Source organism: Eucyclogobius newberryi, unplaced genomic scaffold (genome assembly GCF_026437365.1).
Source record: "Eucyclogobius newberryi isolate DKJ021-1_F unplaced genomic scaffold, fEucNew1.0.hap1 SCAF_301, whole genome shotgun sequence".
NCBI classification, from domain to species: Eukaryota; Metazoa; Chordata; class Actinopteri; order Gobiiformes; family Gobiidae; genus Eucyclogobius; species Eucyclogobius newberryi.
In genome coordinates this window covers 29,912-93,709 of record NW_027315948.1, presented here as the reverse complement: position 1 = coordinate 93,709, position 63,798 = coordinate 29,912, and the positions used below count along the sequence as shown (strand labels likewise).

General features: G+C 42.0%; 3 protein-coding genes across 5 annotated transcripts; 2 read left to right on the top strand and 1 right to left on the bottom strand.

Annotated features, from left to right (window-relative positions):
- Positions 1-3,317: 3,317 nt before the first annotated feature.
- On the top strand, positions 3,318-39,566 carry wasf1 (WASP family member 1). 3 transcript variants are annotated; one of them, XM_072461703.1, is made up of 10 exons: positions 3,318-3,471; positions 4,786-4,920; positions 13,459-13,612; positions 18,271-18,388; positions 23,797-23,874; positions 26,634-26,690; positions 27,827-27,990; positions 29,959-30,138; positions 36,695-37,200; positions 37,461-39,566. In XM_072461703.1, the coding sequence occupies exons 1-10, from the start codon at positions 3,339-3,341 to the stop codon at positions 37,616-37,618; spliced, it is 1,683 nt and encodes a 560-aa protein (XP_072317804.1). In that variant the 5' UTR covers positions 3,318-3,338; the 3' UTR covers positions 37,619-39,566. The 3 variants fall into 3 exon arrangements, with proteins under 3 accessions (XP_072317804.1, XP_072317805.1, XP_072317806.1); XM_072461704.1 differs by lacking the exon at positions 23,797-23,874; XM_072461705.1 differs by lacking the exons at positions 23,797-23,874; positions 26,634-26,690.
- Positions 39,567-40,715: 1,149 nt separating this feature from the next.
- kif25 (kinesin family member 25) lies at positions 40,716-48,566 on the bottom strand. Its single transcript, XM_072461709.1, has 15 exons — positions 48,391-48,566; positions 48,228-48,293; positions 47,185-47,292; positions 46,926-47,049; positions 45,711-45,814; positions 45,564-45,649; positions 45,452-45,491; positions 45,264-45,319; positions 45,118-45,192; positions 44,087-44,221; positions 43,221-43,394; positions 42,997-43,151; positions 42,059-42,301; positions 41,012-41,167; positions 40,716-40,899 (listed from the first exon to the last, which is right to left on the bottom strand). The coding sequence occupies exons 1-15, from the start codon at positions 48,457-48,459 to the stop codon at positions 40,751-40,753; spliced, it is 1,740 nt and encodes a 579-aa protein (XP_072317810.1). The 5' UTR covers positions 48,460-48,566; the 3' UTR covers positions 40,716-40,750.
- Positions 48,567-48,731: 165 nt separating this feature from the next.
- Positions 48,732-51,818, top strand: ccdc167 (coiled-coil domain containing 167). The gene is made up of 4 exons (XM_072461707.1): positions 48,732-48,922; positions 50,010-50,104; positions 50,174-50,226; positions 51,132-51,818. The coding sequence occupies exons 1-4, from the start codon at positions 48,872-48,874 to the stop codon at positions 51,248-51,250; spliced, it is 318 nt and encodes a 105-aa protein (XP_072317808.1). The 5' UTR covers positions 48,732-48,871; the 3' UTR covers positions 51,251-51,818.
- Positions 51,819-63,798: the final 11,980 nt, after the last annotated feature.

Here is a 63,798-nt window from a genome sequence, read left to right as displayed (position 1 = left end):
TTGTGTTTCAATAAAAAGGCATGACATTTTGACACTTTTACCTAAATAAATGTAATTTGCGATTTAGTTGAGTGCAACAATTTAGATTTTCAGTTTTGATTCAGTTCAGTCGTCTTAATGGCTCCGAAATGCAATTTTATTTCCATTTATGCTCTTGTTACTTGAGGGTTTGTATTGTATCGGAGCAAAGAGTTTGTGTTCGAGGTTTTTCATCTCCTTGGTATGTTATTGTTCTAGCTCTTTTCAGACATTCTGGTTTGCTTAGCTGAGTTTTAAACCTGGTTGCTAATAGTGTTATAATCTTTATACTGTACATTGCTGCTACATCTGCCATCATTCTTACTGTGGCAATTTCTCATACTTTTTATTGCTCTCTAGAGACAAGGTTTTCCCCTGTCTTGAGCTGCCTCTTTATGGGCTGCTGTTGGTAAGTGGAAGGTCGGAAGGAGGACAGCACATTCCTGAAAGTTGGGGGAGCCCGGGACCCCTGAAGAGAGAGAGAGAGAGGGGGCGGGCCAAAACGGCATGAACCTAGCCTCGGAGATCAATTTGTCATTACCTGAGTAAGAAGTATGTGTTTGAACTCAGCCAGTATAAGGATATGTTGACTACATGTTTTTTTTTTTTTTTTTTTTATGTTTTTAGAGATGGGCAATATGATTATACTATTTTATTCTGGTTTAATAATTATTCTGGTGGTTGAGTGGTTGAGTGGAAGGCACAGCACACATATGCCAGGCTCCAAGTGCACTCGACCCTGACAATTTACTGCATGTCCCTTCTCTCTCATCCCCCATTTCACGCTGTCTTTTCTGTCTAATAAAGCCTACAGGCCAAAAATCTTTAAAAAATAACATTAATGATGATGATAATAATAATAATCAGCCTAGATTATTAATATTGTTATTCAATACTTTTTATTTGAATGTTTTTGGCTCAAATATGACTGAGAATCACAGGGTCCCTTAAGATTAATCATGTCTAGATGATTAGGTTAATCAATAATTGTGTCATGTGATTATTTCGGTACAATGTACAATATGCATCGTGAGAATTAAACAAATAATATTTCAGATTTCATATGCAAACTGGAACTATTTTTAATCGATCTATAATCATATAGTCAGTCCTAAATATTTTTAATCTTACATTAACCTATTTTGTCATTCAGAAAGTTCGATTGCGTAAAGCTGGTCACAAGCACATTTTACAGCAATATTCCTTTATTAAACCACTACATGTACATTCCATTTATGAAATACACATAATTCAACATGCATAACAATGAATATGCAGACTGCAATACATAAATATACTTTGTCTAGATAAACAAGAAATTATTAGTGCTGCAACAACGTAGTTTATTGAAATTAACCAAAAAAGGCTGATGTTTGCAGGTGGCGATTATTGAGACTATAAGCTTTTAGTATAAGACACATGGGATATAGAGGTGGTCTCAGACATGGGGCAATGACGACAAGAGCGTGGTCGGGAAGGAAAATAAAAGGGGTCTTAGAGCTCTGTCATTTGAAAGGTGAGACTTGTGTTTAGGTTTCAGCTCACAGTCAAAGCACTCTAGCAGCAGTCCAGAGGTGAACATCCTTATTACAGCCTTCTAAGGTCTGGCCTTATGAAGAGTGTAACTGTTTTTCAACATAACATCTGAAAACCTTGTGTAATCTTTTTCCATGTATTCCGTGTCGAAACTGGCACCGTGTGTACACTGGCTCGAGTTGTGACCTTTTTAAAAATGTATGTAATGGGCTCAGTGGACAAGCTAGTGAGGAAGAGTCAAATTTAATGCTAAATGTATTAGAGCGGTTCAGTGGTTCCAGCTGTGCCACATATATAACACATTTCCTGCTAAACTTATCTCATAACAGCAACATTTAAGATTTTAATTTGATTGTTTTGCAGTCGTAATGAGGAAAAAGAGAACAATGTGCAATGGGGGGAACTGTGTGTGTTCTCAAGGACCAAGGGCAAAAACGCCAAGATTTGATTCTGCCGTCTACTTGATGGAAACACTTACCTACAGAGCCTAGTGTTTTGAACAGACTATGCTGTCAGTCAAAGGGACTAAAGACTGGAATCGTCTTCCTTTAACAATAAGAGGAATGTCCATCACTAGCAACTTTAAACTCACTGTGGATAAAGGAAAACCAAGTCTGCACTTTTAGCTCTCGCCTTTTGTTACTCCCATGTTATCTTTTTTGTAATCTTTGGTAATTGTTTTCTGTGTTACCTGCCTATAAAAAACACTCCGGTGTATATAATTACTTCTTTAGTTTGTTTAATTTTTGTGTTAAAATGTGAAATGGATATTGTGTTGATTGTAATGATGTTAACTTGTGGTGTTGGATTCACACTTAAATATGCACACTGCGGACGAGAGGTGACCAGATGATTACAAAATGGATAATGTTGTGTATGTTCTTTTGAAGATGTAGAAACCTTTGGATAATGAGAGTATATCTTTACAAACAAATCTGCAAAAAGAGCTGATTTAAAAAAAGAAACAAACATTCACATACCATTGAAATATATTTAGATACATGTTTTGGATATGATAATGTCTGAATATTGTCACCAGAATGCTAGAGAAAATGAACTGGCCTTGAAATGATCATTTAAGCCAACATGGCCCACGTCTGCTGCAGATCTAATGGCATTAGCATTAGCATGGCTGAGTGGGCAGACAAAGTACTGAGCAGTGATGGCCAGGACTGTGAAGGATCAAAAGGACTAAGATACACGTGCGGCTTCATGGCTGTGAGCAATGTCAAAAGGTTACACGTCTCTTGCCAATTTGGTGCATTTCCTGGTACTTTGTGGGATGTAGCTAAATTATACAGCTGACCTGAACTACCTCTTCAAATAACCTTTTTACCTTTACACTCTGCTTGCTCCGTGAGTTAGATGTGCTGTTTTGTGTTGACATCATAGTATTTAAATATTTTAAATGCATATTGCATGTGGGGAGTAGACAACAAAGTCACAAGAATAAAAACAACGCCCTTTAATTATAACCAGAGGTTTATTCATCAGCGCTCGCCCAGAGATGTCTAACTAAAAAGGTTGATAACAATCATCAAATGTGCTGCTCTCTGGCTGTTCCTTTCTCATTAGCCAAGATGACGGTGATTATATGTGCTGGACTGTTCAGCTCAAGTGCTCATTTATCTGAGTCTTTTAGCGTATGAAGTCTGTAATATACAGAAGATGAAGAAAAAGAGTTTTTTTGTTTCATGTCAACCGCTCTAAGCTAAAAGAACTGCATTGATAGTGTTTCCCTCCTCTCTTATGTCTCCTTTAGGTAGTAGTGTGGCCGCAGAAGGATGCCACTGGTGAAGCGCACCATTGAGCCCCGGCACCTGTGCCACACGGTGCTGCCCAGAAACATCAAGAACGAGCTGGAGTGTGTGACCAACATCTCCCTTGCCAACGTCATCCGCCAGCTCAGCAGCCTCAGTCAGTAACACTCAGTCTCTTTACACACACTTTCTGCAGAAGAATCGGTGCATGTACAGTTTCATCTGTGGGAAGAGTGGGTCAGCTTCACTCCATTATGTATTGTACGTTTTAACCAAAAACACATTGTGGCTCTTCACTTATGCTCTTTCTATTTGCGTCATTCACTTTAGCCATTTAACATATTAAACTTTCTACTTTCTTTGGGTGTTTTAGATACTGGTCCAGATACAATTTAGTTTATTTTATTTAGTTTTCATTCTACTGACACAGTGAAGGACCAAGAGCCACTGCAAAGAGTTCAAAAGTATAGAAAATCAGATGCAGTGCTGCCCGGTGGCCGAGTAGTTAAGGCAGCAGCACACATGCCAGGCTCTGTGTGCAGCCGGCCGCAGTGATGCGAGTTAGAATCCTGACTCTGACAGTTTACTGTATGTCCCTTCTCTCTCATCCCTATTCTACATTAAAGCTGTCCTGTCTGATAAAGCCTACGGGCCAAAAATCCCTAAAAAAAAAGAAAAGGAAGGAAAAGACAAAGTCTAAAATAAAATAAAATCAGATGTTAAAACTATGCTCATTGGAGTGAGTATCAATACAAAAATAAATTACATAAATAAAACTTTTACCTTTTTCCTGAACATTTAAAAATGTATTTTTATCATGGTAAGATAAAGAAAGTGTTTGTGTTTTCTATTGCCGTAAAAAAATGGCCGTGGCTGGAGAGCCGCGGCGCAGTCAAATAGCCGCGCAGTTTCAGGGACCTCGGCATTTCCCTTTATAGCCTCATGGCTAACCCTAACCTTAACCCTAACCCGGCGCTAAAACGCGGTCAAATAGCGGCGCAGTTTCAGGAGCCGCGGCGCGCGGCTGGCACAAAAATAACATGGCTTTTTCGGTCGCGCGCCGCGGCACTGCAGACACTCCCTAAAAAAATTGCATTTAGAAAGGATCTTTGTGGTTTCAAAATCGATATAGAGTTTAAAGCTCATTCCTTAGTATCGTAATAACTGAGTTAAACACTAACATCATGTCTAATCATATAAAGAAATATTTCCTTTCCATCATCACATCCCAATATAATTTTCTTCATGTCACTGTGTCTGTAGCATACATGCAGCCATGATATGGCACAAAAACATATATTTACATTGTCTTGATTTCTTATACACAAATATTCTTCATTGGATATAGATCTGTCTTAAAAATATTGAAAACATTTGAACTCCATTTGATTCATGTATTTGACAAATTCTACTCTTTTTATTCTAAGTAAGGCTCACCCAGCAGCTTGTTCACTTCTTGTGTTTGTTCCAGGTAAATATGCAGAAGATCTGTTTGGAGAGCTCTTTAATGAGGCCCACTCCTTCTCGTTCCGGGTCAACTCTCTGCAGGAGCGCGTGGACCGCCTCTCCATCAGCGTCACACAGCTGGACCCCAAAGAAGAAGAATGTAAGTGCATCTCCAGTACACTTTATAATGGTTTGTGTGTGTGTGGGACAGAGCTCGCCTCCTCGGTGTTAATGGTTGTTATTAGAGGAACAGGCAGCTTTGAGATGGTGTCATTTTTCAACCCTGTTGTACAAACCACAGCTTTTATTAGAAACATTACGCTGGAGTTTCACTTCAGCTTTTTTTGCTTTTGTTGGGGGAAATTGGATATAGGCTTGGACTGTATCCATAGTGATATAATGTGCTACACACAGTGATGTCAGGTATAGCCCGGGTAATCCCTGTGGGGGTGTGTGGACTGAGGGTAGGGTAACTGTCTGCAAAGTCAAAGTAGAGGGGAATCACAGAGGTGTAATGCCACGCTCCGAGGGGCTGCATCGATTTCCCATGAGCCACTGGGGTTTTTACGGCACGGCTAGTCTTAACGGCTTCCCCGTCATTGAGAGACACTAAAACATTCAGTACACCTCATGACCATGCCTCTGGATACAAGCAGGTTTTAGTAGGTGTCTTTTTATAAGTCAGTGCACTTTACTAGCTTTGGGAGAATGAGTTGTGTAGCTGACAGTTGATAGTCTGGTATGTAATGGAAAAGTTAATTGGTTTTAGATTTTCAATCCATATATTGGTAGATTCAGTATATAGTGCAATTTTGAAAGCATTCATTGTCTATATTTGGTCTGTTTTTTTTGTTGTTGCAAATATTGTGTTTATTATCAAGATAAGAGAAAGTTTAATCTGGGTTTATAGAAAAGGTTTCAAACGAAGTCATCTGGACACTGTTTTTGAAATGGAGACATTTCAAATGCCACCCGGACACCAACGTATAATCTGGGGTGTACATCCTCAGAGAACTGGCAAGCTATCCATATTTGTTATTTTCCCAATCGAATCGAAATCACAATTTGGTCGCAATTATTAACGATTTGCATTTACAGTATTTAAGTAGTATTATTTCTACTGCAAAGAACTAAATATCCATCTTATTCTCTGTATAAGATGTTAACCATGTAGTTTATCTGAAATACATGGGAGTAGTTTCTTGTATCAGTTTTGTGGTTTATTGTACGGCTTCTGGACGTGTTTAAAATGCGAACAGATTCCTACAATAAAAATTCACAATCGCAATTAGAAATTTGCCAAAATCAAGCAATTATCTATTTATGAGTCCACCACCACATAAACACGACGTTAGATGTTGCCGTGAGGGCTGTTTTTATTAAAACATGAAAATTCTGCAATAAATATTGGAGCAGCAATGTTCTTTCTTTCCACTGCAGAATGAAGAGTTTACAACATCCATTCACATTTTGACCTGAATCCCTCCTGACCCGACATTACTTTTATACACAACACTATTCTGTAGCTTTCTCTTCTCCACACCCTGTGTATATTGCACTAATGGCAAAATAATTGAGTCTAATCTAATTGTGGCAGTCTGTTTTGCAGCATGTGCTCGTCTCAGCTGCTCAGTCCCGCTGAGGTTGAAGGGCAAATGCACACAAGGCTTATTATTATTGGAGCTTGCGATTTTAGACCTATGCAATACTGTGCAAATCTCAGAAGTCAGCACTGCCAGAATATCTTATTTCCTTTTTTTTGCTCCAAAATGTAGGACAGTATAGAAAAAAGTTCCAGTCATTATAGAAATAAGTTAAATAACCTTAAAAACTGCTCCAAATATGTCATAAATCAGCCCAAATACAGACACTTTATGGAGTGGATAAAACTTGATTAATACAGTGAGTACATTCCAGAAGAGATTTACATTTAGAGAAACAAGCTTTTATTTTTAACAAGGAGCACTGGAAAGCTGCTGATTTTGACAACCACAGTTCTACTTTCTCTAACTCAATATCTAATCGATCAACAAATTAAACATTCTTAACTAGTCACATTATTTTCCCTTTGTGAATTTGTAATGTGCCTTCCCTCAGCGTTCCAGTTTACCTTTTAACCGTGTGTTGTGACTATGAAGACGGTGGATAAGGATCATCTGGAGTACAGGGAAGTGAAGGAGAGGGAAGGGGAGGAAGGAGGAGTGCGTCTAACGGGGCACTGCAGCAAACTCACTGGGATGGAAAGGGATTGTACCGCAGCGGATCCTGGGCCAGCTTTGAGATTGAGAACGTCTTGGACATTTCCTGTATTGTATTGTCCAGCGAGTGCGCTCACTTGCACACACAACGTATCAGAATTGGGATTAAACTGAGGGTGCATTCACACTTGCACACTCAGCAGATCAAAAATGAGGCTGAACCAGGACTAAGCAGGAAATACACAAATACTACATCAGGGTTAAAACGGGCTAAATAACTAGTAAGTAAATGCTACGTGAACGCACTGTAAAGCCTGAAATTAAACCTAAACCAGGACTATAACAGGGCCAAACCCAGACTATGGGGACTAAACTGGCCTCTAACCCGGATCAAACCAAGAACACACCATAAAATCTCACTTACAACACAAAATTATTCTGTTTATCTTATTTAAGTCGACTTTAATTCAAATACATAGCCAGGCGTATAGCACCAATAATAGGGGGAAATTTGGCATCAAGAACCTTTTCCTTGTAGATCACCAAATGTTTATAAAAGCACAGACCTGCGTTAGTCGTTGAGTTCAGAAAGATCAGATAAATCCAAATGTTTGTTTCTACCTTACATTTCTCGACCCATGTTGTTTAAACCTGAAGTATACAAAACGTGCACTCCATCCTTTTAGCACAGGCGTTCTCCTCACTTTGTAATTTCCATTGTGGTGTCTTTGGGTAGTTAAGGAGGAGAGGGGAGCGAGTGCGGGCAGAGTTGGTCCATAAATCAGGGGCTGTGGCCGGACGGGGACAGGATGAAGATGGGGGAGGATGGAGGCTGGTCAGAGTGGAGCTGATACTGTCCGCCCAAAGCTTCACTGCCAAAGTGTTGTTGTCTTGTCCACAGCAATACTGACAAAATGACAGATTATTCAGCGATTCGCCCAAGTCTCAATGTTGCATTTGGATATAATTGGGGCTATATTGTTGAATCAGAAGTGACATGATTCTTTTTTGTAAGACAAAGCAATGTGTGTGTCTGATCTAAAGAGAAAACAGCAGAATTCATTAAGATGGTGTCATTGTTCCTCTTATTATTAAAGTACAAACACATTCAAAAACTTTATTTATTGTGTTTAATAAATGAAGGCATAACCTGACGGGACACAATTCAAATAAACTGTTTGGTTGAATTCACAATTTTTCATTTGTTTTATTGAATATATTTTGCTGTCATTGCCACGTTGCTTTTTGGAACAGTTTTTCATGAGGTGTAAATCTGCAAAGTCGAATTTGTGTCTGTTTAAGGTAAATGTAGACATGTAGGGGTACAAAACATCCAATTCTTACAATTTTATCTCACAAGATCTTGTCCCATCCCTATTATTTTATTATTAGGGATGGGACAAAACTTAATATTCACAAAAGGAATTTCTATTGATCAGTTCACCAACACATGCATGTGATTATACTAATTCAAGATGAGATTGGACCCATAATATTTGGGAGGTCATCGCTTTACTTTACTTTGCTTGAGCAGATGTTCGGGTCCAAACAGGAAGGGCAGAACATGACTGGAATGATCCGTGCTTTATCATTTATGCACTCACCGAGGTCAGAGCTGCACTGAGCACTTTCAATCCTCTCACCTTGTCCACGCTGTCCTTTTTATCCCTCTAAGGCCACCGTCCCCCACATTGCCCTTTCACACACTCGGTCTCCTGACCTCTCTCCACCTTCTCTGATTGTATGTGGATGCTATTTGTGTTCTCTGGCCCTGTCACTGCATCCGGCTAAACTAATGGTCTATAACCTTCTTTTATTAACACCATTACGGCTCTGCAGTGACTGTAGGCCATTGTGACAGGCCACAGAGCCAAGCGGATTACCTCGCAGAACCATTTTTTATGCAGCCTACACTCCTTTACTTTAGCGTTTTTTGTCTATTTCTAATGTGTCTAGCCCTTAATGGTTTGTCTGTGTCTTTTGTCTTCTATAGAAATATATGAGGATAGGACAAACCACAAGGAAAAGAAGGAGAGAGAGAGACATGTATGATGATTCAAGGCTGCAAGAGGGAAATATGGGCCAGTATTTGCATTTCATAAAAATCTGACCTATGCTTTGTTCTGAGAAAGTGCCGTTTCCAGCGGGAATTAGAGAAGTGGAATCACAAAGATATTTTCACCCAGAACTTTCAAGGACCTTTCATAACAAGTTGCCATTTTGATGAAAATGTTGCTGTGAACCAATTATCTTTTTAAATGGTTAAGAGTCCTCATCATGTAGGAAGCATGTCCGAGTAATCCCTCATTCGTCCAGGAGCATGCCATAGTAGAAAAATATTTAGTTGTAGTCATCTGGACTCTCTCTGAAACCTGTCTAGTAATGACTATATAATGAGATAATTTGTGTTGTTGGAAAGTGTAATTTGCAATTTACAGTATGTCCTTTGTTTTTTTTAGTCTAATAATCCATCCATGGTGTCTAAGGCAATAAAATGTCGTATGAATTGACTAATGAATGTTTTCACCGGTAGATTATATGGAATAATATGGAATAATATGGATAACGGCATCATGAAAGCATGGAGTGATTTATCTGAAGATTTTAAGTTTAAAGATGGTATGGATGATTTTTTTCAGCAAATTTTTTATCATATTTCCTCGTGGCGTGGATAAATCATTTGTCCTGCCACGTATCAATCATAAAACGCACCTACCGCTCACCTGCAGCCGCGTCAGGCTCGTCCCCACTTTTCCGCGTGCCTAAGCGCATGGATCTATCTTAATATAGTTCCCTCAGTGTACGGGGCAAAATGAAGACGGAGAAAGACAGTTCGAGCTGACGCAGAAGTGGACAGAAATCTACAGGAGACGAGCGATGCGATGCGCTCCGTTGCGCTAATAAACAAACGCACGTGTGTGTTGTATCAGTCCGCACGGGGGAGTGCGCATGTGCACTTCCGCCTGCGTTCTCAAATCGCCGAAAAATCGTCCATACCGCCTTTAAGATGAATCTGCTTTTTCACATATAAATATGAAAAGGCATAAATATACATTTTCCAGTACTTTTCAGTATAAATGGTAGGGGTGTAACGATATGCAAATTATACTATCCATTTCACGGTACAATATTTATTGCAAACAGAATTGTAGAAATTCCACTCCCTTTTTCCCTTTCCTTTTAAAGTAGTCTTGTAGTGTGAATTACTACTGTCATATTCCAAATAATTAATTAACACATAAAAGTGTTTAACAACATCTGTTTTTATCATGTCTGCAGTGAATTGGAGCAAAGGATCATGGTCTATGCAATTAGCGTTTTTTTTTAGCTGTTGCACCAACAAACCGACGCAATTAAGCAACAAAAAAAAACTTTCAATTCAATATAATGTGACAGTCCACATTATTATTGTGTGACTTTTGATGAAACAGTATCACAATTGTTCCGGTTTATTACATCCCGAATAAATGGTTGTTTTTGCATGATCTCTCGTAACATTGTCGTCTTGTGAGTGCAGTTTGGGCCGGATGCAGATACTTCAACGTTTTCAGAGCTTTTGCCACACACATCGATCGTCAGGGCTTGTGGAATTCCTTATGTCGACTGCAGTACAAATGTCCACTACTTAAAATAGTCCAGCATCTGCAGCAGAACCTTCTTACCTCCTTGTTGTTATCTTTTTTTTTCTTTTTTTCTTTTTTTTTTTAACTATATTACGACTGGTGTTGCTGTCTGCCTCAGTTACAGTCTCAGCACACATGGAGGCACTATCAAATACCACACTCTTGCCTTGACTTAATATGATCTACATGTCATAATACTGCTCTCACCGCAACACCTAAAGTAATCATATTTGCGAGCTCTCGAGAAAACAGAAGACCACATATTACTAAAAGAGTTAATCTGCTGCAACTTTTTAAGTACGTAGATGCATTTAGAATTTACTTAAAATCCCTACAGATGTGAAGCTCTAAACTTAAATGTGATAATTCAGTTGCGTCCTCATTTTTTAAATGGTCTATAGATTTGTTCTGCCCATTTGTAAACTGTGATTTGCATTAAAATACTTTCATATATTCATAGCCAAGCAAAAAACAACCATTACTGCACATTACCAAGTCTGATATTAATGAATACTAATGCTACCTGTGCCATATCAATGCTTTGCCGCTATTTAACTGCAATGCACAGTATAAAGCGTAGATTCTTTTTAAGTTACTTTACACTTCACTCGCTTTCTCTCTTCACTGCTCTATGGCAAAGTGAGTTTGCATATCTCTCACAAGCTAATGTTTTGTGTGTTTTGTTTCTTTTGGGTCATTAGGTTCGCTTCATTTTATCGCCACTGTTCTACACTTTTATTCAACCCAAATGTCGTGTATGATCTTCTTTCTCTGCATAACGGTGCCCTAGATGTGTCTGCTTGGTTTCATTACGCTTCTGTTTTGTTTGTGTCCTTCACCATATCTCCTTACCAAGGCAAATCTTTGCAAAATAACAGTTGTGACCTGAATGCAGCTGGATTTTCCACTATCGTCTGTTAAAGTCATTACCTCAGAAGTGCATTGGGCTTGTGTATGAGAGGGAGACGATGTTAGTCATGGACATAAGTGGTGCTACAGGATTTCACTACTATATTCTGCCATACTTCAACTACACCATTGATACTACTATGGCTCTGATTAGGGCTGTGCAATTAATCAAATTTGGTAGCACTTTAAAATAAGGTTCCTTTGTAAACTTTCTGCAAGTCAATGTTAGGCACTAGTTTTTGATAAGGCACTAGCCCTTATAAGGCATTTGTAGATGCTTACAATACTGTATAAACAAAATGTGTTATCAAACCATGTACAAGAACATATGATGCATTTAAAACTATTTTCATGTGATAAATGCTTGTAAAATGTCTCATAAGAGCTTAACACACAAAATAGTGCCCAATAACACCTTGTAAATAGTTTACGAAGGAACCTTATTTTAAAGTGTTACCTCTAATTTTAATTACAGTCCAATCAATTGCAAAAAAAAAAAAAAAAGTTTCGTCAAACAGCAATTTATTCAATTCTGTTGAGTGATTTTATTAAAACCTGGAGCAAAACAACCAAAACAAATTAAAGGTGCTGTGGCTGATTTTTGCTGTCTTAAAACATGAAAAACAGAACCAGTTTATTTCAAACTCTTTGCAATAGGCCACCATAGTCCTCACTTGGACAATGCATTCCCATCATCCTAAATATTCACCATGATGACTTAATACTATAAGTGCTCTTCACAAATCTGAGGCCAGAGCGAATTGTTTGAAAATCAATTCAGCTATGTCCTAAATAATTGTAATGATTATTTATTTATTTTCTATGCTCAAGCAGCCCAACTACTTCTTTTGCTGTTACCCCTAAATAAAAATGTGGTTTGCAATATGCACTCGAGTATAATGAAAAATGATAAAAACTCTGTCATCTGTTGTTCGCCTGCCTCGACAAACAAAAAGCTGTGGTGAGACGTTTTGTCAGTTTCCCCTGAGCAGTCGTTGCATTGTCACCCTCTCATGTATAATTCACATTCGCTTAACACCAGATTTCTTGTTCCCAGGCTACGCTTTCACAAACTAACATTAGTCTGTCTTTCTGCTCGTAGCCTTTTTGCCACTACAGCCCCCATTTGAAACGGCATTGATTTTCTGGTGTTATTCTCAAGCCTTGCAGAAAATGTCATCTGTTTGGGAGTGCGGGCTCTGATCGATGACCTCAGAGCTCATCTACGCCAACGTATGTGTCGCCCGGCGTGGCATTAGCGCATGAACAAGAAGAGTCTGCTCTAACGTTGCTTATGTCCTTCTATGCTGAGTGAGGAATGGAAAATGGCATAATAGAAGTGGGAGATATGTTGTCTACAAGATAATATTGAAATGATTGCTTTGAAGATATGCAAAGATAGAGATTATGTTGAAGGTGAAATTTCTGCCCTGTGCTGTTCATTCCATTTTTATAGCTCAGTGAAGCCTTTCTGATTGAATACATGGTTATATTTGATTATATTATTTTATTCATGGAGATGTTTAATGTTCTACCAGATGGCATAAAATATTTGTCATCAAACAAGTATTTCTTGGCAACAAATGAAAGATAAAGTAGTCATGATCATACTGTGTAACATTCCAGGTAGGTTTATTGCCATATTTGATCGATAATATGTCAATACTGGAGAGTGATAATATCAATATAATATCTTTAGACATATTAGTTTGAGGTTTGATTATAAGACAAATGAAAAATGTCTGTAAAATGAATCCTGAAAAGTAGAGAAATATAATATGGTAATATAACTTTTTCTATATTTTATCTTTTATCTTTTATTTTATATGTATTGCCCACCTCCAATTCCAGAAGAATCTATAACATGAGACATGCAGAAACAAAAGTTACATAGTGCACCTTTTAAAATCATTGTAGAAATCGTTTTAGTAGATCATACTAACTGAATTTCATTTTGTTTCCTTGCAGTGTCACTTCAGGACATCACCATGAGGAAAGCATTTAGGAGCTCCACCATTCAGGACCAGCAGCTGTTTGAGCGCACATCACTGCCCGTCCCCATGGAGGAGACGTATGAGACGTGTGAGCGGCCCCCGCCCCTGCACATCCTCACCCCCTACAGGTCTGTACCTCACACACACCTACAGGTCTGTACCTCACACACACCTACAGGTCTGTACCTCACACACACCTACAGGTCTGTACCTCACACACACCTACAGGTCTGTACCTCACACACACCTACAGGTCTGTACCTCACACACACCTACAGGTCTGTACCTCACACACACCTACAGGTCTGTACCTCACACACACCTACAGGTCTGGACCTCACACACACCTACAGGTCTGGACCTCACACACACCTACAGGTCTGTACCTCACACACACCTACAGGTCTGTACCTCACACACACCTACAGGTCTGTACCTCACACACACCTACAGGTCTGTACCTCACACACACCTACAGGTCTGTACCTCACACACACCTACAGGTCTGTACCTCACACACACCTACAGGTCTGTACCTCACACACACCTACAGGTCTGTACCTCACACACACCTACAGGTCTGTACCTCACACACACCTACAGGTCTGTACCTCACACACACCTACAGGTCTGGACCTCACACACACCTACAGGTCTGTACCTCACACACACCTACAGGTCTGTACCTCACACACACCTACAGGTCTGTACCTCACACACACCTACAGGTCTGTACCTCACACACACCTACAGGTCTGTACCTCACACACACCTACAGGTCTGTACCTCACACACACCTACAGGTCTGTACCTCACACACACCTACAGGTCTGTACCTCACACACACCTACAGGTCTGTACCTCACACACACCTACAGGTCTGTACCTCACACACACCTACAGGTCTGGACCTCACACACACCTACAGGTCTGTACCTCACACACACCTACAGGTCTGTACCTCACACACACCTACAGGTCTGTACCTCACACACACCTACAGGTCTGTACCTCACACACACCTACAGGTCTGTACCTCACACACACCTACAGGTCTGTACCTCACACACACCTACAGGTCTGTACCTCACACACACGTACAGGTCTGTACCTCACACACACCTACAGGTCTGTACCTCACACACACCTACAGGTCTGTACCTCACACACACCTACAGGTCTGTACCTCACACACACCTACAGGTCTGTACCTCACACACACCTACAGGTCTGTACCTCACACACACCTACAGGTCTGTACCTCACACACACCTACAGGTCTGTACCTCACACACCCCTACAGGTCTGGACCTCACACACACCTACAGGTCTGGACCTCACACACACCTACAGGTCTGGACCTCACACACACCTACAGGTCTGTACCTCACACACACCTACAGGTCTGGACCTCACACACACCTACAGGTCTGTACCTCACACACACCTACAGGTCTGTACCTCACACACACCTACAGGTCTGTACCTCACACACACCTACAGGTCTGGACCTCACACACACCTACAGGTCTGGACCTCACACACACCTACAGGTCTGGACCTCACACACACCTACAGGTCTGTACCTCACACACACCTACAGGTCTGGACCTCACACACACCTACAGGTCTGTACCTCACACACACCTACAGGTCTGTACCTCACTCTGTAAATTCCCCCTGGACATTTTTTTAAACTTTATTTCAAGTCCCTAGCTTGTCAAGAACCAACAAATATCCAATCTAGTGTCAATCAGACAACAGTATAGCCTTATGTTTTCCAGAGCTGTACAGAGCTTGTTTCCACTTATAATCATAGTAAATCCAGACATCAGAAGCCCAAACTACATAGTCTCAGCTTCACAAAGGGTCCAGCCAATTGTTTGTCCTCAAACGGTTCAGAAACCACTTTTAGTCATTTTAGTCAGGCGTTTAAGGGAAAATAGGCCCTCTTCAATGATAATATTGTGCATTATCTTTTGACTTATGAGATAACGGTCAAGGAAAAAACATTGTGTTGACAATAAATAACAGCAGAGATAATATTTGACATAAACAATTTTGGTTAGGCTTTGGTTAAGGTCCAACATTGTTGGGTTGATGAATCATAGTATGATATTTACAGTGTATTGTTTATTAATGATCAAATGTTTTATGTAAGATGGTGACACGATACCCCAATAATTCAGATATGTTGCAGAAGATAAGTCTATTCCTTTAGTCATCTGCCATTTTTACCAAATAAAGGGTCAAAGTAAGAGCTGAACTGATCACATTGGTGTCCATGGGACTCAGAATGATGAGAATCAAGGACTGTTGCAATGGTGAACAATTTAAAACAAGGCGTATCTTCTGAATGGGAAAAAGTCCTCAAAATCTTGCATACAGTATAACGGGGCGCTAAAACCCACAGATAAATATCCAGTAGAGAGATACTGCATCTGCCTTCATTTAAACTGAGGAATTCATCAAGGCTTTTCGCTCTGAAACACAGGCTGTTGTTTAAATTAAGTGAATGATTCTCCTCAAGGTTGGAACGTGGCCTTAAGGCAAGTTTTTATTTATTTAACTGATTTAACCATCAGGACTCCAGCAGCAGAGTCTTCCTCCTTTCCTATCATTTTGGATTTGCTCAAGGCGGGAGCACACTTTGTTTTTTAGTCAGGGGGGAGGGGGTTTAGTGGGTAATGAAATGTAACTAAAAATCCATCGCCAGCCTCCAGGTCAGTTCCCACGTTCCTGGCTGAGGAGGCTTGCTCGCCCTGAGCATGTTCTGGGACGGTGATTCAGAGGACAAAGAGGCAGCAATGTAGTCAGGAAGTATAGCGGTTTCATACTAATTATGTTTGTGAGGTAGCTTCTCAAATTACAATTCGACGCTGCGCTGCCTTTTATGGTGAGGTTACTGTAGGTTTCTAAAGATAAACAATGTTGTATACAAACTATTACTATGATTTAGAAGTGGGAGGTATATCAAAAAAATTTATAATATCACACTTGTTTTGGAGATATGTTTAAAATGAATATATAGTAGTACAGTATATTGTGTCTAATTCAACTTGAGTGACTTCAAAAAGAGACAGAGGCCTAGTGTATTCGCACAAACAAGAGTATAAGTGATATTTCTGCAGTTTTGGATTCATTTTATGGTCCATTCATGTTTTCGGCAATACTTAAACATAAACCAAGACATTTACATTTTAGCACATTTTCTAATGCATTATGAAAATACTATCTGAATATCATCATCAAGTAAGTAAATATCGAGGTGTTTATTTTTGTCACTCATCTCTAGTATCCTCTTAGTTTTAGTAATATGACAAAGGAAGCTTGTACATAAGATAACCCTGTACTCTAAAAACAGAAATATATCCCAAAATGGGGGCAAAGCATGAGCTGGGGTCGCGAGATGATTTCAAGATGCAATGTTAAAATTATGACACTGTATTTAATCTCTTTTTTTATTGAAAACACACTGAAATCAGGTCAGATAATACAGGGGTTCCCACACAATTCAGGACGGGACCCAATATAATAGCCATAAAACCGACTCGGGCCTCCCCACAGAAAAATGAAATCGATGTCTCATTTCAAACCATTTAGAATTAGGTTTGATTGTATTTAATTAGTTGCACACTGCGCACAGTGAACCGAATCCTCATTTGAAAAACAGAAATCGCAAAAGTGTGTAAGAAATGTGTCTTTATTGCAATTAGATATTTTTTTCCAAATTATTCAGCTCCAATTTTCTTTCTTTTTTTATGTGTTCATTGATAGTTTTTCTTTTTATCTTGTCATGTGTTCCCTTGTCTTCCCTCTCAGCGCAGGTGGGTTGTGAGTGACTAACAGTGGATTCACCCGTCTTCCTTGATTCTATTGTTGAATTCCATCTCTCAGCCTTTTGTTGCGCTGCATATCATTAAACCCTGTACTCATTTCTTTTTGAAGCTGTTCCTTTTCATGTTCACTCGCCTCACGCTTGTCTGTGTCATCATCAAATAATTGCCTCCCAAAACGTAGAGGAAATGCCAATAGCGTCTACAGTAGTACATAAAGTGAAATTCTAACACATCAGTTGCTTAAACTCTTCTGAGACACTAGAAATGGTCTTTGACGTTTTAACATACATTGTATTGGAAACTATTTTGGCAGCTGATAACAATGACTTGATTTTTTTACTTATTATTTTATTTGCGTACTTCATCCTCATCATTGCAACAGTTTGGAATACTGCAATTTACAGTGTTCACTTTTATCTGCTCCGCCAGTGACCAGGACCAACTAATCCAAAAAGCAGCGTGTTGAATTTTAAATTAACATATACGCACATAAAGCAGTACGTTGGCTATAATGTATAATTCATAATTCGTATACAAGTGTGTTAAAGATGTGTTTGGTTTTGAGCAGGGTTTTAAGACTGACTTGGTAAAATCCTCAGGGAAGGGAAGCACATTTCCAATCAAATATTAAACTTTCAGTGACTGCACAGTGCTTCGCTAAAGGGAAATGCAAATTCATTATCCTACATGCATATTTGTTTTTCCCAGCGGTTAAACATTGACACAGATAGTAAAGAAGGGTTTTATAGAGAGAGGATTTTTACAGTTTCCAAACATTGACATTTAAACTCTAAATTATGGTTTTGACCAACGCTGCTTTTTCAAAAAACAAATTTACTCCACTGACAGAAAAAAAATCCCACTTAATGCACAATATGTATGTTCATATCTAATATATTTTACACCATTAAGCAAATAAACACTGTATAATTGTCTTGTCTGTGCAGGGACGATGGTAAAGATAGTCTGAAGTTTTACACCAATCCCTCGTACTTTTTCGACCTCTGGAGAGAGAAGATGCTTCAGGACACGGAGGACAAGAGGAAAGAGCGGCGGAAACAAAAGGTACAGACATGTCCTCGTGCATCACCTGTGGAAAGTCTCCCCCAGATCAGTTTTAAACAATATGCAAAGGCACCGCAGGGTATTGAAAGCTTAAAATGGTAATGATAATGAGAAAAATGCGAAAAATGCATTGGTTTCATATTGCGCTTTTTTTTAAACTCAGGGTAGAACATACAACAAGAAAACAAGAAAAATACTAATTACTCAATAACTAAAGGTTATACTGCCACAATGCATTAATAATAAGCTGCAAAATTCCCATAAATATGCATTACACAACTTTTGGGATGAGATTGCGCCACCTTCTTGTCACCATGGAGATGTTATTGCTATTTATTGGGTGTGTCGATACGTTTTTATTGCTCAAAAATACCTTTTAAAAACTTGCATTCTTGCTCTGAGCAGCGTCGTCTCTCCACAAAACTTACCTGTAATTCTCCATGGAGATGGTTAAGCTTAATGCCACACTGCGAAACATTCCAGGAGACCACAACCGGGAACTCTTCAGTCGAAAAGCTACATTGTGAATCCTTTTCAAAATGTCATGTAAAAATGTCAGATACCCTTCATATCTATAATAACATTAACAATGAGCATCATGATAAATAATGTTACAATCGGCAGCTTATTGGCTTTATACTGTTTTAAATCACAAATCCATGTTCTCTAATTAGCCACTGCTCATTCCTCCGGTCGACCCTCGTTCTCCTGTGATCATTACATCTAATTAATGGCAACATCTGCTCCTCTCTCGGCCCATTCTCCAGCCGTTCTGCTCGGGCACAAACAAACACACAAACGAATCGAATCACCCCTCGCATAGGGGTTTCCCACCCTCTGATCCACGAGCTCTAATTGGGAGCAGGTTGTGGGCGGAGACGCGGCGCTCACTCACAGTCAATCACAGACGGTCCATGTGGAATATGCAGCAAGGGCACGTGGAAAGATGAGATGAATGTTTGTGTGTGGGCCCACTCGTTTTTCTTTTTTCTTTCCTACTTTGAACTGGGCAATATATTGAATTCTAGATGATAGTGGGGATTTAGCTAAGTATGCAAAATTTGAACACCAAGGCTGCTGCAAAAAGAGCTGATTAAGAATAAAAAAATAACAATTATGGGAAAGAGTTTAAAGGGATGTTTCTGTAAATTTGTGGTTCATTTTAGTCTTTTCACATTTGTCTGATACTTAAACCATTACATTTAACAACATGTTTTAGTAGATTTCTGTCAAGATTATTGTTATTTGATTAGCCTTCTCACCCCCAAAACATTGATTTTCACCCACTCCTGTTCCTACTTATACATTGAAGTAAATGCATTTTTAGCGGGAGTTGGAAAGCAATTTCACTGTAATGAAAGCCTTGGGGTGGGATTTGCTTGTTTAAAACACTTCATTTCCCACAGTGCTTAGCTGGCAGACTGACAGACCCCACTGAACTTTCTCAGGGAGGAGCTTGGATTTCAGAAATTCATGTCGGTGCACGCACTGTTGTATGGAAAGCAGCTGAATATAGATCCTTCGAAAACAATTTAAAAGATGTGAATTGGAAAAATCACAACAGGAAGTTGATAATTAGCTATTCAACACAATAATTAAGGGAGACGACCTCATGACATCATTGTTATTGGCATTTATTGTTGTATGATAATAATTATGAGTTGGATTTACTCAACATTATTTTCTAACTCCCCAATCTTGTAAGCTACTCGTGAAGCCACAGCTGCCCTGGACCGGAATGTCTGACAATCAGTGCCAACAGCTGCACTGCCCATCTCAACATACCAGGTCTTTTATCATTTTACAGTTTATAATAATGGCTAATACATTAGCTGCCCAACTAAAGGGCTCATTGGCCTATAGAGTCAAATTATATCTATATCTAAGAGTTTTACTCAAATGTACTTCGGTGTATTCGTCTGCTTGGGATTTACACTCTCCAGTTCACTCTACACTGAAGCATTATCAGAGAAAAAATAGACATTAAGAAGTGATATTCTGGTCTTGCTCTAATTATAAGCCAAACGGGACATTTTCAACATTCTGCCGTGCTTCATCTCCATCTTCATTATGAAACGATAATTATGATGCTTGTGACCATTACAAGGGATTTGTTTTGAACGGCACTTGTAGCTGTGAATATGTAAAGGAAAGCCATTATAGCCTTTGTCTAAGAGAAAGTGTGGTGTTGCAGTTATGTACGAAATAATTAATGAGCAGGCTCTCGAGATAAGGATCTTTTAAGGCTTAAGACGGCAGCAGACTTATTCAAAGAGGAAGTGCGTGTTATTTTTTTCCTCATACATCACATTATAAATCTAGTCGACACCGGGGATTGCTTCCATAAAAAGCACATTTGGACATTTTTGGAGGAAAGCAATAATATTTAGCCTGCAGCTTGAATTGGACGACTGCAGGTATTTGTGCATGTATGAGTATTACAGAATACACAACAACATTTTGGTCACAAGGGGAATTTTCAGGACAGAAATACTTGGTCTACTGTCATAAACACAAGTTAAACTGACATTGCACAGTAAGTTAAAGGTTCATTCTGTGACTTTTCTGGAGGAGTTTACCACCTGCTTTTTCTGCATGAACATGTTTTTGGTTTACCTGGACTATTACACAGTATGGCATTAATCTCCATAAGACGAGCAGGGGCAATAAAGACGCCATGAAGCAATAAAGGCATTTCATTTAAATAAATTAAATGCCTTACTGTGGAATATTACCCGTAAAGCATTATCATCTTCATGGACAAAAGTGGCAGACCTTCCCACCAGAAAAGTTAAGTACTATACATAGTGCACCTTTAAATATCTACAATGCAATGAAGTGTAGATGTTGTGCTTCCTTAACTCTCCCATCTATTGATCCTGGCGTAGTCCTGGTTTAGCCCTGGCTTAGCCCTGGCTTAGTCCTGGTTTAGCCCTGGCTTAGCCCTGGCGTAGTCCTGGCTTAGCCCTGGCTTAGCCCTGGTTTAGTCCTGGTTTAGCCCTGGCGTAGTCCTGGTTTAGCCCTGGCGTAGTCCTGGCTTAGCCCTGGCGTAGTCCTGGCGTAGTCCTGGCTTAGCCCTGGTTTAGTCCTGGCGTAGTCCTGATTTAGTCCTGGTTTAGTCCTGGCGTAGTCCTGATTTAGTCCTGGTTTAGTCCTGGTTTAGTCCTGATTTAGTCCTGGCTTAGCCCTGGTTTAGCCCTGGCTTAGCCCTGGCGTAGTCCTGGTTTAGCCCTGGTTTAGCCCTGGCTTAGCCCTGGCGTAGTCCTGGTGTAGTCCTGGCGTAGTCCTGGCTTAGCCCTGGTTTAGTCCTGGCGTAGTCCTGATTTAGTCCTGGTTTAGTCCTGGTTTAGTCCTGGTTTAGTCCTGATTTAGTCCTGGTTTAGTCCTGGCTTAGCCCTGGTTTAGCCCTGGTTTGGTCATGGCGTTGTCCTGGTTTAGCCCTGGTTTAGCCCTGGTTTAGTCCTGATTTAGTCCTGGTTTAGCCCTGGTTTAGCCCTGGTTTAGTCCTGATTTAGTCCTGGTTTAGTCCTGGCGTAGTCCTGATTTAGTCCTGGTTTAGTCCTGGTTTAGTCCTGATTTAGTCCTGGTTTAGTCCTGGTTTAGTCCTGGTTTAGCCCTGGTTTGGTCATGGCGTTGTCCTGGTTTAGCCCTGGTTTAGCCCTGGCTTAGCCCTGGCGTAGTCCTGGTGTAGTCCTGGCGTAGTCCTGGCTTAGCCCTGGTTTAGTCCTGGCGTAGTCCTGATTTAGTCCTGGTTTAGTCCTGGTTTAGTCCTGGTTTAGTCCTGATTTAGTCCTGGTTTAGTCCTGGCTTAGCCCTGGTTTAGCCCTGGTTTGGTCATGGCGTTGTCCTGGTTTAGCCCTGGTTTAGCCCTGGCTTAGCCCTGGCGTAGTCCTGGTGTAGTCCTGGCGTAGTCCTGGCTTAGCCCTGGTTTAGTCCTGGCGTAGTCCTGATTTAGTCCTGGTTTAGTCCTGGTTTAGTCCTGATTTAGTCCTGGTTTAGTCCTGGCTTAGCCCTGGTTTAGCCCTGGTTTGGTCATGGCGTTGTCCTGGTTTAGTCCTGGTTTAGTCCTGGCTTAGCCCTGGTTTAGTCCTGGTTTGGTCATGGCGTTGTCCTGGTTTAGTCCTGGTTTAGTCCTGGATTAATCCTTTGGATTGTTGTGTTATTATATCTTGATGTTTCTTAATGTAGCCACAGCTAACAACGACTTCACACCACTTTAAAACTGCAGACAAACTTACGGGTAGACACATTTTGAGACTCAACAGTAAATGGTAACGCAAAGGAAATTGACTGAGTCCTAATCTATTTTACTGTGGGCTTAAGCCTCTGTGATAAAGAGCAGTGGAAATAACAGAGGAGACGCACAGTTATAAAAGTAGGAAGCGTCTCATTCTCACTTGACTCCAAACTGAATTAGCAGCGACTCCCTGAGGCTCCTCTCTCTGTCTGCTGTTTGATTACAGCACTCACACTCTCCTAATGGAATACATTGACATTTATATCAGCGCTCGCCCTGGTTAAAAAGTGGACAGTAATTCCATTCAGTGTTGATCAAAGCACCAGACAAATGCTCATACCCAAGCCTTTTTTGGTAATCTATCTTATGATGAAAACTAATTTTTATTTGATATGCTCAATTTTATTATGTATTATTTAGCACTATTATTACATATTTGTGTGTGTAAATTAATTAATTGATTAATCTATATTTCTTTTAAATGTAATTTATTGTTTTATTTGTTATTATTACCAAGCAAAATATTAAGTACAAATTCTTATTTACCACTTTGGCCTGATTTATTTTTGAACTATTTTAACTAAATTATCACTTTACTGTTAGTATTTGCCTAAAATAAAAGGAGCAATTAACAAACCCATTATTTTATCATTCAGATGATTAACAGGACTTGAGCGTGTCCTCTTTACATCTGATATTGACATGAGCTGTTTCAGAGTCAAGACCGTTTCAAGGTTGAGCTTCGACAGATGGTCCACAACTGGGATGGATTTATAAAAAACATAAAAGCCATAGGCAAAAATGGGTTCTTCAGTACATGCTAGAGGTTTTAGCTAACTTTATCTTTTGATAGGATTGTGGTGTGGGGCCCTATTACTTTGTAAATTAATTCATATCTCAAGAAAATACCATTTTAGAACAAACCAATTAAGCTCCTTGTTGAAATAGCTGCCATAAATAGTATTGAATAATGACTGAAGTTTGTTGTTACATCTAACTCTAATAAAGAATGGTCCTACTGGTCCTTAACAAAGTAAAAGCAGATGACTTCCTGTCAGCTGTTCGCTGCTACTGTCCCGGCCTTCTGTAAATAGTGTTTCACTTATGGCTCTCTCGTTATTCTCTCCTCATTCTTTGCTCTGTCCATACACTATGTGACCGCTCTGCACAGCCGGATCTGCCTTATCTCATGTGTCCCAACGGCTTTCTATTTGACCCCCGTCCTGCCCCCTTCCTCTGCTATCCGGAGGTAAGACCGTACAAGTCCCAGCGGCCTGTTGCCTACTCACCCCACTAACCCAACACAACAGCCCCTGGACTTCACCTTTAATTGTCCTGTAATTAGCATGAGATTGGATTTATGAGCACAGTACTAATAGCACTTGTGTGGTAAAGAAATGCTTTAATATTATTACAGTTGATTTTATTGATAATGATGTGTGTTTTTTATTGCATCCACATTTAAAATGCTTTAATTTAAGCCTCATTCAAATGTATTATAAAATACTTCAGTGTGGAGTACCACATGGATCAATATTAGGGCTGTGATTGCTGTCATTTTATTTGCAAAATATTACGTGGTCATTTCAGCTTTCCATAATTAATAATGTATTATTTGAAGATTTTTTTGTCATTTAAAAAAAAGTGTCTGAAAAGAAGGCTTAAGATCGAATTTACCTTGTGTTTACAATAGCCTCTTCAAACATTGGTCAAAACCACAAATGCTAATCAGGTACTTGACAGTTGTGAGGGAGAGACTGAAAACTAGTCCAGCAGGTTAACTAGACCAGGGCGTGTTTCAGGTTATAACTCCTCCCTTCAGGCAGGACTAAGAACTCCCTTTAGAGTAGTATAAATTCTAGCTCCTCAAAACCTTTCTATCATGGACCACTCCTGGACAGAAGAGGCATTACATCGACAAAATGAAATGTGTTTTTTTCCTTCTGGGTTTGTCACTGATAATCACTCCTCATCAAACATGATTTACATACAATATACTTGGCATTTCCATTGCAAACACCATTAAGACTGAGGCACGAACTTGGATATATTGTAGTTGGACTTGGATCAACATTTATTTCAATTAGATAAAAAAGACGTGCTGGTAAATAATACCTCTATAAGTACTGCCTCTGCTGCGGTAGTGTATTCAGTCCAGATAATATTGTCTGGAGTTGGGTTGTCCATTGCTCCTGTTAGCTCCTCCCTCGCTGGGCTCTATTTTCTACCCAATATTTGCTCTCTGCACTTGCTGAGTCTGTCACATCCAGCATGAAGCCACGCAGCCCAGTACAGTAACACACATAGCTCACACTGACACACTTAAATAGCTTCTGTTCAGGCCATAACTCTGGAGATGCGCACACAGTCGGATAGTTGGCTGTTGGGATGAGGGATGGAGATTTCCCTGCAGGCTCGGCAGCTTCTGAAATTAGCCCCATTTATAAAAGTCCTGACAAACGTGTTCAGATGCACCGTCCCTCACTCGGCACCCGCCTTGCTTACTTTAAACTCTTTTGCAGTGAAAAATGTTGCTTATAATATGTGTGGCAGATGGTGGCGTTTACACAGCATTTAGCTACTACAACCTGTCTAATTATTTCAGTGTCTGTCTAATTCCAACGCGCATAATGCATCATAACGAGTTTAAACAGAGATCTTGCAACACTCCACACATCACACTTTGTTTTAGATTTACAATATTCATAGTGTAAATTAAATCTGCACTGAAACAATTCTTCACAGTGATGCATTTTAAGTACAGTTACATGTGGTTAAATGTAATATTTGACTTTTTGCGTCAAAGTGCCCATGAGCACACGGTGTTGTCAGCGTGGACTAAACAGTAATGACTTTGCGGGTCCAGATTTATGAACGCGGGAGCAGAGACGAGGGTGCTGTATGCAGACCAATGCCTCATCACAGATAATGGGCCGTGAGGAATCAGAACTTAATCAATAGGCATTAGCATCTAAATTATTCCCTTGCTCCTCCTCTGAGGCCGAGCGGTGGACGAGCCAGAGAGGACACTGCAGTGGTTGAGTTTGTGCTCCAAATTCAACCACTGTGGCTTCATAACTCGATTATACTGCTACATTCATTTGCAAACTATGACAAATGTGATTTTTTTTTTGGTTGTTTTTTGTTTCATTTCAATGGGGCACTCTGTAACGTTTTTGGGTGGAGGGTCTGTCACCTGCTTGTCTCTATGGAGAATGTGTTGCTTTCCTCAACACTGCATTTAACTTTTAACTAAGGCCTTATTCAATTAATGGTGTTGTTATTGCTCCAAAAAAAGAAGAAAAAAATGCTACAAATTGAAAAACATGCATTCTCCACAGATCTGACCTGTAAAGTGCCCTGATGGTGCTGATTGGGCCTGTCTAATATTATTGAATAAATAAAAGCTGGAGCAATATTTTTTAAGGCTCAATATTTATCATATGAAAAAAAAAATTACACTAGTCCGACCAGATTTGAGCTGTAAATGATGTCATTGGGTAGATTCAATATTATTGTGGAGTAAATTTAAAGCTATACTGTGGAACATTCTGATTAAACTAACATAATTTCCGAAGAAGACAAGCAGGTGACAGACCCTCCACCGGAAAGGTTACGTACTGCACCTTTTTAAAGTCGTCAGAAATGTGTCACTTATAAGTTTATGCTTTGTTCGAATTTCTGTTTGTTGTATTTAACGACGCTCTTTGCCGTTTCTTTTGGCGCCGCATGTTCTTGTTTTTGTTCTTGCTCGTGCTCCCCTCTCATTCCAGTAATATCTGTCTCTTTCTAAACCAGATTGTTAGTCCTGTGTTTTGTCTACGCCAGGACAAATACTAGCATTGTGACGTCCCTAAACTGAAAGCACACCTCCATTGTGTTGTCTTTTTTCACTTTTCACCCCTCGCTGTCACCACCCACTACTGTTGTTGTTGTTGTTGTTGTTTTGCTTCTTGCTTTTTTCAGACCCTAACCCCAGTGCTTCTCTTGTGTTTTTGTTTTTTGTAGTTGCAGGACCCCCGCATGTATGATCAGGTCTATAGGTATTTAGACCTTCCAGGGCAGGTATGTGAAAAATACAGATATATTTCAGACATTTTGTGTGATTTTTGCTTCTGCTGTGTCTGTTTTCAATTGACCCTTTAAAAAGCTTTGTCATCAGAACGTTTAAAATTCAGAAATGGAAAGGAACAAAAAGAGGCCAAATTAAGTCGTACTGGAACTGTTTCAATAGTTAACTGACGTCAGATTGAAATGCTAATGTTTTTAAGGCTTCATAAAGGACAAAAATTAAGCAACTTTGATTTTCCACTGTAGACATGTCAGGTAATTTTCTTTTCAATTACAAAGGCCTAAAAAAATTATTTGAGTTTAACAGATACACAATATTTGCTGTTATGTATTTAATATATCTGTAGATAAAATGAAAAACTATGGTGAAGTCAACATTTTTGTACGTATTCATCTTTTATTTAAACGTTTATTGTAATCTCGCATTAAATAAAGTCATGTAACATACAGTTGTACAAACGTTCAAAACAGGGCTCTGATGTCACTTACATGTATCTGAGAGGTTATAATCTGGCCAAACCCGCTAGATCTTTTTATATTTTTGATATTCATTTGTTAATTCTAATTCTTCTATAGAAATCACATTATGTTTGACTTCACTTTTTCCTCCATTCTGGATTTTCGAAGGTGTTTGTTTACAAGCTTTTAAAGGGTTTATTGTGCAGCCAAATGTTTGATTCCTTTTTCATATACAACCTTTCTCTACACACAGAACATATTAGACTTGATTTGGGCTTTCTTCTTTCATATTTACAAATCATTTTTTGTATTAGATATTTTTATAGAGGTGTCACCTGAGATAGAACTAGAAGATCTTTTCACAGTGCTGTATTTATGTAAGCAATATATTCTCTTTTCCTTTCTTTTTTGTGACATTTTTATATTGACAGGGATGTTTTTACAAATATGTTTTAATGCACATTTAGAACATTTTTGGTTGGTTTCAGATTAGGTAGCTGATTTGTAAATGTAATTATTTTTTATGACACAACATCTCACTAGTTAGTTCTGCAATGTGTTATTCACTGATATCTAACCAGTTTTTTTCTCTCTCCACCTTTGTCTTCATCCACCATCTTGTCGTTCGTCCTGTTTGGTCTGGTGTGTCCCTCATCGCTCCCTGCCAACAGGTGAAGGGCATAGATCGCTCTCACGAGCCGGACAAAGTGCCCCGAGCCCCACACGACCGAAAGAAGGAGTGGCAGAAGCTGGCCCTGGGTGCAGAGCTGGCCCAGGACATCCCGGACGACAAGCACCGAGAGGCTAACGGCTCTGCAGGTTACCACGACAACAGGTCAGTCAGATTTGAGTTTTTTTGTGTTTTAGAAAACCTAGTGTTTAATCCAGGGGTCTCCAACATTTCTGCCCTTGTGAGCTTTCATTGGAACAAAACACCCGTGCACTACTCTACGCTGTTCTGACATATTTTATAGCTTATTTTGGCCAAAACAAACTCATTTCTGTCTGAACATTTCAAACTAATATATAGTTATTGCAGTGTATTTATATAGCGCTTTTCCACCTTCAAGGCACTCAAAGGACATGGTTCAACATTGTTATTTGCTTATAAGCCGAGGCACAACAATGGGGTCTGGGGGGGTCAGGTTGTTCTGAAGAACTTCACAGAAAACATAAGTAACTTCCTACATTTTGGTGAATTTTAGATATACTATTTAGTAAGTCACTGCTCATTCACTTGTGATCACGTGATATGATTTTATTCTTAGTAACCCACCCCCACCCCGTTTCCCCCCAGGCCCTGAGTTTAGCTACACAGCCCCTGACCGTTCACATCTTCACCTCTTTTCTCTCCTCCCCTGTGGACCGAAAGGCTCCAGGTAACACTCAGGCTGCCAACGGTTTTCACAGCACTTCTACGTTTTATGTTGGAGCTAAATTTTTAACCGTTGTCTTTTGTGAGAACACGTTTGACTTTGCGGTGCACGCCTCCATGTGGCGTCAGTTTGCACTTCCAATCATTCGCTCTTTTGCATCTTTCTCCATGTACTTGAGGCCACTGACATCAAATAAAACATATTCTGTAGCTTTGACACCAGCAGAACAAGGCTATGTGGCAGTCATTTTCCCCAGTAATCCTGCTCCGAGCACGCATCTGTTTTTTTCGAGTCTGATTTAAAAACCTAACCAAAGCCCACTGCTACTGCTAGTAAAGAGAAAATAAGAAAAACGCCTCAAAGAAATGTGACTGCGGGGAAAGAGGAGAGCTGTGCAGGTCTACCCGGAGAGAAAGCACTGAAGTACAGCATTAAACTTGCCTATCACCGTGGAAACGAGCAGGTGTCCTCAGCAGGCCAAGTTGCAGGTTTAGATTTTTTTTTTGCTTGCAGGTTGAAATCAGTCACTCCGAAAGTAAATTGGTCCCACTTCGCAAACAAACGCTCCTTATGCAGTGATTTACACTTCATTTGCCGTGAGGAAAAAGCAGCCGTGGCAACGCTGATTAGAATCCCTCACAGTTATGATTTTGATGAGTTTATTGTGCTGCAAGTCTCCAGTGCCACTCATTTTCATGTCAGTCGATGCTATTAATCAAAAATCCATTTCAGACAAATTAGTGCCTTTCTAGGGCATGTCATTGTGATCTTATTCAAACCATGACGGCTCGATTGTGCTCTTATATACAACGTGTAAAAATATATTCCAAAGGAGTTAAATTGACAGTTGTTTAATTTATTTGTAATTGAACTTCTACCAGATCAATTTCTGTCAGTGTCATAAATGATTTGTCTGTAGATGATAAACATAGTCTCTTCTTTTATAAATCTACATTCAACTGTTGTTTTGATGATCATTTACTGTATTTTTAAGTGCAATTTAGAGTTAAAATAATGACATTTTATTGCTTGTCAAAATTTTCGATTCTCATTCACAGGAGTTTTTTTTTGTTTACTGGGAACGTGAGATGAAAAGAATATTGTAGAGCTGCAAGATTAATTGCAACGGAATCGAAATCGCAATTTGAATGGACGCAAATTGCAAAGGGCATTGAAGAGCAAATGATCCTGTCACTCTCTGCATAAAAAAACTGTAGTTTAGATCTGTACAAACATGAAATACATAGTTTGTCAGTTCATATTCATTTTTTTGTCGTTGTAAATTCTCCTGGATGCTTTCAAATGTAAATCTTTTAAGGCAATCAAATATTAAATTGATCAGAATTAAATCTCTTTTTATAACACTCCATCCGTTGAGTGTCTTTCTCTCGCCTTCGTACAATGTGGTCTCATATTTGTCGTTGCAGGGGTCAAGTGTACGCTGAGCACATGGACGGGACATTCTCGTTGGCGGCGTTGCCCTACACTCAGATGAACGAGCTTCTCAACAGAGGGGACCGAATGTACTCATCACGACCCCACGATGCCCCGCCCCCGCCGCCCGCCATGCACCAGATGGGGGACATCAAGGCCCCCTCCGTTCTCAGGTGAGATCACAGGCTAGGACAATGACCCGCCACTCCGATGCCCATCTTTAGGTTGATCCTGTTGGTGAAATAAGACTTTTAAGACATTCTGATTGAAGCCATGAAGACATCATTAAGACATGAAGAGCAGAAATATTTAATTGTTGTTGTTGTTGTTGTTGTTGTTGTTGTTTTATGGCGGTTGGCATCCGAGTGTTGCATTACCGCCAGACTTTATTCCTCAGACTTGTTGTTGTTGTTGTTTTATGGCGGTTGGCATCCAATTGTTGCATTACCGCCAGACTTTATTCCTCAGACTTTTCGTAGTCCTCAGACTGTCGTAGTCCGTAAAAGTACTCCTTCCATTGCTTTGGTGTTACAAAGCCCATGAGGTCATGATATGTCTTTGTGACCGGCTTTATTCCAGGGAGACTCTTCTTCATCTTCCTCTCCCTCTTTGACGTTCGGTGCTTTGGAAGTACAAAGCCCATGAGGTCATGGGACGTCTTTGTCGTTTTATCCTTTAGAAGTCCTTCTTCCATCACTTTGGCGTTTCTAAGCCCATGAAGCCCAAGCGCGTTAGAACATCCTCTTGCTCCTCATCCTCGGCTCAGTCTCCAACACCCCCCACCTTTCGTAGTCCAGAAGTCGCCCTCACTCTGCTTTTTCCAAACCTTCCACCACAGCTTTGTCTGCTTCCTCTGCTCTTTGAAGTTGCTCTCTGACATTTGGCTTGGGCTCCAATACACTTTTCTTTGAAGCTATGGCTGGCGTAACAGGCTGGTGTTGGTGGATTCAGTTGCTTTGGTGTTACAAAGCCCATGAGGTCATGATATGTCTTTGTGACTAGAATAGTTGTTGTCGTCGTTGTTGTTGTTGTTTTATGGCGGTTGGCATCCAATTGTTGCATTACCGCCAGACTTTATTCCTCAGACTTTTCGTAGTCCTCAGTTGTTGTTGTTGTTGTTGTTTTATGGCGGTTGGCATCCAATTGTTGCATTACCGCCAGACTTTATTCCTCAGACTTTTCGTAGTCCTCAGACTGTCGTAGTCCGTAAAAGTACTCCTTCCATTGCTTTGGTGTTACAAAGTCCATGAGGTCATGATATGTCTTTGTGACTAGAATAGTTGTTGTTGTTTCAGAGACCGACCGGCTTTATTCCAGGGAGACTCTTCTTCATCTTCCTCTCCTTCTTTGACGTTCGGTGCTTCCATCGTACAGCTTTATTCTTTAGGCTTCATTCTATAGGCTTTAATATTTCCACTGATGTCGCTGCTTGGTAGCCGTGCGTCTACGAGACTGGACGAGGACAGGAGACCACCCCCACCCCCATCTCGTCACTCTGATCACTCTGACTCCCCCTAACATTGATGAATGTCACACATCCTCCTCTGCGCTCCACGAAGGCCGAGACGGGAGATGGCGGAGGAGAGTGGATCGGTGGTCGAAGACGTTCTGGACGGCGTGGAGGGGCAGCCTTTTCTGCCTGCACGTGCCCGGAAACGTAAAAAGTCCCTTAGCTCGTCCGAGGGTTCTGGGAATGAGCAGCAGGATGAGGCTGAAGCTATTGATATCCGGGGTGAGAGCAGAGACTGTAAGGTGATCATAAAGCTTGCACAGGATAGTGCATCCTTTAAGGATTGGAATTCAGTGGCATTGTCAAAGAGCCTAACTGTAGCTGTGGGAGTGATCAAGAGTGCGAGTGTCCTTAGAGATGGCTCGCTGCTGGTCGTGTGCAAGGACGCGGCTCAGCAACGGAAGGCGATTGGAACTAAACGTCTGGGTGGAAAGGACATTCTTGTGTCTGATGCTGAAAGAAACACGGTCAGAGGAGTTATCGTAGGTGTCCCTACGGCGACGTCTGTGGATGAAGTTAAGGAGAATTTGACTGGAGCTACGGTGGTGGACGCTAGGCGGTTGAAGGTGACCCGGTCTGGTGTAAGATGTGACAGCTTGTCGGTGGTGGTGGCACTTGAGGGGAGGTGCCTGCCTAGTGGGGTGTTCGTTGGGTTCATGTGCCATGACGTTGGGCCATGTGTTCCGCCACCCCTGCGTTGCTTTGGGTGCCAGCGCTTTGGGCATATTGCAGCGGTCTGTGGAGGGAGGCAAAGATGTGGTGGATGTGCAGGAGATCACGAGTGTGGGAGGTGTGACGTGGCAGCGGGGCTGGGGTGCTGTGGCTGTGGGGAGGAGCATGGCTCTGCCTGCGGGGGATGCAGGTTTGGCGGGGGAGCTGCTGAGGTGCATGGGATGGAGGTCTCTCGGGGTGTGTCCTGTGCAGATGCAGTCGGGAAGGTTTCAGGTGGCGAGTTTGGAGTGGTTGCGGAGAGAGGAGCCGGCGCTGCTCCCGGCCGGGGCGAGGTGGGAGGGGCCATCGTGGCTCCCGGGAGGTGTGAGGGTTTCAGGGTTGGTGAGAGTGCCCTGGTTGTGGATGGAGAGGATTTTGTGCCCCCAACCGTGGGGGTGGTCTCCTGTCCTCGCCCAGTCTCGTAGACGCACGGCTACCAAGCGGCGACATCAGTGGACATATTAAAGCCTATAGAATGAAGCCTGAAGAATAAAGCTGTACGATGGAAGCACCAAACGTCAAAGAAGGAGAGGAAGATGAAGAAGAGTCTCCCTGGAATAAAGCCGGTTGGTCTCTGAAACAACAACAACTATTCTAGTCACAAAGACATATCATGACCTCATGGGCTTTGTAACACCAAAGCAATGGAAGGAGTACTTTTACGGACTACGACAGAGTCTGACGACTACGACTACGACGACGACGACGACGACGACGACGACGACGACAACAACAGGCTTTATTCCAGGGAGACTCTTCTTCATCGACGTTCGGTGCTTCCACCGTACAGCTCCACTCTCTAGGCTTCACTCTACAGGCTTCAACATTTCCACTGAGGACTACGAAAAGTCTGAGGAATAAAGTCTGGCGGTAATGCAACAATTGGATGCCAACCGCCATAAAACAACAACAACATTTCCACTGATGTCGCTGCCCGGCAGCCGCGCGTCCACGAGACTGGGCGAGGACAGGGGACCACCCCCATCTCGTCACCCCGATCACGCCGACTCCCCAAAAGCAGACCCCCATCACTCCGACCCCCACCCAGCGCCCCCAGCCTGCCCCCCACACCTGCCCAATCAAGCTCCCCTGTTCCAAGGAATCCCCCCGCAGCCCCAGTAATGATCCCGATCCTTTCAGTTCCGCCCCGAGTCCGAGCAGCACAGTCCACAACATCCACCACAAAGAGCACAAAATCCTCTCCATCCACAACCAGGGCACTCTCACCAATTCCGGAACCTGCACACCCGGGACCCCCACTCCCGAAACCCCCACACCTCCCGGGAGCCACGCCGGCCCCCCCACCTCGCCCCGGCCGGGAGCAGCGCCGGCTCCTCCCCCTGCACCCACCCCAAACTCGCCACCTGAAACCCCCCCGACTGCATCTGCATAGGATACACCCCGAGAGACCTCCACTCCATGCACCTCAGCAGCTCCTCCGCCAAACCCGCATCCCCCGCAGGCAGAGCCATGCCCCTCCCCACAGTTACAGCACTTCAGTTTTTCTCCCACGTCACACCTCCCACACTCGTGATCTCCTGCACATCCACCACATCCCTGCCCCCCTCCACAGACCGCCGCAACATGCCCAAAGCGCTGGCACCCAAAGCAACGCAGGGGCGGTGGAACACACGTCCCAACGCCATGGCACACGAACCCAACGAACACCCCACTAGGCAGGCACCTCCCTTCAAGTGCCACCACCACCGACAAGCTGCCACATCCCACCCCAGACCGGGTCACCCTCAACCGCCCAGCGTCCACCACCGCAACTCCAGCCAAACTCTCCCCAACTTCATCCACAGACGTCGCCGCAGGGACACCCACGATAACTCCTCTGACCGTGCCTCCCTCAGCACCAGACACAAGAATGTCCCCTCCACCCAGACGTCTAGTTCCAATCGCCCTCCGCCGCCGAGCCGCGTCCCCGCACACGACCAGCAGCAAGCCACCTCCAAGGACACTCGCACTCCCGACCACCCCCACAGCCACAGCCAGGCTCCTCGACAACGCCACTGAACTCCACTCCCCAAAGGATGCACCATCCCGTGCAAGCTCCACGACCACCCCACAGTCTCTGCTCTCACCCCGGACACCAACAGCCCCAGCCCCATCCCGCTGCCCATTCCCAGAACCCTCGGACGAGCCAAGGGACCCCCCACGCCTCCGGGCACGTGCAGCCAAAAAAGGCCGCTCCTCCACGCCGTCCAGAACGCCCTCGACCACCGATCCACTCTCCTCCGCCATCTCCCGTCTCTCCAGACCATAAAGCCGGTTGTTGTTGTTGTTGTTTTATGGCGGTTGGCATCCAATTGTTGCATTACCGCCAGACTTTATTCCTCAGACTTTGTCGTAGTCCTCAGACTCTGTCGTAGTCCGTAAAAGTACTCCTCCCATTGCTTTGGTGTTACAAAGCCCATGAGGTCATGATATGTCTTTGTGACTAGAATAGTTGTTGTTGTTTCAGAGACCAACCGGCTTTATTCCAGGGAGACTCTTCTTCATCTTCCTCTCCTTCTTTGACGTTCGGTGCTTCCACCGTACAGCTTTATTCTTTAGGCTTCATTCTATAGGCTTTAACATTTCCACTGATGTCGCTGCTTGGTAGCCGTGCGTCTACGAGACTGGACGAGGACAGGAGACCACCCCCACCCCCATCTCGTCACTCTGATCACCCTGACTCCCCAAAAGCAGACCCCCATCACTCCGACTCCCATTTAGCGCCTTTAGCCTGTTTTCTATATCTGCCCAATCAAGCTCCTTTGTTCCAAGGAATCTCCCTGCAGCTTTAGCAATGATCCTGATCCTTTCAGTTCTGCTTTGAGTCTGAGCAGCACAGTTTACAACATCCACCATAAAGAGTACAAAATCCTCTCTATCCACAACCAGGGTATTCTCATTAATTCTGGAACCTGCACACTTGGGACCTCCACTCTTGAAACCTTCACACTTCTTGGGAGCCACGCTGGCCTTTCTCATTTCGCCCTGGCTGGGAGCAGCGCCGGCTCCTCTCTCTGTATTTACTCTAAACTCGTTACTTGAAACTTTCTTGACTGCATCTGCATAGGATATACCTTGAGAGACCTTTATTTTATGCACCTCAGCAGCTCTTTTGCTAAACCTGCATCCCCCGTAGGCAGAGCTATGTTCTTCCCCACAGTTACAGCACTTCAGTTTTGCTCCCACGTCACACTTCCCATACTCGTGATCTCCTGCACATTTACCACATCTTTGCCTCCCTCTACAGACCGCTGAAATATGCCCAAAGCGCTGGCACTTAAAGCAACGCAGGGGCGGTGGAACATATGGCCTAACGTCATGGCACATGAACCCAATGAACACCTTACTAGGCAGGCACCTCCCTTCAAGTGTTACCATTACCGACAAGCTGTCACATCTTACCCCAGACCGGGTCACCTTCAACCGCCTAGCGTCCACCACCGTAACTCCAGTCAAATTCTCCTTAACTTCATCCACAGACGTCGCCGTAGGGACACCTACGATAACTCCTCTGACCGTGTTTCTTTCAGCATCAGACACAAGAATGTCCTTTCCACCCAGACGTTTAGTTCCAATCGCCTTCCGTTGCTGAGCCGCGTCCTTGCACACGACCAGCAGCGAGCCATCTCTAAGGACACTCGCACTCTTGATCACTCCCACAGCTACAGTTAGGCTCTTTGACAATGCCACTGAATTCCACTCCTTAAAGGATGCACTATCCTGTGCAAGCTTTATGATCACCTTACAGTCTCTGCTCTCACTCCGGATATCAATAGCTTCAGCCTCATCCTGCTGCTCATTCCCAGAACCCCCGGACGAGCTAAGGGACTTTTTACGTTTCCGGGCACGTGCAGCCAGAAAAGGCTGCTCCTCCACGCCGTCCAGAACGTCTTCGACCACCGATCCACTCTCCTCCGCCATCTCCCGTCTCGCCGGTTGGTCTCTGAAACAACAACAACTATTCTAGTCACAAAGACATATCATGACCTCATGGGCTTTGTAACACCAAAGCAATGGAAGGAGTTCTTTTACGGACTACGACAGAGTCTGAGGACTACGAAAAGTCTGAGGAACTACGACAGTCTGAGGACTACGAAAAGTCTGAGGAATAAAGTCTGGCGGTAATGCAACAATTGGATGCCAACCGCCATAAAACAACAACAACAACAACATCTGAGGAATAAAGTCTGGCGGTAATGCAACAATTGGATGCCAACCGCCATAAAACAACAACAACAACATCAACATCAACATTAAGGGAACAGTTTACTCCATCAAGAGGAAGCGTGTGCAGTGCTGCTGAAGTAGTGTTGCACTGATCTATTCTTTTACAAGGGAAGTTAAAGTTGACGGGATGAAAACGCCTCAAGATAAAGATAAAGAAATTGGCAGGAGATGCAGTAATTAATAAATGAGAACGATAAAGCATTTGCGCCGCTGTCTTCATGATGTAGATAAACTATACGCACACTTGACCGTTAATAAGTCCTTTCTGTCTTTGCGTTTAGCTCTGGCTCAGGTTTCTCCGACAGCCGTCCTCAGTCTCCAGCTCGGACGGGAGGTCTCAATAACACTCCTCCACCACCTCCCCCGCTGCCCCCGCCTCCCCCTCCACTCCCCTCTGCTGGTCTGCGGGGCACTCCTCCTCCCATCCCGCCTTTGCCCGTGCAGCAGCATCCCCCGGCCATCCCGCCTCCACCGGCGCCTCTGCAGATCGCCCCAGGGGTCCTGCATCCTGCACCTCCACCGGTCGCCCCGCCTCTCCATTCGTCACCCGCACGTCTGCATCAGGGCATGGGCCCTTCCGATGGTATGGCTCTGCCCCCACCGCCTCCTCCGCCTCCTCTGCCACAGCCTGGAGCCCGCACCTCGTCCCCCTGTCCCCCACCAGGAGCCATGGCGTCTCCTTTACCCCACGGAGCGGCACACGATGTGGTTCCCAAGAGGCATTACCCTGCAAACCTCCCCCCAATCAGCGACGCACGCAGTGTGCTGCTAGAAGCCATCAGAAAAGGTGCCTTGGTCTTACACAAACCTTCATATTTTTACTTTGATTACTATTATATTACTATCATACATTACTATTATACGGTTGAGATTTGTCTTCCTTAGGCCAGGTTTTTCTGTACAGTTTGTTTTTACTTTGGAATACTCTTCTTGACTCTATTTATTTCTTTAAGCATCCTGAAATACAACATTGTGTACTACCATGTGGGTACTTATGACTGAATGTAGTTACAAACATTTTTTTCATTTTCTCTTTTGCTCCTGCAGGTATTCAGCTTCGGAAAGTGGAAGAGCAGCGAGAGCAGGAGGCTAAGCACGAGCGCGTTGGAAATGATGTGGCCACTATTTTGTCTCGACGCATCGCAGTAGAGTACTCCGATTCCGAGGATGAGTCTGAGTTCGACGAGGGGGACTGGGTCGAGTGATGAGGGGCAATAGAGGTGGACAGTGACAGCCCGGTGCGCCCTTGGCATGACCCCTCAGTGTCTCACGTCCATTTGAAGTACAGACAGAAGGACACACTGTTGACGAGTTTATTGTCATCTGTCTTGGTGTAATTTGTGTTGAGGAGACTTACTGTGCCCTTGGTCTCCTTGGTGTCCATTTGTTGATGGCCCATTTGTTTTGGTTTTATGTCTGTGTGTCTATATTTAAAAAACGACTTGAAAAGGAAAATTGAAGGCATGTTGCAGCTTTCCTTTCACAGCACATTGCCCTCTTGTGGCTGGTGATGGCATTACGAGTGCCGTTTTAAGTTTTTTTATTACCTTTTTATTTTGTTAAAGACCATGGTTGAAATGGGCCAGTAATTTACACAAACTTTATGAAAACAGATTGATTATCAGGAGCATTTCTGGTTGAGTTATCCTCGTAGACTTTGCCACAAGTGTTGGTAGTTATTGCTGTATGAATGGGAATGAATGAGCATTTCATGGTTGCTGTGACCATATTCATGTGCATATCCCCTCGCTTGGGTCGGATTACCTGGGAAAATACAATCTGATTCTGAATAAGTTAATGCACAGTGTAAAATGCAATTGAGCAAACTGGCAATTCCATTTCCATGAATCTCTCAAAGCTGCATCTCTTTTTGGCTGGTCATCTGCACCGAGGGCAGCAGTTTACCATTTTCTGTTAAAATATAACAACACGCATCAGAAAGTTGGAACTGTTACAACAAAAGATAATTGTTTTGAAATTCTACAAATTATTACTACAAGGGAATAGATTATTTTGAAGTTTATTGATTTTTATTCAATTTTATTTTTAAAAGATTTTCAGGCCTAAAGGCTTTATTAGAAAGCGTGAAATGGACTCTTAAAGATTCTTCACATTGCATTCATTCAGTCCACACCTGATGGTAGTAAGCTGCTATTGTAGCCACAGCTGCCCTGGGGTAGACTGACAGAAGCGAAGTTGCGACCACCACAATCATTCACACACTCGCCACATTCAGACTAGATATTGTGGAGTTCATAGATTGGAGACATTCGGCAAAAGCTCGAGACCGGTAAAAGAAGAAGAGGCCGAGGTGGAAATGTCCACATTTGTGCAACATCTTAGATTTATGTATTAAGTTTGCTTATTTTAAATTACTACCATCTCCAATGTGTGGCCCTCGTCTCAAACGATGGAGACTGTAAGTGTGTTCATGTGTTTCCATAAGTCGTGATGCATAATAATTACATTTTACAAAGTAACCAACTTATTCAGATGTGTAACACGCACAGAGATTGCAGATTTGTCAGTGTGGGACGGTGTTTTCTGGTATGCTAATCTTGTCATTAAACTAATCTTGAGCCATGTTCTTCTAGTCTACAAAGCTCTTATCCTTCGATGCCATTATTACAGAAGGAAGAGATAAGATGCTTTAGATACACATCAGATTTCTTGCCTACTTCACTGACTGACATTCTTAGATAACAGATTATTTTTCCATAACTAATCTGACCAAGACCACTCGGTACCCGAAGGCAGCTCCTCCCCCAGAATCCCAAACCTTCTGGTTAAAAATAAACAGTTTTTCAGCGTGAAACTGCCTTGAGGCTGTGACAAGAAAATGATGCATAAATAGGCCTCGTTTTAGGCTCATCAAAAGAAAATGTTGGCCATATCTTGTTCGTTCTTTCTTCTTCTTGCCTTATTGTTCGTATTGTTGAGTTGATGAATGTAATTGTGCTGTTACTACTTAACTTGCCTGCGCTTGTATGGATTTGCTGTTTCTATGTTTGGGGGAAGAGAAGAGTTATAATGAGACAGAAACAATTGTTTAAACAAAAAAGACAGGGGTTCAAAGTGTATACCCTGTAACGTATGTAACTGTTGACTGTAACAGTTTGCTTGAAGTAAAATACTAATGTTCAGTCTTCTCAACTTTCTTTGTCGCCTCTTTATTTGTTCTCCTTTTAATTTAGAGCAAAACTGCATTCATAATGATACCACAGTTTGCACTACAATACATGAACTAATAAAGTTTGCGTTACCTCTAATGTGGAGCTAATGAACTCGAAATTGAACTACCCACTCTGCTGTTCTCACGCAGAGTTTTAGACCCGATTATTCACCTTGGAGGAAATTTCCCAGTTGACCTGTCGTCCACTGCGAATGCCATTTGCTGGAAAAACCCTATTCTTCACTGCGATTGTGTGGACATTCACATTCACAGCCTCTCGGGTTGTGACTGGGCATTTATTCTGCCCACTGCTTCTAATCATGAGCTGTAAAACGGAGCTGTAATGCCAGCGGTCCCGGCACAGCGCTCTGCATGGCTGTTATCTACACAGAGGCAGAGGCTGTTCTGCAGTGGAAAATGAGTGCACATATTTAAGGCGTAATGGCACAAGACTTTAGACTAGTTTTAATTGCACTCACCAGGAAAGGACATAAATGACTGCATAATATCAATCTTGTAAACGGCCACAACCTTTTGGCATTGGCTTTTAGTAAAATATGAAGGAAGTGCTTACGTCATTACACAATACAGTTTTATTACAAGTGTTGGGAAGTAACTGTTTACATGTACCAAAAACACATTCACTATACTGATTTAAGTTTGAGTAGGTGTATTTCTCTACAGTTACTTTTTCATTTGGTAGTGTAATACGTAGGGAAATATATTGTGGTATTATAACATTTTGGCTTTGAACTTCACTGAATTAGCAAGTTAAATAGAAAACGGCTGTTATAGTAAGTGCTTGGGCCATTTGTGCTAACATTTCTCTTATCTTATCTAGCCACGTGAAAGTATTCTAAGTATTCATCCAAATCTGATTACACCTGTAATGGAATAAATTGCAAAATACATTACATTGCAGGTTTTTAATTTTCTGTAACTAAACACATTTTCAGAGGATTCTCCAACGCTGTCTATAACATTACAGTTTGTCTTTTATAAACTAGCTCTATATAGTCATTAAGTCTAATCAATATATACAACAAATAGATTTCACTGCCAATAGAACATGCAGCACCAGTGACAGTCTCTTTAGAACAGGCTGCATCATTGAGTCAAACTTAATGTGCTGGGTTTTAAACGTGTGCCACATTTGCAGATGTAGCTAAACCTGAAGTGTGTTACTCTTCCTCCGTGGCACAGACTTCTGGACCTGACGAGCTCGAGACCCCAGGCTCAGAGAATGCAGGGTCTCAGTGAGGAAGTGCTGAGTGGGAGACACACACAGCAGCAGCAGCAGCTTAGCATCGCCCCCTGGTGGACACAATCAGACATACGTCCAGCTGTGAGTTTGAGTGAAATTATGCAAGCCATTCATAAAAATAAAAACGTGGGGTAACGTGTTAAACGGTCATGTATGCAGTACCTATGGCATCCTGAAGGAGGTGTGTGAGTTTGCTGTTCCTGTAGGGAATGTGTGCTCTGTGTTCAGCCAGTGCTCCCAGGACATCAGACAGGGCACAGAGAGAGCGGTTTATACAGGACACTTCCCACAGGCCCGGCCCCGACACGCCTGACGGACCTGATCACGACAAAGCAGCTTCAGTCAAATGATCTGCAATAGTTTACTTTGTTTAACTATTGTATTTACTTGGCCGTGCACATGTTTAATTAAGTATATTTAAAGCTGAAGTGTAAATCTAAGTGGGAAGACTTTATGGAGCTCAACACCACGCACTCTGAGCTTCCAAAAGTCAAATTTACGTTTATTTTCTCTAAAGACTTAAAGGAAAAAGGTAAGTTTGAAAGGTTCTTAGTGGCTCATCAGACCTGTAATTTTATTTCAAATCAGTTTCTGAAAATGTATGAACAACCAAGTTATTTAAAAACAAATCTTATAAGGTAGAGTAGAATTCATATGCAAAACTTCTTAACGTGACCTCTCTGTGGCCCCAGATACAAGGAGTACACCACTATTGATATTAGCTGTAATGTTGACTTATTCTGAAGTTAATTCTGGAGGTTCTGAGCTGAACAGTCTGCAGGTTCAGGCTCTGGCACAGGATCAGTTGTGATTTGCAGTTCTTTGTTAAACACGCCTATATTTATGCTTCAAATGTGTTTCTGGACTGAAAACAATCACATTATGGACACTAGTTATTAGTTTAGTACCACAAAGCCTTTGAAACTCTATTTGTTAGATGTTTTTAGATGTCAAAAAAGAACAATGCATTTACCTTTGGAACCTTGTGGGCTTTGAAGTGAGCGAGACTGTTGCACTGCCAATCACTCTTGCTACTTTCCCCTCTCAACCAACCCCTTTAAGCCATCCACACCTACAGTAAATGCACTCTCTCTCTCGCCTCTCCTCCCTGGCACCGGAGCGTAGGCCGTGGGGGGTGATATATTTTCCCAAACCAATCATTCCCCCTCACTTTACTGCGCCCCAAACACAATGACATCAGTAAGTTACCGACACACTCGCTCCCGGCCAGGTCCACCAGCTGAAGTTTAGCCCTGAACGTGTCGGGGCTGCTGCTGTGCCGTGGTGAGGGGGAGGGAGTGCGAGAGGGGCGGGGTGAAGGGGAGCAGCGGGGGGACGGGGCGGGGCTCAACAGGAGCTCGTCAGGCGGGTTGGCACGGCGACACTGGGGACTCCAAAACTGCTTTCTGCTGGAGCTGAGCGCGGCATTCTTGGCACGCTGCAGTCGGCGAGCTGGAAGGGAAGTAGGTTTAAGAGGAAGGCGTAACTTAGCAACATGCACTATGTCACTTTTCTGATGGAGGAACCGCCAGCCGAGGAACCACAGAGAATGTTCCCCTGTGTGGCATTAAATATCTTTAGCTTTTTCTTTCTTTTGTTTCAATTGCAGGTGTTTTTAGGTCGCTAAAATACAATGAAAAACCTGACCTGTGACTGGACAAGATGGTGTCACTAATATGTAATGTCATGCAGTGAAACACTTCAGGCAAAACAATAAAACTTGATGGAGACAACTGGCTTCTGGCTGAGTTTAGAATCACATTTATAATTCTCCTCTTAGCGTGCAAAGCCATAAATGTTTTATAAAGGCCCCATCCTGCCTCAAAGATGCTATAGTGCCATATCATCCAAACAGAGCACTTCACTCTTAAAATATTGGACTTCTGGTGGTCCCAAGAGTCTCTAAAAGCACAGTAGGAGGTCGAGCGTTTAGCTACCAAGCTCCTGTGTTGTGGAATCAGCTCCGGTCCATGTTAAAGAGGCCGACACAGTCTCTTCATGTAGGAACAGGCTTAAAACGTTCCTCAGCTTATCCCGAACTGTGGACCTGATATTTTCTAAACTTATTGATACAAGAACATTGGCCCCATAGTGTGTCATAACATTCTATCATCTGAAAAACCAGCAAATTAAATAATCATTCTCACCTAAAGCCAGCGCATTGGGGCTTTTAGATGAAACCGTGAGCGTGACGACGAGGTGAGAGCGAGACGAGTCCGTGTGGATGAGATTCGGACTGTGAGCTCGGAGCTTCAACACGTTGTTCACAAAATGCATGGCCTCGGCAGCAGTGTTCACGGGCCTGTGGGTGTGGTTCAACATTAAGAAACGGATCAGGGATTGTCTGTGATTCGGTTTGTGGCGCGCTCACTCGTGTGTCAGTCCGGGGACCTGGCTCTCTCCTGATGAGGTGGTGACGACATCGCGCCTCTGCCCCACGCTGCCCTTCTCGTCCCGGGACAGCAGATCAAACACCTCGTTATTGTAGACCTCCATCACTGACAGCTCCACCGCGAGACTCTCTGTCGCCGCCTCAGAAATCAGCCTGGACACAGCAAACACAACGTCCTGATGCCATCCTGCTTTGAGCTGTCCTTAAACAAAGTAGAACTGCACGGTATTAGAAAGGTGTGTGATCTATCGCAGTCATTTGACATACGTTTCGATGATCCTTCAGTTGGATTCAAACTAAAATGTGCATGTCTTGATTTTACTAGTCAAAACAAAAGCTTAACATTGACAATAAGTAAATCAAGGATCATTTTGGAATTTAGGAAATCAATAAATAAAAAATATGCCTTTTCAGCTGAGAAAAACAGTACATTTCTGTCAGATATACTTAGATATAACGTGTTTTTCTGGACTATTTTTCACACCTTTTTTCATAGTTTTGGCTGGAGTGCGACTTATATACTTATACTTATACTCCAGAGCAACTTATATGTGATATCATTTGTTATTTTCACACTTGCAACCGCATTTCATACTCCAGTGCAACTTATATCTGTTTTTTTCTTCTCTATTATGCATTTTCTGGCTGGTGTGACTTATAGTCCGGAAAATACAGTACTTAGCTTGTTGGGATATCGATTATTGCGATATATTTTATAGTTGTTAACCACAATTACCAGTAGTCTTTTTATGTTTATAGTAGCTATACCGTTTTGGTAAGTAAGTTAAACACAACTCTCTCCTGATGTTTGAGCGTCTACACTTGGTATGTCTGCCTCGTCTCACCTGAACAGTTCTGCGGTCGCCTTGGGGACGACGCCCTGCTGAGCCTCAGAGAGCGACTCCAGAGGCTCCGAGCCCAGCATCGTGTGCGTCTTGCCACTGCCCGTCTGACCATACGCCATGACGCACACGTTATATCTGCAGAGACAAAGGCCAGTGTCATGTCATGTCCAACCGCTCTGATTGAGTCTTTAATGAGAGACAGTCACTCTTGTTTTTTAGTTTCTCTGGTCAAGAATCTAGTCTAGAATCTGGAATAGTACTTTGAATAGGTTAAAGTATAGATACAAACACACACATTTTCAGTATTTGTTTGTTGCAAGTTGGAGCAACTATTTATAAAAGAGTTCCCTTGTAAAAACAGGTAAGTTACTCTTTGCAAATCTATTATAGTGCAGTAAAAAGCCATCGCTTTTGAGCAAATCCCCTCAACTACACAGTTATTAATAATGTGTGTGGAAAGAAAGGAGGAAAAAACCCTGTGGGAAACTTTCATCTGTTTTTGCTCTTTGATTTAGACAGAGACGTGAGTGATTGCAATAATGTTTTACAAAGACGAGAGACAGTGTAGCAGATGTGACCAGAGGTTTGCAGTACTTGTACCTTTCAGAGAAGTTTTCTGACACCACAATCTGACTCCTTGTAGACTCATATTTAGTTTGAAGTAACAGTACTCTTACCGGTTACTCTTTCCACAGTGAGTACTTCTATAGTGAACTTAAATGCATCAAACCTGCAGGTATGATTTGTTTTTGGTCTCTTCTTTGGAAATACCAGTATTTGTCCGTTACTTAATGTTTTATTACATTTATAATTACATTCATTCAAATCATAAATCAAATTTTAAATACATTTTATGTCCAAACTCTAACGGAGTTTCTACAGATAAATTTTACTCCTATTTGTGCCACTACTTTTTACTTCTACATGAGAAATACTATTTTAAATTAAAGTTACTCTTACTTAAGTATACATTTTGGCTATTCTACTTCATTCAGTTTGATATCCAATACTTTAGTTTATTTCCCACTCACCCGTCCAGCAATGATCTCAGGAGCGGTTTCACGTCTTCAAACACATCCTCTTGAGAAACATCTGGTGCATGTACTCTGAAAAGTACATTTTAATACCTAAGTAATTCAATAATAAACACGATAATTTTCTGAGAGCTGTGATTTACTTTTCAAACTCAAAGATCTTGTCCGGTGTCTTCACGCAGCTCACCATCACCGTGTCCTGAAACCGCAGGTACAAGAACAAGCTCACAGATCGCCAGCGACATTAACAGATACTCGGATAAATCATTTGTACAACTGACTTACAAGTGCAAAAAAAATGAATCCAAAACATTATTAGAAAAGCACTCACATCGCCAACTGCCCAGACGACTTCCTCCACCGGCGCGTGTCTGAAGATGATAGAGAAAGGAGATGATTAGTCGACGATGAGGCCAGGCTTCAGTCACAGCTGGATGACTCACGCCGATCCAGATGTGGAGGTCTGGAGATGATCCAAGGGAAGAACGGGACGCACTCGACAATGCACCCTCACGTTCCCTCTGAGCTCCTGCCAATGTGTGACAACGAGTTAGAGTCTTTTTACATTTTTACAACCCATATTTTCTTACCACCAGAGTATTGTGAAGCTCCTTTCTCCTTTGCCATTCCACTTTGCACCGCTCCCTCTCGTCCTCTAGAGAGCGCTCAAGAGCTGAAAGCCTGGCCTGCAAATCTGAGAGAACAGTAATGGAGAATAAGATCATTACTATGATTATTTACTATTTACTGCTATGATTTGTTTAATTATTATGTGTATTGTGTGATCTTGGCACCAGAGAGAGTCAAATGTGTAATTTCTATGGCAAATTATAGATACTAGCAAATGACTAACGTGTTTTATTTGGCTCTGAGGGTTTAAATAATAATAATATAATGCAAAATAATATAATCGCAATATTTCCATGTTGCAATATCGATCGTGATATTTCGACGTTGCAATAGCGGTCGTGGTACTGTGAGAGGTCTTTTGTGTGTCGGTGTGAATCAAAGCACGGTGTGAAAGCCGGTTGTTGTTTTGTTTTTACATCGTGTGGTGACGGGAGCAGCAGGATGAATTAAAAGTGTAATGGTTTGGGGCGGCAGAAAAGGCCCAGTCCAGTGTGTCAGAGGAGGGATTAGGAGTAATTTTCCACACACTAATTCAGTTTGTAATAGGCAGAGAGGAGGTGAGAAGACGTGCCGAGGGAACTGATGAGAAGGACTACTGCAGCGACATTTTAATTTTGTTATATCATACAACAGGTGTCATGAGCGCACTGTAGTTTTGTGAGCACGGTGATCATATTTGGTACACGCGCACCAGCAAAGATAAAAACATATTCAATAAACTTTCACATGACATTATAGCATGCCCTGGTTTAATCTCCTCTTTTTTAATCAGGTTAAAAAACATACCGTTCCAGCCTGTCATAACACAAACAAAGTAATCCTCTAAATGAGAATTATTGATTATAAATAATTATTATCATCATCATTTTAGACATTTTTATACACTGTTTGGCTCTTCAAACTTGTACCGATTGAACACACTTTGTTAAAAAAAAAAAGGTCCATTAAATGTGTGAATATCTGGACAGTCTTTGAGCTCTTTTAAGTTAAGATCTATCTTTTTGTTGTTCTTATTTTATGCATGTTTTAAAGTTCATCCGTTCTCTGAGATTGTGACCCGCTCGTCTGCAGGTGAAGCATCTGAATAAGGACTTCAAACATCTGCAAATTGACTATATTTATATTTGGTGGAATTAGAGTGATTTTGTCTGTATGAATAATGAGTTTGTTCTTACTTTGGGCTTCATCTCCAGCGCAGGCTTTGGAGACCTTGTCCAGAAGGATCTTGCTCTGCTCCTCCAGCTCAGAGGCAAAGGTCACGTAGACTCCAAAGATCTCACTCAGCTCATGCTTTAAGCCCTAAAAATGCATCCAGACGTGATCAGCTCATTATCATCGTAGGTGTGTGTGTGTCTGTGTGTGTCTGTGTCTGTCTGTCTGTGTGTGTGTGGTTGTGTGTGTGTGTGTGTGTGTGTGTGTGTGTGTGTGTGTTACCTGGACTACAGACAGGAGCTTGGTGAGGCTGGACCTTGTTATCTTTTGCGTATCACATTTGAGATCCCTGTCGTCCTTCACTCGACTTTGGTGCAGTTTTCCAATGCACTAGAAAACAATAATTCTGCTTTTAAACTACCACAACATTTTGGATATTACTCTATTTTGGCACCAATTCATATGTGTTTTGTTTTTAAATACTTTCATCTTGATACAGACGTGGAGAGGGACCAGATGACTTATTTGGGGGTCATAAAGAAAGCCTTAAAGAGAGCGATGTGTGATTGTGACAACAATGAATGTCTCGATGAGTAGCGCAACAATAGATTAAATTATGTCAATCCAACAGAAATGTGTTAAAATATGTCTTTAAATGTGTTATTTGGGGATTATGGGGTTTACATGTGAAAATGTCTGTAAAATTAATCACAAAAGTGTAAAAATATCACCTTATTTTAGGGTGAACAACTTTTCTAAATCAAAAACTGGGACACACTGGGGTTGGGAGAAATTATAAAATTGTAAAAAGTTAATTAAGTACATGTTTTGCACTCGATTCACACCTCTGTCTCGGCTCATTTGTGAGTCAGTATATAAAGGAACTAAATGCATATTTTGTGTTCTAGTTCTTCAAAAGCCAGATTTTCTCTATTTCTGCAAAAGAAACAATATACTCCCCTCTTTACTTTAGAATGGTATTAAAGTCCAAAACCAGGACATGTCTTATATAAAACTGGGACAAATCAATGGTTTTTGATACATCTGCTGGGACATGGGACCCAGGGCTCACAAAAGGGAAATGGGGACGTCTGGTCACCCTCCCTTATTTACATTTTTTTAAAGCATTTTTTTTTTTTTCAATTATAAACGATAAACTTGATATTTAAATTTAACATATCTTCAAAACAACATTCTGATATTTGCTAAATTTCAATATTCTGCCCAACAGTGCTTGAAGTTAAACTGGAGAGCGCTGAGAACAATAACTCACACTTCACTTTGTCTTTGTCCAAACAAGCTGACAACAAACAGTCTCTTCTTACCTCTGCCAGCCTTAAATGAAGAATGGTATTTTCAGTCTCCAGCTCCAGTATCCGTTCCTCTTTACTCTGTGACACAAGAATACACACATAAAAAGCAGAGAAAACAAATAAGTAAATGCTGCAGTTTACACTCATTTATGAGCGGCTTGCAATAAACATTCACCCGCAGTTCGTGCTCCAACAAATGCACTTGATGCGCAAATATTTGGTCTCTATTCACAAAAAGAGGCATAATTCAAAGGCAATGGAGAAACTATCTTTAGCCCCGTCTCCTTTCCCTGCCGATAAACGAGGTGCGTTTTAAAGCACTTTAATCCGATTAGGACAAGGACTGCCAATCGCCTTACAAACAAAGACACAGACATGATACACTTTGTAAAATACTTGTGTTTGGACTGAAAAATATCTCTGCAATTTAATCTATAAAATCTGGTTAATAAATCAATGCAATAATAAACTGTAGGCCAATTATGTCTGATATGATACGTGTTGTGTTTGATTCCGGAGCCCGGGCTGCAGTGACGCGTTCCACCAGCAGGGGGCAGTAAAGATCTTTGTCCGGGAAATAACCGTGGAAATAACACGGAGAGGAAAAGGCACTTCCGCGTCGTCACCGCTGCAGTGGTCACATTTCTGTCAACAAAATGCCTAAATTAAAAGACAAAAGGCGAGACAATTACAGTGTTGCATCTGAGGTAAGACGCACGTGCAAAAATATAAATAACGCTGTCATATTTATGTTCATATGGTTATAAAAGGAAAGCCCAATATAGGTAACATTAACCTCCATGGCTTAAAGGTGCACTGCGTAACTTTTCTCTTGCTTGTCTCTCGCGTGGATCTATTAATGAAATACCGGGCGGTCTCCATGGAAACGTTGTGGCTTTACTTAGAACGTTCCACACTGCAGGAATCATGGGTTTCAGAAAGATGAAAAAGAGGAATGTGGACCGTTGTCATAGCGATGAGCAAATTAATGCAAAATGTTACATCTTTTGAATGGTAATTAAGTCCTAAAAATGAAGCGCTCCATGAGTCGCATCTAAGTATATTGTCTCCATGGCGACACGCATACAAGTTACAGGTCAGATCTGTGGAGAATGCACGTTTTCCCATGTGATTTTGAGCCATATCAGTATGTGTGATTAAATAAATGCTCTGGTGAAAAGTTAGATACATACTGCGGAACATTCCAGGCATAGCAATTATCTCCATAGCGACAGTCACTCAACCAGAAAGTTACATTGTGCACCCTTAATTAAATGAGGTATTTTGTGATGTCCTGTGGTTGGATTATTTTGGGGAAGCAGTTAAAGTTAAAGTAGAGATTATGTAACTTATTATTTAACAATGTTCCAACAAACCCGGCTCTGTTTATTTCAGAAATATAATCATTTGTAAAAACACGGTCACAGATTATGATTTTTGTGATAAGCAAAAATGATAAATGCTATGATTGGGAACAGACTGGTGCCCGAGCTGGCTACATTAGGAAAGGAACATTGAAAACATTTTAAGATGGAGCCCACTCTGTGTTTTTGTCCGGGATGTAAATCAGAAATCCAATGACCAAATGGGCTCACCCTAATATGTTTCGTCCTGTCTCTTTATTATTTCATATTCCGTTAATTAGATGTGTATGATGTTTGCATGGCCACAAATGGATTTTTTGTTTCTCCGTATTTCATATACACAGTTGCGGCTTGTGACCTGATACTGTACGTGAGGATGCTCTGATAATGTACGCAATAATTAAAAACTGTGTGTTCATTTGTTTTTTAGATCGACCGTCTGGAGGAGCGGCGAGCGCGTTGCCAAGACAACCTGGATCAGACGGAGTTCAGACACAGACGTGAGGAGATGTCTGACAAGGAAAGGTTTGTTTATATTTTTCTGTTGCGTTGTAACGTGTCCTACGATCGGCCCTCATTTGCTTTTTTACTCAGGCAGGACCTGGAGGAAGAGATGGCAATTATGAATGAACGAGTCCACAAACTAGGTGAGAAAACGACGAGAAAATCTGCTTTTTACTGTTTATGGATTCAACCAGGTCCCAATTATTTTTACATTGTAGATACTGGAGATGTCAAAAAAAATCAATAGCTATTCCAAAATGGAATGAACTTGAATAGTTTTTGAACAATATGGAGGTATTTTAGATCTAAGACCATGTAATAACATTAAAGAAACGGCCATTACTTTGTGTTTTAAAATAGTAATTTGTTCTATTCATGAAGTTGTAAATATTGAGTATAAATCCTTATGCTTATAAGTTCTCTTGTTGTTCTAATCATTACTTAGTTTGGTGAGTTCGTCCCTAAGATTAGATATTAATCATACTTTTACATGAGTCAAGTGGCAGTTTGTGAAGAAAATTATTAAATAAAGGTTGAAAATGATTCACGGGTTTCAGCTTTCTGTCGTACGTCGGCAACATTTTGAGGACTTTTCCCCCATTCAAAAGATATATTTAGTTTTAAATTGCTAATTGCCGTGACAACCGTCCTAATTTCTCACCATTCAGTAAACTATGTGTCATCAATAAGCGGCAATCCATAAAAAACAACAATTTACATTCAACAGACACATTTTCCGGACAATTTAAACTTTAATTTTACCAAAATAAAGGTGTTTTATCTGTTATTATTTGTCAAATCATAACATTGTGTCATTTAAATGGATTTTTGGCCCGACAAACTGGGGAAAGAACAGGCAAAATGTCATGCGAAATCTGAAATATAATTATGTTCACATTTTATCAACTCGACAGCTTTATGTTTTACTCCTGAGCAAAGGGAAAAAAGTATCTCTGTCTCTCTCTCTCTCAACACAATCCAAACCTAAACACGAAAAGCTCCAGGCGTCACTTTCACGGTTGTGACCCGAGGTTTCTTGTGGTTGCAGACCTGGAGCTGCAGGTGCTGAGGGGAGAAAACCGCAGGAACATGGTGCTGTCCGTGGCTTTGTTGACCGTGAGCGCTCTCTTCTATTACGTCTTCGTCTACATCGAGGACCAGGCATGATGTAATCCGGCCTGTCGTGCAAAGACCACCCACTGAGACCCAAACTGTCTAATCACGGTGCATCAAGTGCAGTCGAGGCGTCGTTCTGCCTCCAGGGGGCGCCTATGGCTAAACGTGTACATAATTCATAAACTATAAACCATGTGGAAGTTGTTTTTTAAGAGCTGCGATTAGGCCAACTTCCAAGAACACAGCGGGAAATTGCCCTTTGAATGAGCCCTTTTACAATGCATGTTTTCTAGATCACCATCTCATTTGCCAAATATTTGCCAACATTGAAGGTGCATCATGTAACTTTTCTGGTGAAGGATTGAGAATTTAACTTGTCTTTCTTGCATTCAGTTACAGGTGTTTTTATTGCCCAACAATACTCAAATAAACAGCATTTTTACTTTGAGCTTCTCTGATCTGTAACTGGTGGTGTCATCTGCTTGTCTCCATGGAGATTTGAAGTTTAATGCCTTCATTTGAACTATTTCAGGCAAAACCCTCGACATAAAAGTTATATTATGCACCTTTAAGTTATTACAAACTAAGTATCTAATTTTCTTGTGGCCTGTTGCTAGAATCTGTCTGAACTAAACCAAAGTAACTCAAGGTTCTCGTGTGGCTTGAAGCAAACTTTCTTTCATGACTCTTGCGTGAAACCCTGAGACCCTGATGATGATGATGATGCAGCTGCTGAAGCGGACAGCTCAGCCAATAGAAGTTAGGCTAGAGGGGAAGTGGGCGGGGCTATCTCAGTAATTAGAATGAGTCTTTCTTTCAATTGGACTAATGCGTATGTAAATGAGATTCAAATGTGTATTACTTATGTACACATGAAATATTTGAATCAAGCGAGATCCTGATTCAAAGTTCTGAGTGTGTCACATGTCACTATGCTCCAAGCTGATTGGTCCATATCTGACCCTGGTCCAACGCAGCCCTGTTACTATGGGGATTTACGCTGAACTAAATCAAACTTCTTTTCAGTGACAGAAAAGTCAAACTAAACCGGCTTCTAGCAACAGGTTCCTGAGATTGTGTTTATTCAAGAATGTCTATCCATGTAAAACTGCTTCTTTTTATTATTATTAGGCCCGAGCGCCACAAGCTGGCGAGAGGCCTATTAATCTCGTAAGGCTGTGCAAAGCACGGCTGCGAAAGTGCGCACGTAGTGCGCACGAAATCGAGCGCGAAGCGCTCGCCCACTTCCAAACACTCACTAACGCACTCCTTCACTCACGCACGCCCCGTGCATACTAATTAGTAGTAGGAAAATGGAACTTTACCGTTGTAAACGGGCGAAGCCCGTGCAAAAGTGCGCACTAAACGAGCACTTTACATTGGGGATGACGACCGCGAAGCGGTCGTCATCCCCAAAGGCATGCGTTGCAACTGCAGCGTTGCAAAGGCAGCGTTGCAACTGTTCGACCCCGTCGCCCCTGGCAAGTACAGTGAACTAACCCATGCCGAAGGCATGGATCATGCATACTTACTCCTGCTATGACAGAAATAGTCAAGAATGAGTGAATGGGCGTAGCCCATTCACCCAAGTCTATGGGGAGTGGGCGGGGCATCCCGACGGAATAGGGAGTGACGAGCGCGTAAGCGCTCGTAATGATGATTCCACCCCATGACGGCATCGGGAAGGCTTAGAGCTTTAAAACGATGTATAATTTGTTGTTATAGTGGAAACGGCTATATTGTTTTTGCTAAAAATATTATTATTATTATTATTATTATTAGGCCCGAGCCCCAGCAGGGCGGAGGGCCTATTGCTCCCGCAACGCTGCCGAAGGCAGCGTTGCAACTGTCTGCGCCCGCATGTTTGGTACCCCGTCGCCCCTGGCAAGTACAGTGAACTAGCCCATGCCGAAGGCATGGATCATGCATACTTACTCCTGCTATGACAGAAATAGTCAACAATTAGTGAATGGGCGTAGCCCATTCACTAATTGTTGACAACAGCAGCGCGAAGCGCTGCATTCCTCCAAAAACCCTCCTGGCATCGTCCCGTACGCGAGAATCTATGCCGCAGGCATGGGCCATGCTTGTATCTGCTCAAATCAATGGAAGTCTATGGGGAGTGGGCGGGGCATCCCGACGGAATAGGGAGTGACGAGCGCGTAAGCGCTCGTAATGATGATTCCACCCCATGGCGGCATCGGGAAGGCTTAGAGCTTTCAAACGATGTATAATTTGTTGTTATAGTGGAAACTATAAAATATTATTTTTATTTTTTTTATTGTTCTTCTTCAGCGCTTTGAACTCTAATTTGACCCCCTGAACATGCTCAAAAACTCACCAAACTTTGCCCAAAATTCAGAATCGGCGAAAAAATTTATTTTTTCTGGGCCATTTTTTTTTTTCGTTAAAAAATGACGCGACAGCGCCACCAACAAAAGTCAAAATACATTGCGCCTATGGGAGACGCCCCGAGGTCAACTTTGGCGTAAAGCTACGAAATTCGGGACACGTATTCCTCTCGTGAGGACAAAAAAAAGATATTATTGTGGCCACGCCCCCAGACTTACCCTATGGCCGCCATCTTCCTTTGAAAATGAAAACAAGCTGAGTTAGCCATTTTGTTTACGTCAAACTTTGACGAACTCCTCCTAGGGCGTTTTGCCCACCGACTTCAAAATCGGCGTACGTCCTCTGAACAAGTGGGGCATCTAAAGTTATCCAATTTTTTGAGATACCTTTTACGGTCTGTGTGCGGCGCAGCCGCAAAGTTGGACAACTTATTTTGGAATATTGCAGATCTAAAAATTGCTCCCATTTGATCAAAACCAGTCCGATTTGGACCAAATTTGAATCAGTTGTTAAACTTTCAAGTTTGGACCAGTTTAGGCTGACAAAATTGAAATGGCCACGATAGCGCCCCCTACAGAGTGACCTTTAAATTAACATTGAAGGTCAAAAATTAGTTTTACCAAAATGTTCTAAACTTTACCCAAAATTCTATTTGGCCATCCCGATCAAAAAAGCCAATGAGACAAATGCCTTAATTTTTACGGCGTAGTCGTAGCGATGACAGAAACCTCCCATGTTATCCCTATGGGAAAACCGCAAAATCTCTCAAATTACCACATTTTTATGTTTTACACTTTAACAAACTCCTCCTAGTGCGTTTTGCCCACCAACTTCTAAATCGGTGTACGTCCTCTAGACAAGTGGAGCATCTAAAGTTATCCAAATTTTAAGGATAACTTTTACGGTCTCTGTGCGACGGAGCCGCAAACGTTTCCCTGAATTCTGACTATTTGGCCTTCAGAGTGGCCTATAAACAATAGAGTTTTTCCAAATGACATGATATTTTGAACAAAATTCTAATTTGCCATCCTGATCATAAAAGTATGAGAGCCAAAGTCATATTTTGTACGGCGTAACCGTAGCGATGACAGAAACATCCCATGTTATCCTTATTGGAAAATTGCAGAATCGCTCAAATCACCACATTTTTACGCTTCACACTTTAACAAACTCCTCCTAGGGCGATTGTCCGATCAAGTTCATATTTGGGGAAAATCATCTACACAAGCGGTGCATCAAAAGGTATCCATATTTTGATTCTAAGTGCTACGGTCTCTGTGTGGCGGACCCGCAAATACATGTCAGAAATGGGAAAACAGTGAAATCTCTAAAATGACCACATTTTTACGCTTCACACTTTAATGAACTCCTCCTAGTACGAAAGCCCGATCAAGCTCATATTTGGGGAAAATCATCTACACAAACGGGGCATCAAAAGTTAGTCATATTTTGATTTTAAGTGCTACGGTCTCTGTGCTGTGGAGCTGCAAATATACTGTCACAAATGGGAAAACGCCAAATCTTTGAAATGTTCACATTTATGCTTCACACTTTAACAAACTCCTCCGTGGGCAATAGCCCGATCAAGCTTTACTTTGGGAATATGATCTACACAAGCGCGGCATCAAAACGTATCCATATTTTGATTCTAAGTGCTACGGTCTCTGTGTGGCGGACCCGCAAATATATGTCAGAAATGGGAAAACAGCGAAATCTCTAAAATGACCACATTTTTACGCTTCACACTTTAACGAACTCCTCCCAGGGCGATTGCCCGATCAAGCTCATATTTGGGGAAAATCATCTACACAAACGGGCATCAAAAGTTATCCATATTTTGATTTTAAGTGGTACGGTCTCTGTGCCGTGGAGCTGCAAATATACTGTCACAAATGGGAAAAACGCCAAATCCTTGAAATGTTCACATTTACGCTTCACACTTTAACAAACTCCTCCTAGTGCGTTTGGCCCACCGATCTCAAAATCTGTGTACCTCCTCTATACAAGTGGGGCATCAAAAGTTATTCAAATTTTATGGATAACATTTACGGTCTCTGTGCAGCTGAGCCGCAAACTTTTCGCAGAATTTGGACTATTTGGCCTTCAGAGTGGCCTATAAACAAGAGTTTTTCCAAATGACATGACATTTTGCACACAATTCTCATTTGCCATCCCCAAAATAAAAGTATGGGAGCCAAAGTCATATTTGGTAAAGCGTAGCCGTAGCGATGACAGAAACATCCCATGTTATCCCTATGGGGAAACCGCAAAATCTCTAAAATGACCACATTTTTACACTTCACACTTTAACAAACTCCTCCTAGGGCGATTATCCGATCAAGTTCATATTTGGGGAGAATCATCTACACAAGCGGGGCATCAAAAGTTATCCATATTTTTATTCCAAGTGTCACGGTCTCTGTGCGCTGGAGCTGCACATTTGACCGATATTTGTGTTCATTTGCACTGGTTAAGCACAGCATTGTACATGTCCAATGTGTCACTGTCTTAGTTCTTAGACAATTGCGTTAGCGCCATCTCTGTAAAATGCAGAGAGCAGAGTCGGAAGGCCGGCGGCCCGCGAGGGCCGTTGGATGCCGCTTGCGGCTTTAATTTTTCTTGTTCTTCTTCAGCGCTTTGAGCTCTAATTTGACCCCCTGAACATGCTCAAAAACTCACCAAACTTTGCCCAAAATTCAGAATCGGTGAAAAATTTTGTTTTTTCTGGGCCATTTTTTTTTTCGTTAAAAAATGGCGCGACAGCGCCACCGACAAAAGTCAAAATACATTGCGCCTATGGGAGACGCCCCGAGGTCAACTTTTTCGTAAAGCTACGAAATTCGGGACACGCATTCCTCTCGTGAGGACAAAAAAAAAATAATCATTGTGGCCACGCCCCCAGACTTACCCTATGGCCGCCATTTTCCTTTGAAAATGAAAACACGCTGTGTTAGCCATTTTGTTCACGTCAAACTTTGACGAACTCCTCCTAGGGCGTTTTGCCCACCGACTTCAAAATCGGCGTACGTTCTCTGGACAAGTGGGGCATCTAAAGTTATCCAATTTTTTGAGATACCTTTTACGGTCTGTGTGCGGCGCAGCCGCAAAGTTGGACAACTTATTTTGGAATATTGCAGATCTAAAAATTGCTCCCATTTGATCAAAACGAGTCCGATTAGGACCAAATTTGAATCAGTTGTTAAACTTTCTAGTTTGGACCAGTTTATGATGACAAAATTGAAATGGCCGCGATAGCGCCCCCTACAGAGTGACCTTTAAATTAACATTGAAGGTCAAAAATTAGTTTTACCAAAATTTTCTAAACTTTACCCAAAATTCTATTTTGGCGTCGCGATCAAAAAAGCCAATCAGACAAATGCCTTAATTTTTACGGCGTAGTCGTAGCGATGACATAAACCTCCCATGTTATCCCTATGGGAAAACCGCTAAATCTCTCGAATATCCACATTTTTATGTTTTACACTTTAACGAAGTCCTCCTAGTGCGTTTTGCCCACCGACCTCAAAATCGGTGTACGTCCTCTAGACAAGTGGGGCATCTAAAGTTATCCAAATTTTAAGGATAGCTTTTACGGTCTCTGTGCGACGGAGCCGCAAACGTTTCCCAGAATTCTGACTATTTGGCCTTCAGAGTGGCCTATAAACAATAGAGTTTTTCCAAATGACATGATATTTTGAACAAAATTCTAATTTGCCATCCTGATCACAAAAGTATGAGAGCCAAAGTCATATTTTGTACGGCGTAACCGTAGCGATGACAGAAACATCCCATGTTATCCTTATGGGAAAATCATAGAATTGCTCAAATCACCACATTTTTACGCTTCACACTTTAACGAACTCCTCCTAGGGCGATTGTCCGATCAAGTTCATATTTGGAGAATATCATCTACACAAGCGGGGCATCAAAACTTATCCATATTTTGATTCTAAGTGCTACGGTCTCTGTGTGGCGGACCCGCAAATATATGTCAGAAATGGGAAAACAGCGAAATCTCTGAAATGTTCACATTTACGCTTCACACTTTAACAAACTCCTCTAAGGGCAATAGCTCGATCAAGCTTATATTTGGGGAAAATAATCTACACAAGCGGGGCATCAAAAGTTATCCATATTTATATTCCAAGTGTCACGGTCTCTGTGCGGCGGACCCGCACATTTGACCGACATTTGCGTTCATTTGCACTGGATTGGCCATGTCCAATGTGTCGCCGTCTGTCAAGTTCTTTTTTAATTCAACACAATAAGGGCGCCATCTTTATCAAGTCGAAAGCGCAGCGTCGGAAGGCCGGCGGCCCGCGAGGGCCGTTGAATGCCGCTTGCGGCTTTAATTAGGGCCGAGCCCCAGCAGGGCGGAGGGCCTATTGCTCCCGCAAGCTGCCAAAGGCAGCGTTGCAACTGTCTGACCCCGTCGCCCCTGGCAAGTACAGTGAACTAGGCCATGCCGAAGGCATGGATCATGCATACTTACTCCTGCTATGACAGAAATAGTCAACAATTTGTGAATGGGCGAAGCGCTGCATTCCTCCAAAAACCCTCCTGGCATTGTCCTGTACGCGAGAATCCATGCCGCAGGCATGGGCCATGCTTGTATCTGCTCAAATCAATGGAAGTCTATTGGGAGTGGGCGGGGCATCCCGACGGAATGGGGAGTGACGAGCGCGTAAGCGCTCGTAATGATGATTCCACCCCATGGCGGCATGGGGAAGGCTTAGAGCTTTCAAACGATGTATCATTTGTTGTTATAGTGGAAACGGCTATATTGTTTTTGCTAAAAATATTATTATTTTTATTTTTAGGCCCGAGCCCCAGCAGGGGGAGGGCCTATTGCTCCCGCAACGCTGCCGAAGGCAGCGTTGCAACTGTCTGACCAAACATGCGGGCGCAGCCCGCATGTTTGGTACCCCGTCGCCCCTGGCAAGTACAGTGAACTAGCCCATGCCGAAGGCATGGATCATGCATACTTACTCCTGCTATGACAGAAATAGTCAACAATTAGTGAATGGGCGTAGCCCATTCACTAATTGTTGACAACAGCAGCGCGAAGCGCTGCATTCCTCCAAAAACCCTCCTGGCATCGTCCCGTATGCGAGAATCCATGCCGCAGGCATGGGCCATGCTTGTATCTGCTCAAATCAATGGAAGTCTATGGGGAGTGGGCGGGGCATCCCGACGGAATAGGGAGTGACGAGCGCGTAAGCGCTCGTAATGATAATTCCACCCCATGGCGGCATCGGGAAGGCTTAGAGCTTTCAAACGATGTATCATTTGTTGTTATAGTAAAAACGGCTATATTGTTTTTGCTAAAAATATTATTATTATTATTATTATTTTTCTTGTTCTTCTTCAGCGCTTTGATCTCTAATTTGACCCCCTGAACATGCTCAAAAACTCACCAAACTTTGCCCAAAATTCAGAATCGGTGAAAAATTTTATTTTTTCTGGGCCATTTTTTTTTTCGTTAAAAAATGGCGCGACAGCGCCACCGACAAAAGTCAAAATACATTGCGCCTATGGGAGACGCCCCGAGGTCAACTTTGGCGTAAAGCTACGAAATTCGGGACACGCATTCCTCTCGTGAGGATAAACAAAAAAAAACATTGTGGCCACGCCCCCAAACTTACCCTATGGCCGCCATCTTCCTTTGAAAATGAAAACAAGCTGAGTTAGCCATTTTGTTTACGTCAAACTTTGACGAACTCCTCCTAGGGCGTTTTGCCCACCGACTTCAAAATCGGCGTACGTCCTCTGGACAAGTGGGGCATCTAAAGTTATTCAATTTTTTGAGATACCTTTTACGGTCTGTGTGCGGCGCAGCCGCAAAGTTGGACAACTTATTTTGGAATATTGCAGGTCTAAAAATTGCTCCCATTTGATCAAAACCAGTCCGATTAGGACCAAATTTGAATCAGTTGTTAAACTTTCTAGTTTGGACCAGTTTAGGCTGACAAAATTGAAATGGCAGTGATAGCGCCCCCTATAGAGTGACCTTTAAATTAACATTGAAGGTCAAAAATTAGTTTTACCAAAATTGTCTAAACTTTACCCAAAATTCTATTTTGCCGTCCCGATCACAAAAGCCAATCACAAAAATGCCTAAATTTTTACGCCGTAGTCGTAGCGATGACAGAAACCTCCCATGTTATCCCTATGGGAAAACCACAAAATCTCTCAAATTACCACATTTTTATGTTTTACACTTTAACGAAGTCCTCCTAGTGCGTTTTGCCCACCAACCTCAAAATCGGTGTACGTCCTCTAGACAAGTGGTGTATCTAAAGTTATCCAAATTTTAAGGATAACTTTTACGGTCTTTGTGCGACGGAGCCGCAAACGTTTCCCAGAATTCTGACTATTTGGCCTTCAGAGTGGCCTATAAACAATAGAGTTTTTCCAAATGACATGATATTTTGAACGAAATTCTAATTTGCCATCCTGATCATACAAGTATGAGAGCCAAAGTCATATTTTGTACGGCGTAACCGTAGCGTTGACAGAAACATCCCATGTTATCCTTATGGGAAAATCGTAGAATCGCTCAAATCACCACATTTTTACGCTTCACACTTTAACAAACTCCTCCTAGGGCGATTGTCCGATCAAGTTCATATTTGGAGAATATCATCTACACAAGCGGGGCATCAAAACTTACCCATATTTTGATTCTAAGTGCTACGGTCTCTGTGTGGCGGACCCGCAAATATATGTCAGAAATGGGAAAACAGCGAAATCTCTAAAATCACCACATTTTTACGCTTCACACTTTAACGAACTCCTCCTAGGCCGATTGCCCGATCAAGCTCATATTTGGGGAAAATCATCTACACAAACGGGGCATCAAAAGTTATCCATATTTTGATTTTAAGTGGTACGGTCTCTGTGCCGTGGAGCTGCAAATATACTGTCACAAATGGGAAAAACGCCAAATCCTTGAAATGTTCACATTTACGCTTCACACTTTAACAAACTCCTCCGTGGGCAATAGCTCGATCAAGCTTTACTTTGGGAAAAATCATCTACACAAGCGGGGCATCAAAAGGTATCCATATTTTTATTCCAAGTGCTACGGTCTCTGTGCGGCGGCGCAGCAAATTTGACTGACACTTGTGTTCATTTGCACTGGATTGGCCATGTCCAATGTGTCGCCGTCTGTCAAGTTCTTTTTTTATTCAACACACAATAAGGGCGCCATCTTTATCAAGTCGAAAGCGCAGAGTCGGAAGGCCGGCGGCCCGCGAGGGCCGTTGGATGCCGCTTGCGGCTTTAATTTTTCTTGTTCTTCTTCAGCGCTTCGAGCTCTAATTTGACCCCCTGAACATGCTCAAAAACTCACCAAACTTTGCCCAAAATTCAGAATCGGCGAAAAATTGTATTTTTTCTGGGCCATTTTTTATTTCGTTAAAAAATGGCGCGACAGCGCCACCAACAAAAGTTAAAATACATTGCGCCTATGGGAGACGCCCCAAGGTCAACTTTGGCGTAAAGCTACGAAATTCGGGACACGCATTCCTCTCGTGAGGACAAAAAAAAAATATTATCGTGGCCACGCCCCCAGACTTACCCTATGGCCGCCATCTTCCTTTGAAAATGAAAACACGCTGTGTTAGCCATTTTGTTCACGTCAAACTTTGACGAACTCCTCCTAGGGCGTTTTGCCCACCGACTTCAAAATCGGCGGACGTCCTCTGGACAAGTGGGGCATCTAAAGTTATCCAATTTTTTGAGATACCTTTACCGGTCTGTGTGCGGCGCAGCCGCAAAGTTGGACAACTTATTTTGGAATATTGCAGATCTAAAAATTGCTCCCATTTGATCAAAACGAGTCCGATTAGGACCAAATTTGAATCAGTTGTTAAACTTTCAAGTTTGGACCAGTTTAGGATGACAAAATTGAAATGGCCGCGATAGCGCCCCCTACAGAGTGACCTTTGAGTGATCGTTGATGGACAAAAACTGGTTTTACACAAATGTTCTAAACTTTGCCCAAAATTCTATTTTGGGGTCCCGAGCAAAAGGCCAATTAAACTTATGCCTTAATTTTTACGGCGTAGCCGTAGCCATGACGGAAACCTCCCATGTTATCCCTATGGGAAAATTGCTAAATCTCTCGAATATCCACATTTTTCTGTTTCACACTTTAACAAACTCCTCCTAGGGCGTTTTGCCCACCGACCTCAAAATCGGTGTACGTCCCCTAGACAAGTGGGGCATCTAAAGTTATCCAAATTTTAAGGATAACTTTTACGGTCTCTGTGCGACGGAGCCGCAAACTTTTCCCTGAATTCTGACTATTTGGCCTTCAGAGTGGCCTATAAACAATAGTTATTCCAAATGACATGATATTTTGCACAAAATTCTAATTTGCCATCCTGATCATAAAAGTATGAGAGCCAAAGTCATATTTTGTACGGCGTAACCGTAGCGATGACAGAAACATCCCATGTTATCCTTATGGGAAAATCGTAGAATTGCTCAAATCACCACATTTTTACGCTTCAAACTTTAACAAACTCCTCCTAGGGCGATTGTCCGATCAAACTCATATTTGGGGAAAATCATCTACACAAGCGGGGCATCAAAAGTTATCCATATTTTGATTCTAAGTGCTACGGTCTCTGTGTGGCGGACCCGCAAATATATGTCAGAAATGGGAAAACAGCGAAATCTCTAAAATGACCACATTTTTACCAGGGCGAATACCGACAAAGCTCATATTTGGGGAAAATCATCTACACAAACGGGGCATCAAAAATTAGTCATATTTTGATATTAAGTGGTACGGTCTCTGTGCCGTGGAGCAGCAAATATACTGTCACAAATGTGAAAACGCCAAATCTTTAAAATGTTCACGTTTACGCTTCACACTTTAACAAACTCCTCCGTGGGCAATAGCTCGATCAAGCTTTACTTTGGGAAATATCATCTACACAAGCGCGGCATCAAAAGTTATCCATATTTATGTTCTAAGTACGGTCTCTGTGCGGCGGCGCAGCAAATTTGACTGACACTTGTGTTGATTTGCACTGGATTGGCCATGTCCAATGTGTCGCCGTCTGTCAAGTTCTTTTTTAATTCAACACACAATAAGGGCGCCATCTTTATCAAGTCGAAAGCGCAGAGTCGGAAGGCCGGCGGCCCGCGAGGGCCGTTGGATGCCGCTTGCGGCTTTAATATTCTTTCTTTCTTCTTCTTCTCGGGACCAACCCCCCTATTTTTCACCCAGTGAACATTGACGAAAAGTCACAAAAATTTGCACACCTCTAAAAATCGTGCCTCTCTACATTCTGGCTATTTCCTTTTTCTAAAATTTAAAAAATTGGTGCGTCAGCGCCCCCAAATGTACCAAAAATGCATTGAGAGATGGGAAATGACCCCAAAAAAATCTGATCGTAGAATCATGAAATTTGGTGCAGAGGTAGATGGTGACAAGAGAAGTAAAAAATATTATTACGGCAACGCCGTCCGCCCAACCAAATGTCGGCCATATTGCTTCAAAAATGGCTAAACATGACTTCGGAGTTTTTCCAAACGTCGTACTTTTACGAACTCCTCCCAGGGCGTTGGCCATAAAAAGCTGAAATTTGTTGAAAATGCTACTGAGGAGTGGGACATCAAAAGTTATCCAAATTACATTGATACCTGTCACGGTCTCTGTGCGGCAAAGCCGCAAACTGTAGCAAGAATTTCAGAAATCTCCCAAATTTAACATTTCTGCCGTTTGCGCAGATAAAGTCCGAATTGCGTCAAATTTGAATCAGTTGTTAAACTCTTTGCCTTAAACCTACTTGAAGTGAAATTAATTGATTTGGCGCGACAGCGCCCCCTACAGATTTTATATGGAGGTTAAATATTTAGTTTTGCGAAATTATATGAAATTTGACACACAACTCAATTTTGGCCTCCCCATCAAAAAAGTCAATGAGACCCATGTCATAATTGTTATGGCGTTGCCGTAACGATGACCGAAACCTTCCATGTTATTCCAATGGGGAAATCGCCAGAACATGTTTACACTTTAGACTTTCACAAACTCCTCTTAGGGCGTTAGACATATTAACCTGGAATTTGGTGAGACTCATCTTCAGGGGTGGACCATCAAAGTTATCCACATTTTTATTCTAAGAGTCACGGTGTCAAGAATTCAAAATAAAATTGCTTTTTGATGGTAAAACAAAGGGGAGAAGATGTGACAGCGTCACAGATTCAGCAGTAGGCGTACTAAAAGG

What these genes read in the sequence shown, in the direction of transcription:
- wasf1 (XM_072461703.1), top strand. Translation starts at nt 3,339, where the DNA reads ATGCCACTGGTGAAGCGCACCATTGAGCCCCGGCACCTGTGCCACACG. An exon ending in CACATCCTCACCCCCTACAG is followed by an intron (nt 13,613 to 18,270) that starts GTCTGTACCTCA and finishes TTGTCTGTGCAG; the next exon opens with GGACGATGGTAAAGATAGTC. An exon ending in AAGGCCCCCTCCGTTCTCAG is followed by an intron (nt 30,139 to 36,694) that starts GTGAGATCACAG and finishes CTTTGCGTTTAG; the next exon opens with CTCTGGCTCAGGTTTCTCCG.
- kif25 (XM_072461709.1), bottom strand. Translation starts at nt 48,459, where the DNA reads ATGCCTCTTTTTGTGAATAGAGACCAAATATTTGCGCATCAAGTGCAT. An exon ending in AAGATCTTTGAGTTTGAAAA is followed by an intron (nt 45,193 to 45,263) that starts GTAAATCACAGC and finishes TGTACTTTTCAG; the next exon opens with AGTACATGCACCAGATGTTT. An exon ending in CCCCAATGCGCTGGCTTTAG is followed by an intron (nt 42,302 to 42,996) that starts GTGAGAATGATT and finishes CTTCCCTTCCAG; the next exon opens with CTCGCCGACTGCAGCGTGCC.
- ccdc167 (XM_072461707.1), top strand. Translation starts at nt 48,872, where the DNA reads ATGCCTAAATTAAAAGACAAAAGGCGAGACAATTACAGTGTTGCATCT. An exon ending in ATTACAGTGTTGCATCTGAG is followed by an intron (nt 48,923 to 50,009) that starts GTAAGACGCACG and finishes TTTGTTTTTTAG; the next exon opens with ATCGACCGTCTGGAGGAGCG. An exon ending in GAGATGTCTGACAAGGAAAG is followed by an intron (nt 50,105 to 50,173) that starts GTTTGTTTATAT and finishes TTTTTTACTCAG; the next exon opens with GCAGGACCTGGAGGAAGAGA.